Source organism: Electrophorus electricus, chromosome 21 (assembly GCF_013358815.1).
Source record: "Electrophorus electricus isolate fEleEle1 chromosome 21, fEleEle1.pri, whole genome shotgun sequence".
Taxonomy (NCBI): domain Eukaryota; kingdom Metazoa; phylum Chordata; class Actinopteri; order Gymnotiformes; family Gymnotidae; genus Electrophorus; species Electrophorus electricus.
Genome location: NC_049555.1, coordinates 5,480,142 through 5,541,089, shown reverse-complemented (window position 1 = coordinate 5,541,089; position 60,948 = coordinate 5,480,142). Strand labels below are relative to the sequence as shown.

Here is a 60,948-nt window from a genome sequence, read left to right as displayed (position 1 = left end):
CCGAAACCCATCCCGCATGAGAACGTCCATCAAGCGCAACGGAGAAGTAGTTGGCTGGTGTGGAGGTGTGGTGGGCTACAGCAGGGGGCGTCAGGGGGTGGTGGGAGGAGCCATGGCAGCTGAGACGGGTTGAGGCTCAGTAACAACATGAGATTTAGGGGTTGGTGTATCTCGGCAGAACGAGAGAATAGATTATTAGGCATGTCCAGGTATGAGGTAAATTAGGGAACTATAATGTGCAAAGATGGAGTCTGGCGGTCCATCATGTAAGTACCTTTTGATAGATAATCAGATGGTGAGATGCGCTTCCTTTTACATGAATGCAGGTGTTTTCTGTAGTCAGGAAGTCAGCCGCCACGTCTGCTCTTAGTCTGGGCTCTGGTAGTCTCATTCTGACTAAAATTGCTAAATATTTAGCTAAAGTTCTTAACAGTAACTCAGATGTTAGGAGTGACGACTAATTGTCTGGAGGAAACATCATCATGGCTCTGGGGCAAGCAACATGCTGGCGAACCAGATAAGGAGCCAACAAGAATAAAGAATGAATTCCACAAAAGTCATTTTTACAATTTTTAAATCATTTACTGAGTGCAAGAAGTGTGAAGCCTTTTGTGATAAATGTTACAGAAATATTTCAGGCATATTTGGCTTCGGTGCAAATACAGAGTAGACATGGAAAATGTACTGTAATATAAACAAGCAAATGTTAAATCTTATCCATATGGGACACGCTCTGCACAATCGGCTTTGAGGGTCTTATCACATCGCTGCTGCCACCCAGTGAGTAGATCGTGCCATTACATCTGTGCTGAGTTCTGTTTCCAGGGCCGACTGGGTGAAAGGACGATTTAGATCTCTCGTTCTGAATTTAAAGTACAGTGTTCAGCTACCCAACAACTCTAAGTGGAACAGTCACATGTTGTACAGGATTCAAGAATGAAGGCTATTAGACCCCCTGCTCTGTGACCTGGGACCTGGGAATGTTACTCTGTGACCTGGGAATGCTGTGTTAAAAATATTTGTCTGAATAAATAATTAAAATTAAAACCTTCAAGGACATTCATTCTAGCCAGTCACCTCTCAAGATACCACATTGTACTAAAAACTAATCAATGAGAATGAAACAATGGTAGGGAAACATCATCATAATGTCATGGACAGTGAATTATGCAGTACTGTGTATGTACAGTGGTCACTGGACACTGGTCACTGCACTGCAGAGAACATCTTCATGTGTGGTAATATTACAAAGAGAACCGAGATTCTTGAATGCAGTGAAGTGAATTAAAGTTTGTCCTGTTACTGTGGGCTGGTGTATCATTATTATTCTACATGTCTATGACATGAAATACATGTTTATGACATGTTTGTATATGTATATAACATGCAGAGTTTCTAACCATCCTTCTTGCAGTGGTAAGCAATCTGTGGCTAAATGTAATAAATGATACATAAAATAATGTCATAAACATTTTATAATGTGTATCTTGGTCCAGTTTGCAATAATACCCTGCCTGACTGATCCCTAAAATAAATCAAAATCACCAGCAAGATTTTAAATGTAGTTTGTACCAATTTCATATGTGTTTGGAGGAGGTGGAAGACTGCTGGCACTTTTCTCATTTTCACGCAGGACTGGAGATTGATGGTTGGTGGAGGATTTTCTTCTCATGTTCTTGAGATTGTGCTGTAGATGTGGGTTTCGTCCTTGCTGCAAAATTTTAAAACACAAAGAACATAATCTAAAATAAAAAATCATTTACTGTAACTCTTCAGGAAAATTATATTGTTTTTAACCTAATCTCTGTCTAGTGTGTGGTTGTTAGTGAATGGCCAATTAGCACAGATCATTTTAACTTGTTTCCCTGTACTAAGAAAAGGACAAAGACTCAGTGTTAGGCTACTGCTAATTAGATCTAAGTGTAGATCTGCTTCACTGTGCATGAATACACAACTAAAACAAAACCTCAGTGAAAGCACAATTAACTGCAGCTGCTTCTCACTGTGCACCTGTGTTTGGAAGTTGGTTAAATTAAGATGTGTATTCCATCAGTCAATCAAATTTACTTCTAGAGCACAATTAAAAATAAATGAAGGTTGACCAAAGTGATGTACAGATGAAAACAGTTCAGATGTAAAAATATTTAAGGCTTTGTCACCCAATTATGAATATGGGAGTCGAAGGTGTCATGGTTAGTCCCTCCTAGCTTCTATGTTCCATGGTTTCCCTGTCGTATGTTTTATTTTGGTTCTGTTCCTTAGTTTCTTTTTTTTCCACCCCTCGTTTGGTTTTACACGCCCGTCTTTAGTTTCGCCTGTTCCTCGTTTCCAGTCTTGTTAAGTTCAGGTATTTAAACCCTGTCTGGTGGCCTTGGTGTTTTGCTGTTGAATGGATGAATATCTGGTTGAATGTATATCCGTATTGATGTATGGAAAGTCTGTATCCGTAAGTTTGTACTCCGTGCCTTTGTGTTTATCCTAGCCTCTGTTATAGCCTGCTTCCCTCATTTGCCTTCATGTGTTTTTGCTTATCATGTATCCCCGTAATCTTTGAATTGGCTCAATGACCCTGGACCGTTATAGCGACTCTGAATCTGAATTTGCCCCTAATAAATCCCGCTCTTCTCCACACTTACAGCTCACCGTTACAAAAGGTTTAAAAAACAATCAAGTCAAATATGAAAAAAGACATAATATGGCTACTTAATGTAAGTAATGTATCGACAATAGTTCTATTTAAATTAATATATCTAATTATATGTCTGTTAATCATATATACCTTTTGTCCATCTACAGACTGTATAAAAATATTAACTTGAATATTTTAGATGATTCATTACTGCCACTTCAGAGAGTTTGAGAGTTTATTAGTTATCTATAAAGGACCACTCAAAATAAAGTGTTACCAAAATTAAGGAATATTATTTAAAGTTTATATTGTATTTCTGGAAAAATTGTACCTAGTGGATGGACAATAAAATGAAGCCCAAGACTGAGTCTTTAGGTAAGCCATGTGTGATGGAAGTGGAGAGGAGTAAATCCTGTTTGAATAGTGCAATCTTTTAGCTGAAAGGACAACCAGCCTCTGGCAGTTCTCTGGTACCAACCCAAAGATTAAAATGATGTAAAAGGATATTGTGGTCCAGCATCATGAAGATGAAGCAATTACTAGAGCTAAGTGAAGGCAATAAATCATTAGTTAACTAAGCGTTGAGTCTATACTGTGCAGCACCCTGAAACCTGATGGAAACTTGTTCAAATTGTATTTAATAATAACTAATATATTATTATTATTATTATTATTATTATTATTATTATTACATAAGCTTATTTAATATTAATAATAATGTTTGTTATATATAAATTAATTATTTTATATTTAATTTATATATATTTTATATATAAATTAATTAAAACAGTTGGAGCATCAGCATTCAACATCTTTAAGAAAATGTAAAGAAACAACATCTAAGAGATGAGTGTAGGATTATCTGAAACACCATATTATACAAGATAAGAAAATTAAACAGAATCAGAATTGTTGGGGTGTTGCTAAGACATTATCTTAAACTGTCCCATCTAAAGACTTGTTTAATTTTGTAATTCTTATTTTGTACTATATATAGCTAGACACACAATTTCACTCAAAATGTCACATTTCGCATTTACTTCATGACATGCTCTAGTAAAAAGTGTTACATTTCCTTCCAAAAAGTGAATTTTTTGGTTTTAATAAATTGAGAGGCATTTTATTTAACAAAATTCTATTTTGAACAATTTAATTTACTGATGCATGCTTTCCAAAACAGTGAATTCTTCTTTGATTTTATTTAACCTATATACTGCAGTAATTATTTTTTCAAGTCTTAACACAAAACCAAATTTTAAGATTAAATAAAAGATGTAAAATTTTAGGATTTAAAATAGTTGGCCAGTAGGTATAAGCATTTTCTATAACTATTAAAATGGTTTTGGCCTCTGTCAAGATTTTTAGTTTTATTTATTTTTAGAGGGAGGGGTATCTCATCAGCATTAGTGTTCGTGCATGTTTGTGTGAGTGCATGTGTATGTGTGAAGGTGTGTCTAAGTGTGACAGAAATATGGTTAACTGAACCGTTTGCATTGCCTACCAGGCAGAGAAATTCACTCTGGCATACTCAGTTTCCTCTTCTTGACTAAGAGCCATTGTTAGTTGAACAGTAGAGTAGAGAGATACTTCCTGTGTGTGGCAGCGTGTGAAATTAATGTTGGAGTAGAGAATATCGTCATTTGTGGGGTCAGAGGGCATGTCCAGGGCTGAGACGTTATCATATACAGGAATAGAATCACGCTGAAAGAAAGAGAGAGAGAGATTAATTGGGACATGGTGATTAATGATTTATGTAATTAATAATCAAAATACAGGCTTAACTCTGTTACTTTGATTTTTGTAGTTAATAATCAAAATACAGGCTGAACTCTGTTACTTTGGTCTTTGGACCCTTTATGGAAAACTTTGCAGGGATTTTGAGTTGGACTGAAATCTCAATTCTCTGTCGACTATTCTTCAAACTTACTTTTGCGCTTGTCTCCTCACTCCTGCTGCTGACAGCTGTGGTTCGCCCCCTGGTGGTGAACCACAGTAATAACATCACCAGGCTCAATAGCTTCTGTGTTAATCAAACTCTAGTTAAAATGATTTGTGTTAAAACCTGGTTGACATCACTGGCATGATAATTATGTGGTTTAAATCATATGTCACTGACAGACAGCAATTTACCTCCTTTGGTGGGTTAGTCATACCCATCAATCCTATCTCATGGTGTTCTCAAGGCCTGAATACTTGGTCCTCTACTTTTTATTAATTATTCTCCACCTTGGCAACATTACTAGACAGCATGGTCTCCAGTTTCACTACTGTATGCATTATATGCAATTTCTGCTCATCCAGTCCCCTCATACAGGCTGCCTCCTCTCAGCCTAGTTGATTGCCTGACTGATATTTTCTTCCAACCACCAGCTTGCTGTCTCAGTGATGTAATTATTATGACTTTGTAACTCTATTTTCTGTAACAGTTATTGAATAACATACCTCATGTTTTAAAATTTTCTTGCATCTTCAATTTGTTATGTGTTTTTTTTTTTTTTTTTACTTCAGTCTAATTGTCATTGTTTATTGTCTTTGCTCGTTTGTATAGTGATCTTGGGGACTGAGCAGTAAACAGCCTACAGCATTGGCAGGGTGTGTAATGTCAATGTGGCATCAGCTTCTTACCTCATCCATAGACACACAGCAGTGAGAGTCAGAAACAAACCCACAGTGACTCCAGAAACTGCGTATGTCCCAGCTGGGTTCCCTGCATCAGGAAGTAGAGGGCAGCATGTTACACAGACGTGTGAACATTCTCGCGATAGAGAGGTGAAAACAAACCAGAACAGATGCTCTATGAAACTGCTCATAAGTGTGCTAGTAACATTTCTTTCTTTAACCACTGTAGCCATTGAATTCGACCCATAATGTACCTGTTGGAACTGAATATTCTGACGAGTCCAATGATCCAAATTGGTTCAGAGCTGTGCAAAAGAAAAGTCCAACTGCTCCTGTAGCCAAAGTTAAATTGGTGCTGTTTCCCAACAATATAACACCACTTCCTGTCTTCTTGTACCAGGAGTAATTACTGATGGGGTTGGAGTCACTGTAGCACAGCAGTGTCACCGAGTCACCAGACACACGGTCAGTAACAGACGGGACTCTGGGAGGGTCTGAGTAGGAGAACAGGAATTAAAATAAATACACTTAAAATGTCATTTAACTTATTATATTCATAACACAAGAGGATAACACAAAGCAAACTGCACCTACATAACACATCCAGCAGGGTGGTGGTGGAGTTGTGCTGTCCTAGCTGGTTGTGAGCGTTGCAGTAGTAGAGTCCACTGTGCTGGGAGCTGATGCTGGAGATGCTGTAATTCTGGCCTGTTGCCAGCAGTGTGTCTGCAGCTGCTCTCTGCTTAAACCAGGAGTAGGTGAGAACAGGAGGGTTTGCCTCACTGCTGCAGGTCAGAGTCACTGAATCTCCCTCCACTCTCTCTCCAGAAGAAACCATCAATGCTCTGGTGTTTCTAGGGGGATCTGAAAACAAACACTCAGTGTTAAAACTAAAGCTCAACTCTAAATCCAAACAAACCTTAATATCTGTAACTTTATATATACATATATATTAATGGCCCTATTTTTGGGGTGTTTATCAACTATCCTGATAAGTGTCATCTGTGTCATGAACTCGGGTCACCTTCCTAATGTGCAGATCGCCATACACCTACCTGGAAACTCACCAGCTTCTGATTCACACTCTATTCAACACACGCGATCCAGTTCTCCTGAATGATCACCTGTCCTACCTCTGCCCCGCCTTCCACCCTCTCTCCTCCAATCACCTTCCTCCCTTTCTCCTCCAATCAGCTTCCTCCCTCTCTCCTACAATGATGTTCCTCCCTCCCTCATCCAATCATCTTCCTTCCTCAGCTCTTCATATACCATTGGAAGGTTGCTGGTTCAAGCCCCACCACTGCCAGGCTTCAACTGTTGGGCCCCTGAGCAAAACCTTTAATCCTCAATTGCTCACGTTGTACTCAGTCATAATTGTAAGTTGCTTTGGATAAAAGCGTCAGCTAAATGTAAAATGAAAGAACATTCGACTATTCCGACTTGCTTTGTTGCAGCCGCACTGTTTACCTTTGTAGCTCATTTTCATGTTTAGACTGCCGCTATTTGATCTCTCAGTGTCCTCAGGTTTTGTCTGCGTTACACTCTCTCTCTGTAGGGGGGCTTCTACTCTCTACAATTGTCCGTGTTTTTCGATGCAGCCTGTCTGTGTTTAATTAATGTCAGGGGTTTTATAGCATCAACTGTCATTCAGAACTCTGGTAATTCTCTATTTTATATTGATATCGAAGTGCTCATTGTCAGACTTATTTTACAGTGGGCATGTGTTACTAAATGGTGTTGAACCCAGTTTGAGTCAGTTGTAGTTGCTTCCAAAATTAAAGTCGCTTAATGTATTGGCTGTTTTTTCTAGCCTCTTTATAACACTAGACACTCTGACAGTGTTGTGACCTGTGCAGGGTATTTAAATATATAAACACAGCACATATACTGTGCATCCATACATATATACTTCACATGTACAGTATTAATCATACCTTATATGTATTTATATGTTACATTTAAAACATGTTGAATATGTTGTTTCATTAGGGTATAAACTGCACCTACATAACACATCCAGAAGGGTGGTGGTGGAGTTGTGCTGTCCCAGCTGGTTGTGAGCAGTGCAGTAGTAGAGTCCACTGTGCTGGGAGCTGATGTTGGAGATGCTGTAATTCTGAACTGTTGGCAGCAGTGTGTCTGCAGCTGCTCTCTGCTTAAACCAGGAGTAGGTGAGAACAGGAGGGTTTGCCTCACTGCTGCAGGTCAGAGTCACTGAATCTCCCTCCACTCTCTCTCCAGAGGAAACCATCAATGCTCTGGTGTTTCTAGGGGCATCTGAACACAAACACACACTGTTAACATTAAAACTAAACTCTCATACACAGTCTGGTTAAGAGATTCTTATAAATTCAGAAGTTATAGTTGATAACTGTGAAACTACAACAAAGAGCATCATCATCATGAGCTGTAGTAGTAAGTATTGATTGTAGTGATGTTTCTGGTTTATGATTAACTGACTTTATTAAATGCATCAAGCCATCATGATTTTCATATGTAAATTCTCCACTCACACACAGGAGGAGAGAGGAGGTTCTCATTGCCTTCAGTAGCACAGCTATAACTGACTGCATCCCTGACTGCAGATACAGAGCAGGAGACAGATGTGCAGTGAGACACACGCTGTCCGTTCTTGTACCAGATGTAGGTGGGGTTGTAGGGCAGAGTGCAGGTGGAGCTGCAGCTCAGTGTTACTGTCTGTCCCTCTGATCCTGGGACTGCTGGAGAGTCCACATTCACCTTCAGGCCTGTATGGGAGACTCTCATAAGTGTCTTCAGGGCTCAACACACAGATGGTGAACCATGTGACACTGCCAGACACAGAACACTTATCTTACCTGTGACAGAGAGAGACACACCAGCAGAGCTGTCTGTGTGTATCATGTAGGGGGCTTTAAATCGGAGGAGATATTCTGCTGAGTCACTCTCTGTGAGATGTTTCAGTCTTAGTGTGTTCACATTAGCTCTGTGACTGAAAACCTCCACTCGGTCATCAGCATGACTCAGCTCTGTGACCTGTAGGTGGAGTCTGGCGTACCAGGCAGGTTGGGGGGTGGGCTGCTGATCCGGGAAGGTGTAGTAACCGCGTATGTCCACTGATGAACCAATCAGAGCACAGATGCTCTGGGTGACGTAAGTTACACTCCAGCAGCTGTCCTTTCCATAAACACCTGTAACACATAAACTGAGTAAATCATAGCTGAACAAACAGACTACCAGTTCTTTTAAAGTCAGTTGTATATAATCAGAAGCTGGGAGACAAGACTTGTCTTGTGTCACTTGTCTTGTTCTCAGGGAAGTTGTGCCAAGTTTCCAGTGGGCCCTTTCATGAATGACCTGTTTTTAAAAAGGGCAAGTAATGTCAGTATATTTTGTGCATGTTTATACAATTACATAGCAGGTTTTCTTGTGTTCCTAAGTGTCTGCATGAACACTACTTATAAGTGCAGTTACAGTATAGACCCCTCCTTTACGCCCTCATCCATGTGATGCCTCTCGCCATGTTTGATGTGTTGTTGTACTCGGTTAACGTGTCACCGTGTGTGTTGTGTTTACACTCCTTTCCTCACATGTTGCCATGTCCCCCTTTATTACTCATTAGTGTGTCTCCAGCCTCCCCTGTTCCTCATTTCCATCCCTGTGAATATTCCTTCTGTTTCCAGTTTTTATTTACTAAGTAATTTACTGTTTATTTACTAGGTTTTATTACCAGTTATAATTGACTATGTGGATGATAGTCAATGTGTAAAGGCTTTAGCATTTAAATGGTCCTCTTATTTTTACTTTTACTTTTATTCTTTTACTTAAATTTTTGCCATTAAAAGACTTGTGTCTTTGTTTGGTTGTTTGGTTGTTTTGAGACTCACGCCTGCATCCTGTCACAGTAAGAGTCTAATAAAAAATGTAACACTTGCTCTTTCGTCAAAACCAGGTCACCCATGAAAGAGGCCAACAGAGGTTATTATTATTATTATTATTATTATTATTATTATTATTATTATTATTATTATTATTATTATTATTAGTTACATTTATATAGCACCTTTCTCAAACTCAAGGTTGCTTTACAAATATTGCTTTTTTTCTTTTTTTTTCCAAGAACAGCAGTGGTTGATTAAAACTTCCAACTGCCAATAATATGTATGTAAACATAAACACAGTGGATTTAAAAATTAATCGCAGTGATTTATGGAAAAACATGTAAAAAAAATAAAAGATTCCAAAAATACCTTAAACACTTGAAAACTCTTAAATTGAAATATATCTAAAAATGCTGTAGTTGTCTTATGTCTTAGCCATATGTGACTCAGCATGAGTTCACTGTAATCTAGTAGAAGTTGCCAGTGACACAGAGTGAGTGCAGTTTAAAATGAGGACAAGAGCAAGAGACAATGAGAACACAAACAAAACACACTGATGTAGTACTGCTGAACCAGCTAGCCAGTGCCCACAAATGTATAGAGCCCTCAACAGTGAAAGGTGCTTCCCAGCTACTTATAAACATGTAGGCAGAACCAGCAGCAAAAAACAGCAAAAACAAACAACAATCAAACAAACTTTTTATCTGATAGAAGCTGCCAGTGAGATGCGGACAGAGTGATGAGAGTTTAAAGTGAGGATCTTACAGACAGCAGGAGAGCGGAGCTCCTCATATCCTCTTACAGCACAGGAGTAGCTGCCTGCATCCTCACTACTGTCATACACATACAGTCCATTAGTGTTCTGGTTATATACAGGCTGTCCATTCCTGTACCAGATGTAGGTGGGGTTGCTGGGCAGTGTGCAGGTGGAGCTGCAGATCAGGTGCTTTCGACTACTTCTGTCTGATACTGTAATCTTCAGATCTGCAAGTGATTATAAAAAATGTCTGGTGCTATTTTTAATCAAAAGACAATTATTATAGCTTACTAAACTTATTTTTAAATTATACAACATTACCTGTGACAGAGAGAGATACTCCAGGACGTCCAGTGTATTTCCCCGCAGTACTATCAGTGTGGAATCTGAACCTGTATGTGTGAGCGTCACTCTCTCTCAGGTGAGTGACTGTCATACTACAGTCATTCTGGGAGCTCTGTCTATACTGCACTCTCCCCTCATACTCCTCTTCCACTCTCACATCCACAGGTTCAACACCAACCTGCTGCTCTGTAATGAACCAGAATGATTTTGTGACCTTCTGGTTATTAGGGTAGGTATAGTAACAGTGCAGGTCCACAGATGAGCCAATCAGAGAGCAGATTTTCTGGCTATAGTAAGTCACACTCCAGCAGCTCCAATTATCTGTAGAAACACCTGAAACAGAAACACTAAATGAAAAACAACTGAAACACATCAGTGTTATAGCAATAATATTCTGAAACCAGTACCAGTCAGCAATGTACCACATGAGTGTTTCCTCTAATCAGATACTTTTAGTGAGACAATGAGAATGCAGTTTAAAGTAAGGCCCAGAATTCATAAGTATTTGCCTAAGCAGTATTTATAAGAGCATGTACAGTATAATTATCTTATAAAAGTGTGTTACTAACAACTGCTCTTTGATCAAAACCAGGTCGCCCATGAAAGAGGCCAGTAGAGGTTGACTAAATGTACACAGGGAACAGGATTGTAGTACAGTCAGTCAGCTGGCCTAAGAGAACAGTAGCAATACCAGCAGTGATACATTATAGCTAACTGACTGTGAAATGTTAGGTACAGATATACAGTAGATGTACTTAATAAAGTGATCATTTAGTGTGTAAATAAAACACATGACATAAATAAAATACATGACTGAAATATACTTACCGACACCTGCAAAACAGAAACAAAAATATATCAGCAATTATGTAGCATCAAGGTCTCCCAGCCATTGCTAATCTAACAGTAGATGCTAGTGAGTTTCTGACAGAGTGATGAGAGTTTAAAGTGAGGATCTTACAGACAGCAGGAGAGCGGAGCTCCTCATATCCTCTTACAGCACAGGAGTAGCTGCCTGCACTATAGTCATACATATACAGTTCATTAGTGTCCTGGTTATATACAGGCTGTTCATTCCTGTACCAGATGTAGGTGGGGTTGTTGGGCAGCGTGCAGGTGGAGCTGCAGTTCAGTGTGGTTCTCCATCTATATGTGTTTGGTCTCGTAACCTTCAGATCTGCAAGTCATTTTAATTAAGAAGCTTTGGTGTTATATTTATAAATAGTATATAGTTAACTAATCTTATGTGATTACGTGTGACAGACAGAGATGCTCCAGGTTCACCAGTGTATTGACTATTAGTAATATTAGTAATGAAAATGTTAGCTTTTAATATTCATATTAGCTTTTAAACCAAGCCCAATAAATGTGTAGGAAATATGCATAAGATTTATTGATCATATATATATATATACTCACTGAGCTCTTTTTTAGAAACACCTGCTTTAGGTAAGTGTACAGTCAGAGACTATATATAACCCATCTGTGGTGATGCACAATTGGTCTTAACCATCTTCATTATCAGTGGTTATTTTCTGACTGCAGAACCAGATGGATGGTGAACCAGTCTCAACTCAGCAATGACAATGACACATGTAAACCAGTAACACACCCATGTCTGATAAACTTGTACAAACGCAGCACAATCATAACTACATTTATGTCCATCAGTATTCAGTATTAGTCTAACTAAGATCCAACTGCAAGACACGTTTGCTTAGTAAGTTCAGACTATGCTGCTGTGAGTGTAGATGGTACAGTGAAGGGACTGGTGTTTGCTCAGCTCTTGTACATGGTTCTGTCCAGTTTCTTACATACACACTATTGTAAATGTAGTCAGTATCACTGCTCTGTTGAAACTGTTTCACCACCTTCCTCCTGTGTGTACTAGTAACAGAGAATCAGGTGAATTATCCCAGCATGAAATATCACACTCTCATGTCAGCTCTGACCAGACTGGACTGGAAGGGATAAAATGACTGAATAATTAAAAATGTAATAATATCCATATAAAAAGAATAACACACATGTGGCATGCAAATATGTAGCTTAAGATGGATTGTCTTAATATGGCGAATATTGAATAATACTGAACTTCTGTATTAGCATTGAGATTTCTTGCATACTTTGTGTGTGTGTGTGTGTGTGTGTGTGTGTGTGAGAGAGAGAGAAAGAGAGTGTGTGTGTGTGTGTGTGTGTGTGTGTGTGTTCTATGTTTTATGTTTGTTATTACCTGTAACAGTTAGAGTAATTCCAGATGAAGCAGATATCCATTCTCTACTCCATATTCTAAATCTGAAGTTATAAACTCCAGAGTCACTTACTTTCACGTTGTTCATTGTCAGTGTACAGTCATTCCACTGTGTGCTTACAGACACTCGTCCTAAATATTGAGGATCTTTACTCAGGTCTTGTGGTTCTCCATCAGATCTCTGGACCTGATACCACTCTCTCGCTCTGACACTGGAGGAACTAGATGTATATTTGCAGGGGATTTTTACTGTAGATCCAGTAAGAGCACAGAGGCTCCGAGACGAGAGAGCTACACTGTGCTGAGACTGAGCTCCTGAAACACACACACACACACCAGGATTATAGGGGTGAGTTTACACTCTTATCTTTATCTGAGTGTGACTGTCATGGTGTGAATGCTGCTGCTGCTGCTGATGAACACAAACACACATTGGCATTAGAACCACAAACAGGACTCTGCAGTTTAAAGAACATACAAAGCAGTGCACTGTTGCAACATAAACAAATAGATACTGGCGATGGAGGCATGCAATTTAAAGGTGCAAGGAGGTGGATTTTGTAACAAATCTTATATCCATTGTGATCTTTATATATTTATTATTTTCTCATTTTTTTCTGAAGTGATTTTTTAAAAGGCTCAATTCTGGTTGACGTGAATCAGATCTTATCTGAGGAAAATGTTAGAGAAAAATTAAATGGTGGCTTGAAAGGGCAGTGGTGATTTGCAGAGAGATCAGAGAGAAATATAAATAGAGATTTCACAAAAAGGTTTACCTGCCAGTAAGATGAGCAACACTGCTACTGAAATATTTCTTCCCATTACAAATATCACAGTATTCCCCTTTGGACAAAGTGTATTTAAGTTTAGTTTTTATTTTTAATCTGTACTGTATTAATATGTAATGAATATATTCTCCAAACTAAGCTTGGTCCTCTGCTAAGACTAGAATGATGATACAGTTACAAATTTGTAAGAATATTTCTAAGAATAAGTCAGAGTTGGGGTTCATTTTAATGTCAGGACTAATATCAGGGTTCACTTTTGTACTCTCTTACAACTTTATTCAAGCAGAATCTAATGACATCTCTCTCACTTGTTGTAATTCCCTGCAGGGTTTTGTGAGATCACGCTCACATCTCTTGGCATGTGCAGTCTGTCACTCCCTTCTACTCTGTTCATCACTGGTCAGTGTGTGACCACAAGACTACTGCTGACAGGAGATTATTGCAATGGCTCATTCTCAGCACAGCAGTTACACAGGCATGATAGAGGCATGGAAGTGGTATCAGAATCAGAATCAGAATTTGCCAAGTACAAGAATTCTCTTGGTGTTTCAATAAGATGAAGTACAATAAGATAAATAGAGAAACAAAATATAAACTATATGTAACTAATATATATATATATAAACTATATATCTTATACATAAACTATGTCTAAACATAAAGGACAAGTGTGCAAACAGCAGCAAGTGTGTGCAGTGTGAGATGGGTACAGACGAGACGACAAGTACTGGGGTGCTGAGCTACACATAGTGTGACCAGGTATGGTAGAGGCATTGCAGTAGCATGGCAGTGGATGTTGTGAGGTGAAGTGTATCAAGCACAGCGATGTTGCTGTCAATGTCCCTACTGGGCTGAGAAGATCCTGTCACTCAAATAACTGCAACAGCAGCAGCCCTGTGGTCAGTAATAGAACACTGTGGAGGAGCTGAGAGACGGTGAACCTGAGAGACGGTGAACCCATGAGACGGTGAACCCGTGAGACGGTGAACCCGTGAGACGGTGAACCCGTGACATCGTGAACATGAGAGATGGTGAAGCTATGAGATGGTGAGCATGAGACATGGTGAACCTGAGAGATGAACCTGTGATAGTGATCCTATGAGATTGTGAACATGTGAGATGGCGTACCAGTGAAATAGCAAGCATGTAAGATTGTGAACATGTGAGATGAACCTGTGAGATGATGTGTGAGATGGTAAACTTGCAAGATGCTGAACCTGCCAAACTGTGCATGCCTGTGCAAGTGTACTCCTAAACAATGTTTCAAGGATATTTTAATGTTGCAATTTTTAGAAGTGAAGGGAAATAAAGAAGTGCTAAATCTGCCTCAATAAAAGACACTGGATTATTCCATACTGTTACATAATTAATGACAAAATCCAGAAATCACAAGCTTTTCAAACAGCCTAATTATAAATGCAGAGTACTTGAATGTAATATCGGTTAAAACACACAAGCATACTTACAAGCTGTTGTCTGTCATGTGGTTGCATGGGAATGAAAATATCTGATCAGACCTCCTGAATTCTCAGGGGGAGGTCACTGGTTTCCTTCCTCATTATTTAAATAAACAGAAGGAAAGTTCTGTTTCATAATGATTCAGAGGAACCTATAAAAACCCCAGTAAATATAAGCCAAGCTTCTCAATACAGTTCCCAATTTTTATTCTCAATACAGGCAACAAATACAGCTTCTCAATACAGGCAACCGTCCATTAGATGCAGAGAGCATGAGCTCGACCGTGAGGGACATCCAACCTGAGATCCCCTAAACACACACACACAAACACAGAGAGAGAGAGAGAGAGAGAGAGAGAGAGAGAGAGAGAGAGAGAGAGAGAGAGAGAGAGAGAGAGAGAGAGAGAGAGAGAGAGAGAGAGAGGATTTGCATGTTTGGATGAGATTTGGGTGATAACTTACACTTGCATATACTGACACAAACACATGCACATTCATTCACTGGTGTGTAAACAGAGAGTTTAACTAGGCTTGCGTGTAAGTGTGTAAGCAGCATGTGCGCAAAACAATTTTCAGTGTGCCCGGAAGTCATTTCATTGTAACAGGAAGGCAGATATTTAACGTGTTCAGCATGCTCATCAATATGAGGTGAAGACAGGTCTCTAAAAAAAGTTACTGTCATGTCAGCATCTAATTCTGATTCTGATTCTGAAGTAATATCATTGCAGTTCAATATCCTTGCAGTTTCACTTTTTGGAATGGATCTATGGATGTGGCACAGACAACATATTGGCGTACCACCACTAGAAAACACTTCATTACCTAATGAGAATTTTAAGCAAATTTTGGAATACATTCCTAGTGTATCTATCGAGAACTATTTTAGGATTTTTAATGTTCAAATGTTCCAGAGTTAACTGAATTAGAAATGATAAGATTATACGCTATGTAGCCTGCTGGTAATGACGTGGCTATGTCATACCATTAGGCTGCAGGTGAGCTTCTCAGTATCTTCCAATCAGCCTACAGTATGTGAGAAAATATTCAAAACAGATATCTTGCCATCATTTATTAGAATAACATCCCGATATGAATAACATTCGTTCTGAATATTTACCAAAATAACGTAGCACATAATATTATTATTTCTAATATTAGCCATGTCCGGTCATTAACCCGCAATCTTAAATTTCCATAACTGATCAGGAGTTCTTATACCATAAGGACATATAACTTATGTACAATTAAACAAATGTCAGTCCTCTCTACATCTTATTTTCATGAGTGTGTTGTACACATGCTAAATATCTGCCTTCCTGTTACAATGAAATGACTTCTGGGCGCACTGAAAATTGTTTTACGCACATGCTGCTACACACATACACGCAAGCCTAGTTAAACTCTCTGCTTACACACCAGTGAATGAATGTGCATGCGTGTGTTTATACAAGTGTAAGTCATCATATCCAAATGTAAGTAGTAGATAAATTATGTTTCATAAGTATGTGCAAGTGTTTCATAAGTATGCGAGTATGCAATTGTTTTACTGATTTCACCCTAAACGGCCTCGCATAACTTCATCCTCATCCTGGATCACTCTTAATGTAAGAGGCATGTAGAGGTCTTCTGTTATTATAACAATTAGGACATGGTGGGGCAGAAGAAAGTCATACATGTATAAATACAAATACTGTGGATTTTTAAGAGGTAAAATTCCACTTTGATGTAACTGCTGTAAAAAAAAAAAAAAAAAAAAAAAAAAAAAAAAAAAGATTACCACTAGAGGGCGTGCCTGACGAAGTAACTTCTTTTCTGTGGCAGTAATCATAAGTGACACCTTCAGCACTGCACTTATATACTACAGAGATAAACTCTAATTTGTAATATTAATTTGCAATAAGAAAAAGACAAACAAACAATGTTGCCTTCAACATCTGTCACCAATTTTTATTTGCATGGCAAAAGTACTCCTCAATATTCAGTCTACCATTCTGTCTGTCTGTCCTTGGGAGAGTTGGTCAAATGGCATGACTCAGTAATGGCCTTCACTGGGTGGACTCTCAGTGCCAACAATCAGCACTTTTACCCAGCCATCACATGTCATCCTCCCCCCTCTCCCTCACCATCTCCATCCTCTCCAGCTCTACTTTTTGTATTCCTCTCTTTCACTCTTCTTGTTCATCTCTATTCTTCTCTCACTTTCTACTTCTCTCCTCTCTTTTCCTCTCCATCCCTCTCTAGACCTCTCTTTCTTTCTCTCTATTTCCCTCTCTCTCTCTCTCTCTGTCTCTGTTCCTCTCTCTGTGCACTAATTCGAAATTAGTGCACAAACTAATTGGGAAACTAAATCGATCTGCTACCTCAAACATGCAGGCAAGGCTGACACTCCTTCTGAGATTTAGGAGAAGAGAGCTGCTCACAGGCTTCTTTAAGGCCCCACTGTAAGGGTTGGTGCCAGGCCGAGGCCTCCCTCTGGTCAGGCACACCACTAACCAGGCTTAACACACAACAGCTTGGCTAGACCTTATATATAAGCCCAGTGACCCAGTCATTCAGTGCTGGGTCTTTGCCAAAGTTCTGAGCTAAGCTCCTAGCTGGTAACTTCAGGTATTGAGGTCTGTGAACTGTGATGGAAATTATTATTCGATCATGTATTATCATGTGATTCATATATCATCATGTTAATCCTTTCTCTATGTAATCCTATATGAATAGTTTAGTCTGCACATTCTGTCTTTGTATATTGTGTGAACAAAACGACTGCTGAATCAGCTGCTTCCTGATCTTGCATGTGTCGTGTGACTAATGCTGATAAAGAGGAACTAGCAAACTGTGTCTGTCCTGGTAGAACAGAACATCCTGATATGTGCAAAAGTGTTTAGCGCGATAAGGAGCAGGAAATGGGTAAACAGGATAACAGGACATCCCTTCCGGGGGGTGAAGTTTAGATATAAGGAACAGAGTCAGTCTACCCCTTTAGAGCTTTCGCTTTAGAGCATTAGCTCTCACACAGCTGTGTTTTGTATGTCTTATTTTCTTCATTAAATTACTCTTTTAATCACATCTGACTTGCTGTTTATTCAAAATTCCACCACAGAACCGTCAATACCGCTAACTGTTCTGCACATGGGCCCACCATTGTTAGAGCATGGTTGCTCACCCAGTAGGCTGTTGGTGTCATCACCTAGCTGACATGGGTTTGAGCCCACCTTACAGAAAGACCGAGCCATGGACCCGGCTCAAGAGTCTGATCTGGAACAGGTAAATTGAGACTATTGGTCGACATGAGCCGGCCCTGTTGCAGGCCCTAACAGACCTCCTGGCATGAACACCAGTGCCTCCGGCTGCCCCAAGTCAGGAGGCAGCTGGAGCTGTGGCTGCAGCAGCAGAGCCAGCCCAAATCCTGTCCACCTTGTGTTCAGAGCCATTGCTCCCTGCCCCTAAGTGCTATGCTGGTGAGGCAGGAGGTTGTAGGGGGTTCCTCCTTCAATGCTTACTGCCTTTTGAGCAGCAGCCATCTTGGTTCCCCACAGAGCAAGCAAAGGTGGCGTACCTCATCTCCCTTCTGACTGGGTGGGCTCTGGCATGGGCCACCCCGGTCTGGAAGCACCAAACTGACGCATGTTCCCTTAAGCGGACTTTCGACCATCCAGTCACTGGAAGGGAGATGATTTCCAGTCTCCTTAATATATGTCAGGGGAAAAGAGCGGTGGCTGATTATGCGATTGAATTCCGCACTGTGGGAGCGAGAGTGGATGGATCCTCTCAGCGCTGATGGCCACTTTCTACCAGAGTCTCAGTGAGGTAGTCCACGATGATGCTCCCGCTTCTCTCTACGACCTGATCGATCTGGTCTTGCGTATTGACAAATCGCGTGCGGCAGAAGTGCAGAACACGGGGACCAGAGATCAGTCGTGGCTCTCACAGAGCTCCGTGCACCCTTAGCCCTGTTCATGTGCATGACAAGCAGGGGCAGTCCGGATGCCAGCTAATGCAGCTTGGACACACCCGCCTTTCCCGAAGTGAACGCGACGCTCGGATTTGGGAAGGGAGGTGTCTGTACTACGGAAGCCTGGGTCATCTCCGCCCAGCTTGTCCTGAGCTCCAGGGAAAAGACAACATCCTTCAGGGGAGGGATGACCTCTGACGGACTCAACCAGTCCTCCCCGAGCTCAGGAGTTGTTCCTCAGCACCACAATGGCTTGGGGAACGTCTGAAACACATTTCCAGGCATTTGTGGATTTTGTGGGGCAGCGGGCAACTTTCTCGATGCAGGGTTGGCCAACAAGTTAGCTCTGCCACTGGTCCCACTGGATGAACCCCTACCCATTGCTGCCACTCATGACCGAGCCCTTGAGCCAGAGGTTGTTAGTCATCAGACCTGTCCAGTCATGCTGCGAGTCGGAGCACACACTGAACACATTGTGCTGTTCATTATCCATGCTCCCGACTTGCAACTCACCCAAACCCCGGTCTGGGGCTGGTCGCAATCCCGATGGTCTGGATCTGTCTCGAGTCTCCCAGGAATACTGGGACTTTAAGGAAACATTTAGCAGACAGAAGGCCCAACTATTGCCCCCCCACCGGCAATACAACATGGCCATAAACCTCCTCCCGGGCTCCAGTCCCCCTAGAGGCTGCTTGTTCTCCCTTTCAGGGCCTGAACATCAGGCAATGGAGGAATATATCCAGGAAGCCTTAGCCCTAGGATTCATCCGGCCACCTGCTTCTCCGACTGGTAGGGGGGTTTTTTTGGTCGGGAAGAAAGACGATGGGTTATGCCCCTGTATAGACTACTGGGGCCTTAACAAGGTGACTGTCAAGGACCGTTATCCGTTGCCCCTCATGACCTCAGCATTCGAGGCGCTACAGCAGGCCTCTATTTTTACCAAATTGGACCTGCGCAGCGCCTACAACCTAGTGAGAATCCGAGAGGGAGACGCCGTTCATCACCCCCTCTGGACACTACGAATGTCTGGTTATGCCATTTGGGTTGATGAACACACCTGTCGTCTTCCAGGGGTACATCAACGAGGCCCTTGACAGATACGTGTTCGTCTACTTGGACGACATCCAAACTGTAGACGAACATGTCACCCATGTTAGGTGGGTCCTCCAGTTTCTGCTCGAGAACCACCTCTTTGTTAAGCTGGAGAAGTCAGTGTTCCATCCCCGTACCATCTCCTTTTTGGGATTTGTTGTCTCCCACAATAAATTGTGCATGGACCCTGCCAAGGTGAGGCCTGTAGAGAACTGCCCTAGACCCACCTCGTTGCATCTGGTCCAGCACTTCCTCGGCTTCACGAATTTTTATCGCAGGTACGTTAAGAACTTTAGCGCAGTTGCAGCCCCACTGATCGCATTTACCAGGAAGGCATCGGGTCAGTTCTGCTGGTCCACCGAAGCCCAGCAGGCATTTGATGAACTGAAACATCGTATGATCAAGGCCCCTATTCTGCAGCTCCCTGATGAGAGCACAGTTTGTGCCAGCTGGGGTGTGGCACACACCTGCTGGGGCTTTTACAAGGTCAACTCAACTAAGCAGCATGGCACTCTCATATGCCTGTCTTCATTATGGTAACCTTAGTTACTTAGAGCAAGTGTGGGTGTCTGTTAGGAGTGTGTGTGTGTGTGTGAGACTCTAAGGAGACACATTAAACAGTATTACCAAGCAGATGCTGCCCTGTTTTCATTTAAAGAGGTTTTAAAATATTGTCATCCTTCCTCATTCAGTTTCTGTTTGCATGAGAGTACTGGACTGCATCTCACACTGGAGACGCAGTGTCAAGATTTTAGTGACCACTCAGATCTCAGTGTGTTTGTCCATCTTTCATGCGCACATATTCAGTCTTGTAATATTATCTTTATCTGAGTTTTCCAATGAACTACATACCATCATACTCTCACTATAGCGATCCAGTGCTATATACACAGTACAGCTAACCCTACCTTTAACCTTGACCTCCAGTTCCATCAGCCCTTGTATGCGGCTCCATTCTGACCCTCTTCCTCATGTTCTTGCTCAGGCATGCTGCAGTAATAGCACTCATGCCCACGGGGATGCTCCACCAGTGCCAGCTACAGACTGCTCTTAAGCTGGAGGCACAGGCAGGCACAATGCCCACACGCAGAGCCTTAAACAATTACACATGCATGCATGCAGCACACAGCTAAGAAAACACACAAAGGCGAACGCTGAAGGACAGGGCCACACAAAGAACCCTGACACAGGAAATAGTATTTTTAAAAAAACCTAAGATTTCAGTTTCCAAATGTCTCATGTAGGATAATATTCTAGTACCACAGGCCACCTATGGCCGCGGAACAACTGTAACGTTTAAAAGCCGTGGAAAACCTTTGGCTTTTGATCATCTCCTGATGAGAGCCGCGTCCTGCCACGGCTGCTTATGTTTGATGAAATATCGCCGCAACAAAAAGCAACAGATGAAATGCAGATTTCATACACTGATTTAGTATTCTCTCTGTGGTTTGTAAAAAGTGCTCAGGGCACTGTGGGTTCCTTATTTATCCATTTCTGTATGTATGCCACATACACACAAACAGATTGGATAATAGAGAAGAGGGAATATGGGATTAATTTTGAAGTGACTGATTAGCACGTGGCTAGCCCAGGATAATTGGCTTTAGCTTCTCCCCACGGCCCCCTAAGTCATATTGCAGTGTGGCAGCTGCTTGTGCCACCCCCTCTTCCCACATCCTAAGAGGCTGTCAATCAAACTGCATTTCTAGCCAAGTGATTGTGCTATTGTAACAGTATCTTCAAGATGGGGGGAAAGGGTTGGCGGTGGGGAGGTTTGGAGCGTTCCGGGTACTTACTGTGAAACCAGTCAATAGCATACAATACAGGTTGTGTCAATGCGATGTCATATGCTGTTAATTAATACGTCTTTTCTACATACATTCTGATAAATTCACAGAGCCTATTCTTTCCCAACCATAATAAACAGACAATAACAATATTCAACACAATAACAGATCCATAACAATCAAACAAAATCTACAGGACTATCAGTTTCTCAGGATTAATATTAGGAGACTGGGAGTCTGCTTGAACAAACTATGTATTCCTGAGGACTAAAAACAACAACTGCATGCAAAAAGGAATTGATATTAATCAAGCTCTATAAAAAAAAAGTGTTTATTGTGGAAGGGTCATTTCACTGCAAAAAAATGGTAAATATTCATGTCTGAGTTTAAATCAGGACTCTGGGCTGGCCATTTCATTCTTTCAATGGCTTCAGTTTCAAGGAACTGCTTTACCCGTTTTGCTGCGACAGGGGCTTTGTCCTGCATGAAAATTGCTGGCTGATTGATGAATGCAAGGAAGGAACCATGTGTTGTTGAAGGTTCTGGTACACACTTGCATTCACTCTGCCATGTATCCGTACGAGAGGTCCAACTCCTGCTGCCGAAAACATTCCCCAAACCATGACACTTCCTCCTCCGCTTTTCACTGACTTCTTTACACACTTTGGGTTCAGTCTTTCCCCAGTTTGTCAATGAACATGTTTCCCATCAGACCCAAATAAATTAAAATTGCTTTAATCACTAAAGTGAACTCTGGACCACTTCTCCTCTGTCCACACAACATGCTCCTCAGTAAAGGTTAGTCTAGCCTTTTGATTCTTTCTGCTAATGAGAGGTTTGGTTACTGCAGAGGGGGCTTTCAGTCCAAATGCTCTTAAACATCGAGACAGTGTATTATGATCCTTACCCTGTACAGTGGCTAACCGGCGAGCAATTCCAGCTGCAGTGTTGAACCGATTTTCTGTGGAGATTCTCCGCATTATCCTGTCCTCTCTTGCATTTGTCTTTCGTGGGCGACCAACCTTCTTGGTGGATTAATTGAGTTTGTGATGTTTTAAAGATGCAATATTCTAGAAATCACAGACTTGGAATGATCAACTTCTCTTGCTACAGCTGATAGGGTCAACCCTTTGGCCTTCATCTGGACAACCTGCTGCCGGAGAATTTCAGTCACTTTGGAACAGCTCACCATCTTGCAACGTCAGTGAAAACTGGAAAGTTTGGCTGCCAGTTAAATAGGGTATGTCAGATAATTAAGGAAATTAGCACCAGGTGCCAGATTAACACCAATAACTTGCAGGTATCTGAGTGTTCTCTAAATTTGATCATTGTTCTTTTTCAATTATCTCATTTAAATTTTTATACTGTGCTTTAGAATATATACAAATCATGAAATGAGCTTAAAATATTGCTCTTTTACTCCTGTTAGGATAAATTCACATAGCAATTCAGTGACCTTGACGTTTAGGAAATTGTGTGTTCTCAAATTTTAATCTGCAGTGTATGTTTATTAACACATAACACAGAGAAGACGCAACACACACGCTATCATTGTTAAACAAACACTGACACAGTAACACGTAAACGATAGACTTTTATGACACACAAGAAGGATCAGGTGTGGAACAGAGGGAGGGTGTGGACTCATGGACAAACATACACACACACCCACAAACACACACGGGGAGATGTTTTGGAGGAGGGGCCATACCGTGACAGAGCCCCTCCCCAACGGCGCGACTTGCCAGCAACGTGCCAGCCTATCGGGCTACAGCCCCGAAAACAACGCCAAATGGCGAAGCCAGAGGACCGAGCGACCCGATACAGGCCAGCGCGAACACGACAGAGGGGCGAAGGACATGTACCAGGACAACAACAGACACGGGAACAGACACACTGACCGATACAGGCACTGACACAAAGGGGGACAAAGCGATTGGCACAGACAATGTGATGGGGACAGACACAGTGACAGGGACACGTATTAAACTACATCGAGGATTGCTAGAGAGTCCAGGGAAGCCGGCAAGAACCCCAGCCTGTTCCCCAGTCGTCGGCTGGGCTGAAGTCCAACCTGCCTGTGGGAGATCGCCCCTCGCCGATTTAGGGGGCGGTGACTTCTGCGCACTCATTTCAGGAGGCGCACCAGCTACTTTGCCTGTCTCCGGGAGTTTCCTCCTCGGACAACGACGACACCTCTCTGAAAGTCACATGAGGCATCTTGCATGCCTCAGAACGGCGTGCCCTGGGCGGAGCCTTGGACGGAAGCTTGGGTACCAGAGGCCCGTCGCGCTGGTAGTCTGCAGACGTTGTGTCGCTGTCCAAGGGAGCGTCTCCATAAAGGACCTCCTCCACCTCCATCGAAGGATCCTTCCCGCAGTTGAACTCAGAGTCTGACGGCAGACTAACGTCGCTGTATTCCTTTCATAATCCATGTAGCCCTCGTTGTAGTCCATGGAAGGGTAGTAGGACCCTGCGGACTCCGACTCCAAATACTGGACTTCATTGTACCAGTCCCGGTAGTCCGACGTGGTTCCGTAAGACTCCTCAGAGTCCAGCCCTGAAGCACACTCAGAAAACCTGGACCACACTCAGAATCAATCTCAAAATCAAGGCTGATCTGTTTTTGACAAGGTGTTAAAACATGTCAAAATGTTACTGAAACCTGCTGCTTCAACCTGTGATTGCTACATAGACCACGTTAATCCTCTGATACCAGAGTAGCCCACGTCCAAATTCCCAGATAGTTTGAAAGTATTATAAATGCATCCCAGTTCAAGGGTTTAACATAAAATTATTCAGGCTCGCTTTGCAAATTTTATCTCACTACCAAACAAACTGAGAGCCGTAGCTCTTTTTACACACAAATAATAAACTGCTTGATCATTTCTATTTGATAGTCACTGAATATAGTTACTTTCCTAAATATATTCCTCATGCCTGTGTTTGTTTACCCTGCATTTCTGAAGAAAGAACATGTGACTGTGTAATTCTATATAAAAAGATTGAACAGTCAATGTAACAACTATATATAGAAATAAGTTGGGTTAAAAAGATACATTAACTGGAGCCTACTTTTTATTGTTTGTTTTGTTTATCACATGTGTAACCAGCAGAGAAAAAAACGTATTCAAATTTAGTAATACATGAGAAAGTATTACACAGCCACTAAATCAAATTATATGTAATTTCAACAGGCATCACTACACCAGTACACTGGGGATGAAGTACATCACTGTCACATTTCCTGTCCTGTGGGCTAAAGGCTACACAGTGACGTATGAATAAATGATGCATTACCTGAAGTACACACTGGGTGGGCTACTGTCATTTCTTACAGGTTTACAGCATCACTGCATTTTTAAGCAAAATTGAGAGACTAAAAGGATGGTCGCACAGTTTCCAAAGAATGTGTGTTTTAACCTGCTATGAAATATTTTTTTGAGAAATATCGATTCCTGACACAATTAATTAATTCTTTGGGGTTTCTCTGTCTCTATGAATTCAACATAAACTCTGTTGTCATGAAATGCTCTGACTTCACTTGCTGTGACTCATTGTGCTGTGTTGCTTTCTAGTGTTCAGTACAGTTTCCTGAGTTCACTGTCGCCCCCCTGTGGCTGATTAAGGTCTTTATATTGCTTGTTTTACTACTTCAAAAACAGTTTACAAAAGAAAATCTGGAAACAACAAACTCTGGATTTTATATTTCATTTATATTTTATCTTTAATCTCCTATTTCTTCAAACTAAGTGGCTACAATAGAAAAAGTGGTTTCAAACTTTATTTAGTCACCATAGTAAACATAACATAAAATAAAAATTCTTGTATCTTCACATAAATGTTCAATACAGCAGCTGTGTGTTTCACTGGTATGTGATTAAGACTAAAGTGGTATAAATGTCAGTCTGTATTCACACTCTTCTGTTTGATAGTGTAAGATAAGCCCACCTCTCATCTATGTGGTCGCTGAGTTCCTGTTTGATACCATTTGACCTAAATATATTCAAAGCTTCTGCTATAGGAAAGTCTGGACTAATGCATGTGACTATGAGCTCTGGGCATCCATGACAACCAAAGATATAATTTATGGTCAATCTGTAGAAGAAATACCCAGAATTCCATTACCAGTCAGTCTGATCAAACTCAAACCTGACCTCAGGGACTTTGACAGGAGTGATAGATGTGGCATCTGGTGTAACAGATGATGCAGGACACAGGAGAGGCCAAGCCTGATACCAGGGCAGACTAGTACATCTTTAACTTATCAGTAAACAAACAAACAAAGCAAATGAGTAGAAAAACAAGAAGGAAAAAAGGATTATCACACTTGAATGAGTTTTGTGATCTTGAGAACAGAAAAAGGAAGCGGTTATAAGCTAAAAGGGGTGTAATGAACAAACGCTCTGCTAAATGCACAACACACTTTCCGTGTCTTTGCTGTTTGACAGTAACCAAGACCACAACATCTTCCCAGTGCTTAAATTTAGCATTTAGCCTAAAGTTATTACTTACTGAAGCTGCAAGTTTCACTTCTGTGTGACCAGTGTGAACCAGTGTGTGAAACATGTCTTTCCGAACATCAGGAAATTTTACGGTAGCAACAATCCTCATGTTACTGGCAGGTAAAGTTTGAATATTTCCTTTATTTTTTTACTTTGTTTTTTGGGCACGCATGATATTGCTTTGACAATGGACAGTGGGTAGGCCAAGACCCTAAGTGTAAATTATGTGTGGGGTTTGGCACGCTGAAGCATATTTTATCAGCGTCTAAGTTTAGTTTGTCACATGTGGAGACACAATCAAGATCTTAAGAGTGTTAGTGTGTTTGATAGTAAATGTCTAGAGATGAATGCATTGCTGAGTGCAATTTCTAATAAAGCGATTAGGTTTGTATGAGAAGTGGAGCGTGTTGGAGAATGAGCATTGGCTTTAAATATTGGTAGATGGGGTGAAGGACGAGACTGGAAATTGTTTGTTGATGTAAATAAAAAAACTACAGGTCCCACAATGTACTGTGTTAACCTCGCTGAGGCTGGACATGGTGTGGTACTCATAAAAAAAAACAAAAACAAAAAAAAACCCCAGATGCATTAATTTTGAGAGCTTACAGTTTCATTTGAAGATGCAGTGTCTGAGGTGAGAGAACGCAGGTGGGAGGCACATATAAGACCAGTAGAGACAGGTGTTAGGGGATTTGTCACAAAGTCTGCCACATTATAACTTGTGCAGTTCGGCACAGATTTGGCAGTAGCTGTGAAGGAGTTGTCAGAAGTAGCTGAAAGGGCTAGTCAGTGGTTGTGGATAAGGAGAGCTCAGTCTGGTTGGGGTAATGCCCCATAAAGGCAGAATGGATGAGGCTGTCATGTCATGGTGTAAAGTGGTAGATCCAGATGGAACTGGTGGCATTGAGGAGGCATTGATGGTGCCAGCTTTAGTCACCAGGCAGCCCAGGGTGGATTGGTGTTAGAGAATGCTTAAAGGTAATAGCCAAGTGGAACTGGCAGCACTGAGCGCGCATTAATGGTGCCAGTGGGGCTGGGTATGGCCTTAGTCACCGGAAAGGCCATCATGGTTTTTACAGTAATATTAGCACAGTGTTTAAGAGGTGCAGTTGTGTTTATTAGTCGCACAGTGTTTAAGAGGTGCAGCTTGGTTTAAAATGAGCTTGGAGGGTGTGAGACTGAGACACCAGATCTCACTGTTGAGCCTCCTGGAGGTGTCGTGGGCTTAATTCAATGATCCCCACCAAAGGGAGGTGCCTACCTGATGAGCTCGCGATGTTGTGGTTGGCTGGAGTGAAGAGAGTAAAGATATGAAGCTCTAATGGTGTTCTATTGGCATCGGATATTCATCATGTTATCCCGTGTATATATACACACAATTGATGTACATTTGTGGGAACTTGAATAGGGTAGAAACTTTATTTATTTTAACAGGTGGGTATAGCTAAAATATGTGAAAAGCAACTTAAGAAAAATCCCAGATTTTTTAATAACTGCAAACAATTTGAGATCTCAAATAACTTTCTGCACCTGGAAATTCCCACTACCTGCACATCTAAACTGAAGATTTTAATATTAGTGTGTGTGTGTGTGTGTGTGTGTGTGTCTCTATTCAAAATTGTACAACGTTCCATAGTGAATATTTTAACTGTATTAAAGTGTATTGTATTCCTTTGTGGCTATCACAGCACACCACACCTTCATGCAGAGGCGGTTCTAGGACGTTTTAACTGGGGAGTCCCAGAGGTAGCAAATAGTTGTCTAGAGGTGGCTACAGTGTGTTGTTAATGTGCATGCACAGTCTGCTGAATTTTTTATATGCTTTAATATTCTACTAATAATAGGCTAAAACAAATTAATACTCCACATGTATGCACATACATAACTGCTGATGGTCAATCTCCTTTTTTGCGTATCCGTTGAAATGAACTCAAAATGTCTAATCTGAATTATATAACAACATATTTTATACTGTATATTGATATAATAAGACAATTACCCTGGATGGTCTTGGATAAAGAATATAAAATAGGTCCTAACCTTGTTTAAGTGTGATGAGGCAGGATGCAAGCGAATCAATGTTTAACGTAAACGAAAGTAGAAGTCGAGAACTGTAACGGAACGCTCGCCTCTCACTAATCACGTGGTTTGGCCCGCAGCGTGCAGTGGGAGGGTTTTGTTTGTCTGTAACCACGCCTGCACACACCTGCACCTTGTTTGTATGTATTTAAACCCTCTTCATAGTGTGCATTATCGTTGGTCGTTGTTGATGTTAATGTTAGCATCGTCATTGTTAAATGTTTTCATGTTCATCGTTGATGTTGTATGTGAGTGCATTGTCTTTGTGTGTTAATAAATGTTTGTCCACGTCGATGGAGTCTGTGCGTCCTGCACCTCGCCCTTTGGCTCTCGGGGCACACCGTGAAAAAAACACAACATACAAGTACGAACTTACACAAAGGGACACACAACAGTTAAACAACATGACAATAATAATGGACAAGGGTAAATACTAACAGCGTGGTATTTGATTAGGAAGGAACTAGACACAGATGAAAGCGAGGAACACCACTAATAAGGGGGGTGTGGAAATGTGGGAACAGGGAAGTAAACAAAGGGCACGTGGAGACACGCCTACACGAGGGAAAACAAACACAAAGCCACGTGGAATGTCCCATCACGTGAGAGAGAGAGCTGAGGAGGGGGGCGTGACATTAAGGCCTTTAATGGAGTTTGCTTTGCAGAACAAATTGTGTGTGTGTGTGTGTGTGTCTTTTATGTTTATAAATAGTTTATGTATGAGATATATAGTTTATATATAGTCATGCACATACAGGTTACATATAGTGTGTATATAGTTTATATTTTTTTTTTATGAAGTTTATCTTTCTCTATTTATCTTATTGTACTTAATCTTATTTAAACACCAAGAGAATTCTATGTATACTGTGTACTTGGCAAATACAAAATTCTGATTCTGATACCACTTCCATTATTCTCTGATTACCTGTGAGAGTTAAAGGTGCATTAAGGGGATCTCTACAAATCAACATGGCTATTTTAAGCCACCATTTTATCTTTCTCTAACACTTACCTCAGAATTGAGTCTTGTAAAAAAATCACTTTATGGAAAATGAGAAAATATGAAATACATAAAGACCATAACGGATTTAAGATTTGTCACTAAATCCACCTCTTTGCACCTTTAAATTGCATGCCTCCATCGCCAGTATCTATTTGTTTATGTTGCAATAGTGCACTGTTTTGTATGTTTTATAACTGCAGAGTCCTATTTGTGGTTCTAATGCCAATGTGTGTTTGTGTGGGTTTCATTAAGTTCAACATCATCATCATCATCAGCATCATCAGCATTCACACCATGACAGTCACACTCAAATAAAGAGAAGAGATACTGATAAGAGTGTAAACTCACTCCTATAATCCTGGTGTGTGTGTGTGTGTGTGTGTGTGTGTGTGTGTGTGTGTGTGTGTGTGTGTGTGTGTGTTTCAGGAGCTCAGTCTCAGGAGAGTGTAACTCTCTCCTCTCAGAGCCTCTGTGCTCTTACTGGATCTGAAGTACAAATCCCCTGCAAATATACATCTAGTTCCTCCAGTGTCAGAGCGAGAGAGTGGTATCAGGTCCAGAGATCTGATGGAGAACCACAAGACCTGAGCAAAGACCCTCAATACTTAGGACGAGTTTCTATAAGCACATTGTGGAATGACTGTACACTGATAATGTACAACGTGAAAGTAAGTGACTCTGGAGTTTATAACTTCAGATTTAGAACATGGAGTAGTGAATGGATATCTGCTTCATCTGGACTTACTCTCACTGTTACAGGTAATAACAAACATAAGACAATGAACACACACACACACACACACACACACACACACACACACACACACACACACACACACACACACACACATCAATACACACCCACTCACACACACACAGTCACTGTCCTTTTTCAGTAAAGCATGCAAGAGTTGGCCTTTACAGAACTCTGGTCTGTGGTGTGGTGTGTGTGGTCTGTGTGTAGACCTGCAGGTGAAGGTGGATCCTGAGACTGTAGGACAGAGAGAGGTGAAACTCACCTGTAGCTCCACCTGCAGCTTCAGCAAGACCCCTCAGTACTACTGGTACAGGAATGGACAGTACAGGTCATATAGAAATGATGCCTCCATTATGCTCCACTCCACCAGTGTATCTGATGAGGGCAGCTACTCCTGTAGTGTGTATGGCAGCAGACAGCACTCTCCTGCAGTGTGTAAGTGCTGGATTTGAACTAAATCTCAAGACTAACTCTGAACTTCAGTATTATTCAATATTTGCCTTATTTGCACAATCCATTTTATTCTACATATTTGCATGCCACATGTGTTTTATTCTTTTTATACAACGGATATTATTCAATTAGTAATTATTCAGTCACTTGATCCATTCCAATCCAGTCTGGTCAGATCTGACATGAGAGTGTGTGATATTTCATGATGAGATAATTCACCTGATTCTCTGTCACTGATACACACAGAAACACTCAGAAACAGTTTCAACAGAGCAGTGATACTGACTACATTTACAATAGTGTGTATGTAAGAAACTGGACAGAACCATTTACAAGAGCTGAGCAAACACCAGTCCCTTCACTGTACCATCTACACTCACAGCAGCGTAGTCTGAACTTACTAAGCAAGCGTGTCTTGCAGTTGGATCTTAATCAGATTAATACTGAATACTGATGGACATAAACGTAGTTATGATTGAGCTGCGTTTGTACAAGTTTATCAGACATAGCTGTGTTACTGGTTTACATGTGTCATTGTCATTGCTGAGTTGAGACTGGTTCACCATCCATCTGGTTCTGCAGTCAGAAAATAACCACTGATAATGAAGATGGTTAAGACCAACTGTGCTTCACCACAGATGGGTTATAGTCTCTGTCTGTACACTTACCTAGAACAGGCATTTCTAAAAAATATATAAACATAATGGATAAATCGTATGTGTAACGTTGTTGCTGGCCCGAGTGCCGGTGGGCGTGGAGCAGGACGCACAGACTCCCTCAGTGTGAAACATTTATTAACATTAAACATGTAGAACAGTGGCACTCACACACAACATTAACGACAGACATGACTTATACATCGAAATAAACACAGGCTATAGTAACATCCAACAATGACTACATACGCACTTATATACATCAGCGAACAAACAATGACCAACGGTGAGGCACGCACTGACGGGGGTTTAAATAGACAAACACACATTAACACGTAACCCCATGCAGGTGCGTGCCTTCACAGGGGTGTGGTTACAAACATGGGTGAACCCCCCTGCATGCGGCAGGCCGTATCACATGACTTGTTTGGGGGGGGGGGGGGAGCATCCCGTGACAGTATGCATATTTCCTATGCATTTATTTTGGTTTAAAAGCTAATATGAATATTCACATCTATCATTAATTATTAATATTCAGCCAGTATTACCTGAATGTTGTTCTGACTGTGACTCTCTCTGTGTTCCAGGTGTTCTGGGTAAACAGTGTTGGGGTGTGACTTACACTCCTAAACATGTGTGTGCTCTGAAAGGCTCATCTGTTGATCTCTTCTGCTCTTATAAATACCCTGGAGGACACACAGTGACAAAATCATTCTGGTTTATTAAAGTGCAGCAGGTTGGTGTTGAAGCTGTGGATGTGAGAGAGGAAGAGAAGTATGAGGGGAGAGTGCAGTATAGACAGAGCTCCCAGAATGACTGTAGTATGACAGTCACTCACCTGAGAGAGAGTGACGCTCACACATACAGGTTCAGATTCCACACTGATAGTACTGCGGGGAAATACACTGGACGTCCTGGAGTATCTCTCTCTGTCACAGGTAATGTTGTATAATTTAAAAATAAGTTTAGTAAGCTATAATAATTGTCTTTTGATTAAAAATAGCACCAGACATTTTTTATAATCACTTGCAGATCTGAAGATTACAGTATCAGACAGAAGTAGTCGAAAGCACCTGATCTGCAGCTCCACCTGCACGCTGCCCAACAACCCCACCTACATCTGGTACAGGAATGGACAGCCTGTATATAACCAGAACACTAATGGACTGTATGTGTATGACAGTAGTGAGGATGCAGGCAGCTACTCCTGTGCTGTAAGAGGATATGAGGAGCTCCGCTCTCCTGCTGTCTGTAAGATCCTCACATCTATTAGATTATGGAAAAAACATTTGTTTGTTTGAGTGTTGTTTGTTTGTTTTTGCTGCTGGTTCTGCCTACATGTTTATAAATAGCTGGGAAGCACCTTTCACTGTTGAGGGCTCTATACATTTGTGGGCACTGGCTAGCTGGTTCAGCAGTACTACATCAGTGTGTTTTGTTTGTGTTCTCATTGTCTCTTGCTCTTGTCCTCACTTTAAACTGCACTCACTCTGTGTCACTGGCAACTTCTACTAGATTACAGTGAACTCATGCTGAGTCACATATGGCTAAGACATAAGACAACTACAGCATTTTTAGATATATTTCAATTTAAGAGTTTTCAAGTGTTTAAGGTATTTTTGGAATCTTTTATTTTTTTTACATGTTTTTCCATAAATCACTGCGTTTAATTTTTAAGTCCACTGTGTTTATGTTTACATACATATTATTGGCAGTTGGAAGTTTTAATCAACCACTGCTGTTCTTGGAAAAAAAAAGAAAAAAAAGCAATATTTGTAAAGCAACCTTGAGTTTGAGAAAGGTGCTATATAAATGTAAATAATAATAATAATAATAATAATAATAATAATAATAATAATAATAACCTCTGTTGGCCTCTTTCATGGGTGACCTGGTTTTGACGAAAGAGCAAGTTTTACATTTTTTATTAGACTCTTACTGTGACAGGATGCAGGCGTGAGTCTCAAAACAACCAAACAACCAAACAACGACACAAAAGTCTTTTAATGGCAAAAATTAAAGTAAAAGAATAAAAGTAAAAGTAAAAATAAGAGGACCATTTAAATGCTAAAGCCTTTACACATTGACCATCATCCACATAGTCAATCATAACTGGTAATAAAACCTAGTAAATAAACAGTAAATTACTTAGTAAATAAAAACTGGAAACAGAAGGAACATTCACAGGGATGGAAATGAGGAACAGGTGAAGCTGGAGGCACACTAATGAGTAATAAAGGGGGACATGGCAACATGTGAGGAAAGGAGTGTAAACACAACACACACGGTGACACGTTAACCGAGGACACCAACACATCAAACATGGCGAGAGGCATCACATGGATGAGGGCGTAAAGGAGGGGTCTATACTGTAACTGCACTTATAAGTAGTGTTCATGCAGACACTTAGGAACACAATAAAACCTGCTATGTAATTGTATAAACATGCACAAAATATACTGACATTACTTGCCCTTTTTAAAAACAGGTCATTCATGAAAGGGCCCACTGGAAACTTGGCACAACTTCCCTGAGAACAAGACAAGTGACACAAGACAAGTCTTGTCGCCCAGCTTCTGATTATATACAACTGACTTTAAAAGAACTGGTAGTCTGTTTGTTCAGCTATGATTTACTCAGTTTATGTGTTACAGGTGTTTATGGAAAGGACGGCTGCTGGAGTGTAACTTACGTCACCCAGAGCATCTGTGCTCTGATTGGTTCATCAGTGGACATACACGGTTACTACACCTTCCCGGATCAGCAGCCCACCCCCCAACCTGCCTGGTACGCCAGACTCCACCTACAGGTCAAAGAGCTGAGTCATGCTGATGACCGAGTGGAGGTTTTCAGTCACAGAGCTAATGTGAACACACTAAGCCTGAAACATCTCACAGAGAGTGACTCAGCAGAATATCTCCTCCGATTTAAAGCCTCCTACATGATACACACAGACAGCTCTGCTGGTGTGTCTCTCTCTGTCACAGGTAAGATAAGTGTTCTGTGTCTGGCAGTGTCACATGGTTCACCATCTGTGTGTTGAGCCCTGAAGACACTTATGAGAGTCTCCCATACAGGCCTGAAGGTGAATGTGGACTCTCCAGCAGTCCCAGGATCAGAGGGACAGACAGTAACACTGAGCTGCAGCTCCACCTGCACTCTGCCCTACAACCCCACCTACATCTGGTACAAGAACGGACAGCGTGTGTCTCACTGCACATCTGTCTCCTGCTCTGTATCTGCAGTCAGGGATGCAGTCAGTTATAGCTGTGCTACTGAAGGCCATGAGAACCTTCTCTCTCCTCCTGTGTGTGAGTGGAGTATTTACATATGAAAATCATGATGTCTTGATGCATTTAATAAAGTCAGTTAATCATAAACCAGAAACATCACTACAATCAATACTTACTACTACAGCTCATGATGATGATGATGCTCTCTGTTGTAGTTTCACAGTTATCAACTATAACTTCCGAATGTATAAGAATCTCTCAACCAGATAGTGTGTGTTTGTGTTCAGATGCCCCTAGAAACACCAGAGCATTGATGGTTTCCTCTGGAGAGAGAGTGGATGGAGATTCAGTGACTCTGACCTGCAGCAGTGAGGCAAACCCTCCTGTTCTCACCTACTCCTGGTTTAAGCAGAGAGCAGCTGCAGACACACTGCTGGCAACAGACCAGAATTACAGCATCACCAACATCAGCTCCCAGCACAGTGGACTCTACTACTGCACCGCTCACAACCAGCTGGGACAGCACAACTCCACCACCACCCTTCTGGTTGTGTTATGTAGGTGCAGTTTGCTTTGTGTTATCCTCTTGTGTTATGAATATAATAAGTTAAATGACATTTTAAGTGTATTTATTTTAATTCCTGTGCTCCTGCTCAGACCCTCCCAGAGTCCCGTCTGTTACTGACCGTGTGTCTGGTGACTCGGTGACACTGCTGTGCTACAGTGACTCCAACCCCATCAGTAATTACTCCTGGTACAAGAAGACAGGAAGTGGTGTTATACTGTTGGGAAACAGCACCAATTTAACTTTGGCTACAGGAGCAGTTGGACTTTTCTTTTGCACAGCTCAGAACCAATTTGGATCAATGGACTCGTCAGAATATTCAGTTCCAATAGGTACATTATGGGTCGAATTCAATGGCTACAGTGGTTAAAGAAAGAAATGTTACTAGCACACTAATGAGCAGTTTCATAGAGCATCTGTTCTGGTTTGTTTTCACCTCTCTATCGCGAGAATGTTCACACATCTGTGTAACATGCTGCCCTCTACTTCCTGATGCAGGGAACCCAGCTGGGACATACGCAGCTTCTGGAGTCACTGTGGGTTTGTTTCTGACTCTCACTGCTGTCTGTCTATGGATGAGGTAAGAAGCTGAAGCCACATTTATATGACACACCCTGCCAATGCTGTAGGCTGTTTACTGCTCAGTCCAGAGAGTCTTTGCTCTGATGTTTACAGTATAGGGTCACACAGTATCAACAGGGTTAAATTCACTTTCTCCAGACTGTAGTAACTTTAGAGGGCTTAGATTCATGCAGGAGAATTGAGTGTGATGCTGTTGATGTTATTACTGTGGTTCTCCACCAGGAGGGGATCTGCAGCTGTCAGCAGAAGGAGTGAGGAGACCAGCACAAATGTGAGTTTAAATGAGGGACTCAACAGATCACTGCAGTTGTTCTTAATGGGTCTCATGTCATAGTGGACTGTGCAGCCAGCATTAGTGCTTATGATGATTATTGTTACTTCCAGAGAAACCTTTTCATTCTCTCTCTCTCTCTCTCTCAATCTCTCTCTCTCTCTCTCTCTCTCTCTCTCTCTCTCTCTCTCTCTCTCTCTCTCTCTCTCTCTCCTTCAGCATGACTCTGCTCCTGTATATGATAATATCTCAGCCCTGGCTAAGACCTGTGACTCCACAGTATATTCAGATGATCAGGATGAAGTTCACTACTCCAGTGTTCATTTCACACACTCCCACACACAGGAAGTGCTCTACTCCACTGTTCAACTGCCAAAGGCTCTTATTCAAGGAGAGGAAGTAGAGTACGCCACAGTGAACAGCACCAAAACAAAAGTCCCCCCACAGTAGGCTATGCAAATGGCATAGTTTATTATGTCTGTATCACTGTTACACATGGAGTGTAAGTTATTTCTGAAGCAAATAATATAATAAAGTCAACTGAATAAATAAATATAATTACAGCCCTTTTCCTAAGTTCTTCTTTAGCAAACAACATAAATTATCAGAAAACAATAGCAAATAATGTTATTATCCATCTTTAAATAATTCTATATATAAAGTATGTTTGTATTGTTGCATTTGAAAGTGGTGAAATTTTGATTTTCAGTCTGACTTTTTATTTTCTCATGAGGGGAGGATGGTTTATACTGTACTGGTAAATGCTTACTTTAAATACTACTCAGATGGGATTATTCTTCCTGTCATATATCCTTTACTGCAAGACCTTTGTAATATTTTGTAATATTTTTGTAATTTTTACAATATTTATGATAAATTCGTACAGGATATGAAATTGCAGTATAAATTACAGAGATGGTAATGGCTACTTATTTTACACATTGCTGTCATGTAGCTTTTACTGATCAGAACTACAAAACATTACTGCTGTATGAAATATTGTTATCAGTCTAGTGCTTTATAAAACAGGAGACTTGAATTTGGTCTAAATTCCTCACTCACTTATCTGTAGTCCCCATACATTACACCCTCCTAATATTCTCTGCCACTCCATTGCCAACTCATGTAAAACTTTCTATATCCGCCACTGATGGTTGTTGCCATGGGATTAGAGTAACTTGGTGTTATTTCTATTGGTCAGTTTAGGTAAAAGGTGCCAGAATATTGATGAGGCAGCAGTCTGTAAAAATAACTGACATTGTGAATTTGATCAAAACAAAAGTATTTGAGGAACTCCCGCTGCCCATTTAAAACTTGACATGTCCTAATGTGGCTTTAGATGGTAAGCATAAACTTTTTATTCAAAATTAAAGTCTTGAAAATATGTTTTTTCTTTTGTGCTGAATGCAGTTTTTTTTATCCATGTAAAGCTACATGAGTTAGTACATTTGCTCAGGGGATAACATGACCTCAGTCTTGTGAAATTGCCCAGCAAGGACTAAACTCCAATCTACAGCACAGTCCAAGAACCTGAGAAAAGCTTCACCCACCATCAGACTCCAACCCCTCCAGATATAACATGACCCACTATCACACTCCAACACTTCCAGATATAACATCACCCACCATCAGACTCCAACTCCTCCAGATATAACATCACCCACCATCAGACTCCAACCCCTGCAGATATAACATCACCCACCATCAGACTCCAACCCCTCCAGATATAACATCACCCACCATCAGACTCCAACCCCTCCAGATATAACATCACCCACCATCAGACTCCAACCTCTCCAGATATAACATCACCCACCATCAGACTCCAACCCCTCCAGATATAACATCACCCACCATCAGACTCCAACAATTCCAGATATAACATCACCCACCATCAGACTCCAACCCCTCCAGATATAACATCACCCATTATCACACTCCAACCACTCCACATATAACATCACCCACTGTCACACTCCAACCACTTCATCAGACTCCATCAGACTGTAATCAGCATAATATGTGTCTTAATATTTAGATTATTTGATTTCTTAAAGAACTTCAAAGTTTTCTAACCTTTCTAACCTTGCTGTTACTTCCTGTGGTGTTTCATTTTAAATAGAATGATACATTTTTGCAGTTCTTTACCTGTGTGCTTACATTATTACACATGTGGAAGAGTAGCATTACTCATTATCATAAGTGTAAAATTCCAGATATACTATATCTGTACTTAATCTGATGTTGTATTTTAATGAAATTGTTTATATAACTGATGCAGTTTTAGAATAACATTTATTTTAAAAAATTGCTATTTCAATTGAAATGTAGTTTATAAATGTTTATAAAAAACAATTGTAGCTACACTGTACCTCTGATGTGTTATTAAATGTGTTGTGTCTCAAATGTGACATATTAGAGATATCGAATAGATGAATAGCTTTAGTCTATTCATTAGTAATATTAGCTGATAAGCATTTACACCACAGGCACCTATCAAACCCTTACAGGCCTCGACCAAACCCATACAGGCCTCTACTAAACCCATACAGGCCTCTATGAAACCCTTACAGGCCTCTACCAAACTCATACTGGCACCTATCAAACCCTTATAGGCCTCTATCAAACCCTTACAGGCCTCTATAAAACCCATACTGCCACCTACCAAACCCTTACAGGCCTCTACCAAACCCATATAGGCCTCTACTAAACCCATGCAGGCCTATATTAAACCCTTACAGGCCTCTACTAAACTCTTACCACCCTCTTCCAAACCCATACAGACACCTACCAAACCCTTACAGGCCTCTACCAAAGCCTTACAGGCACCTACCAAACCCTTATAGGTCTCTACCAAAGCCTTATAGGCCTCTACCAAACACTTACTCATTCCTACCTAACTGTCACCAAGCATTTGCAAACCTTTGACCAAAGTCCTTCCCACAATCTTCTTGTACTAAACCCATAGTGGGTTGAACCAGGCCTGTTGGAGCCAGGAAGTGTTAACCCAGATGTCTGAGATCTTCAGTCCGTCACCTGGCAACTCCAGCGTGTAATCCGCCATTCCTGTCCCATCGGCCCTGAAGAGACTCAGTGATCTGTGCACGATGTGCTCTATTTCCTGTCACACCATAAATCAGTATTAGGAGCCAGAATTATGTAAACATGAAACTGTGAGATTTACAGTGCAGGAATGGGTAATAAACACAGCTCACAGAGGTCGCGGGAAAATCATACACCTGTAAACATTATACAGACATGCACACATGGACAAGCCTCCTATTAGTTTACTAACTTAGATGGAATTCTGTACGTGTGCTTGAAAACACACACACACACACACACACACACACACACACAGTGTTGTCATCTGAGTACATTGTAAGTTGTTTTTTCTTTCAGGATATCTTGCTTTACTCATTACCCCCCCTCTCTTTCTCAAACTCTCTCACCAGCATGAACTCCAGTTCTCTTGCTCTGTTCTTAGACCACTTCATCTCAAATAGATCTCGCCCTCATAGCCGACAACCTGATCCTGCAGGGGTGCAAGCAGAATATTGGAATAGTGTGTTTATTATCTGTGAGTAGTATAAGTGCGTGTTGTAGGACATAGGAGGCATCCTCTGAAAGCTTTAAAGTGAAGCCTTTGCACGTGCTTAGTTTGCTACTCACCTCGTTCAGTTTCAGCTTCAGAGGGCATTCGGGATGTCAAATAATGGCGAATCTACCACTCACTATAGCTAGCTAGCTAACAAAGTACAGAAAGCCTGCACAGTGCTGTTCCAAAGTTTCTCTGCATCAACAATAAACAGTTAGCTTACTGGCCAAACTGACCTATTTTGCCTACATATTTAAGAGTGCCTACATATTGTTCTATCAATATAATTTAAGGACTAATTAAATAAATGAAATATACTATGTGTTATTTTTCTTGAATGATTTCTGTTAAAATAAGATGTAACATTATGGGTGGAATTATACAAAAAAATGTTTACACAGCCTGTTGTTGGCCTCCTCAATCTGAAGCAACAGCACAAGCAGCAGCTTCTTCACGTCACCTTTTCATCCACAGGGGGGTGATATCAGGTTATATTACTAATTAAGTAAACTGTCTGCCTCTTATATAGAATTGACAGACTTCATTAAGAAAGATGAGCTAAGAAGCATCAGTTAGAGCTATGTAGAAGAGACTATTCTTTGTACTTTCAGCTGTCTTAGATGGCGAAGATTTCAATTAATTGAGATATTCAGTTACTGTAAATTAACTTTTCATTTGAAATTAATACCACAGATGTAATTTGACCTGGCCCTCATCCATAACTAAGAAACTGCCACATTTATGTGTTTATACAATAATAATATTTTGCCATTAAAATGAAAATATGCCAGCATTGCCGTTGTTATTTATAACATTTTTCTTGAGAGTGTTACATTTTGTGCTTAACCACAGGGATTAATTTTCATGCCAAAGATGAAAGTACTTTTTGATTTGGTGAGTGTGTGTGTGTGTGTCTGAACTTGGATGTCTGATCACTTTTACTAGATATATCCATAAATCCAGTAAACAGGTCATTTGCATTTATATTTACATTTACGGTATTTAGCAGACACTCTTATCCAGATCAACTTACAAACGTGCTTTGTCATTTACCCCTAGAATACATCCTAGCCAGTAGAGTAGATTAAAGTCCAATATACCAATAAACTAGAATACTGTAGAAATATAGGGATAAGTGCTAATGCCTAGAAGTACAAAATACATAAGTTCTATCTTAGACAATGATAAGTGCGATAAACAATAAATACTAGAGTTTGTTAGATGACATCAGTGTAAAAAAACAATACCATCAATACAATACAATACAATACAATCAGTGTCATGAACAATACCCTACAATAAGTATTAGTTTATTTAGTTAATATGGGAGTAGGGTCAGTGGTCATTTAAATATTCCATGAATAGATGGGTCTTTAGTCTGTGTTTGAAGACTGCAAAGGACTCTGCTCCAGACAGCAAGTGGAAGTTCATTCCACCATCTGGGAGCCAGGACAGAAAATAGACTCCATGCTTGTCTTCCATGAGATGGGAAGTTTGATTTTTCAAGCCAATCCGTACTTCAGGTTCAAAGTACTCGAGTTACGGATCGGGGTTTGACCATTGTCCTTATGTATGGAGGGGCTGGTCCATTTTTGACTCTTTTGGCGAACATCAAGGTTTTAAATTTATGCGTGCAGCTACTGGAAGCCAAGGTCATGCTAGAGAGAGAGAGTGAGGTGTAAGACGAGCTGCAGGTATTGTTTTGGCAGTGGTGCTGGTTCGGGGGTTTTGGTGGAGAAATGCGGTAAACAGATGTTGCTCATACTTTATATGAATAAAATATACTGGAAACATCCTCCTGTGTCTAAAACCTGAACAATGTAGATGAAATTAATACAATGGTTGAAATAGGACAGTCTGGACACTGAAGAAGAAACCTTATACACATAAACAAGAATGTGCAATTTGTTATATGATATACTGGAAGAAAACTTTGAAAGCCAATAATGTGTGTTAAGCCAAGCAGACCAAGTGCAAGGAAGACCTGGTTAACTGTAGAGATATTCAAGCTTCAGTGTTAGACAGCAAATATTCAGTTGGCCAAGTTTGCCTTGCAATTTACAAATTTTGTAGGCTTACATTACCTCGTATGAAATCATTGCTTCATCAAATCAAAATGGAAAAAGAAATCTAAATTCATAATTTGAAAAACTCCCTAGAGCACGAGGAAGAATCTTTGAAAGGAAATAAGACTCAAAGGGGGGCCCGTCCTCCTCTGACCAATAACAGACACTACAATAGTAACAATATAAACAGTAAAGAGTGAAGTAAGTAGTGAGTGAGAGAGAGAAAATAAATAAATAAGAAAAATAAAGAAATGAGCAATCAATTTCTAGACCAGTTTTCTAGAAGTCCAAGTCTGATCACGACGGCATGCGCGTGTCCGAAACCCATCCCGCATGAGAACGTCCATCAAGCGCAACGGAGAAGTAGTTGGCTGGTGTGGAGGTGTGGTGGGCTACAGCAGGGGGCGTCAGGGGGTGGTGGGAGGAGCCATGGCAGCTGAGACGGGTTGAGGCTCAGTAACAACATGAGATTTAGGGGTTGGTGTATCTCGGCAGAACGAGAGAATAGATTATTAGGCATGTCCAGGTATGAGGTAAATTAGGGAACTATAATGTGCAAAGATGGAGTCTGGCGGTCCATCATGTAAGTACCTTTTGATAGATAATCAGATGGTGAGATGCGCTTCCTTTTACATGAATGCAGGTGTTTTCTGTAGTCAGGAAGTCAGCCGCCACGTTTGCTCTTAGTCTGGGCTCTGGTAGTCTCATTCTGACTAAAATTGCTAAATATTTGGCTAAAGTTCTTAACAGTAACTCAGATGTTAGGAGTGACGACTAATTGTCTGGAGGAAACATCATCATGGCTTTGGGGCAAGCAACATGCTGGCGAACCAGATAAGGAGCCAAAAAGAATAAAGAATGAATTCCACAAAAGTCATTTTTACAATTTTTAAATCATTTACTGAGTGCAAGAAGTGTGAAGCCTTTTGTGATAAATGTTACAGAAATATTTCAGGCATAATGTAACTTTGGCTTTGGTGCAAATACAGAGTAGACATGGAAAATGTACTGTAATATAAACAAGCAAATGTTAAATCTTATCCATATGGGGCACGCTCTGCACAATCGGCTTTGACGGTCTTATCACATCGCTGCTGCCACCCAGTGACTAGATCGTGCCATTACATCTGTGCTGAGTTCTGTTTCCAGGGCCGACTGGGTGAAAGGACGATTTAGATCTCTCGTTCTGAATTTAAAGTACAGTGTTCAGCTACCCAACAACTCTAAGTGGAACAGTCACATGTTGTACAGGATTCAAGAATGAAGGCTATTAGACCCCCTGCTCTGTGACCTGGGACCTGGGAATGTTACTCTGTGACCTGGGAATGCTGTGTTAAAAATATTTGTCTGAATAAATAATTAAAATTAAAACCTTCAAGGACATTCATTCTAGCCAGTCACCTCTCAAGGTACCATATTGTACTAAAAACTAATCAATGAGAATGAAACAATGGTAGGGAAACATCATCATAATGTCATGGACAGTGAATTATGCAGTACTGTGTATGTACAGTGGTCACTGGACACTGGTCACTGCACTGCAGAGAACATCTTCATGTGTGGTAATATTACAAAGAGAACCGAGATCCTTGAATGCAGTGAAGTGAATTAAAGTCTGTCCTGTTACTGTGGGCTGGTGTATCATTATTATTCTACATGTCTATGACATGTTTATGACATGTTTGTATATGTATATAATGTGCAGAGTTTCTAACCATCCTTCTTGCAGTGGTAAGCAATCTGTGGCTAAATGTAATCAATGATACATAAAATAATGTCATAAACATTTTATAATGTGTATCTTGGTCCAGTTGGAAATAATACCCTGTCTGACTGATCCCTAAAATAAATCAAAATCACCAGCAAGATTTTAAATGTAGTTTGTACCAATTTCATATGTGTTTGGAGGAGGTGGAAGACTGTTGGCACTTTTCTCATTTTCACGCAGGACTGGAGATTGATGGTTGGTGGAGGATTTTCTTCTCATGTTCTTGAGATTGTGCTGTAGATGTGGGTTTCGTCCTTGCTGCAAAATTTTAAAACACAAAGAACATAATCTAAAATAAAAAATCATTTACTGTAACTCTTCAGGAAAATTATATTGTTTTTAACCTAATCTCTGTCTAGTGTGTGGTCGTTAGTGAATGGCCAATTAGCACAAATAATTTTAACTTGTTTCCCTGTACTAAGAAAAGGACAAAGTTGCTTACAAAGTGGCTTGTAAACCTTCTGTGAGGCACATTTTTGTGGAAAGGTTTTGTGGAATTCTCCAAACAGGTTTATTTAATAAGTTTTAAATGTTGATGCCTTTCCAGAGTGAAAAATGTGCGGTTATGGGTCAGTGTTAGGCTACTGCTAATTAGATCTAAGTGTAGATGTGCTTCAATGTGCATGAATACACAACTAAAACAAAACCTTGGTGAAAGCACAGTTAACTGCAACTGCTTCTCGCTGTGGGGCACGCTTCAAGGCTTAACAGGATGCAGAGAAGGGGCACGTTCAAACATACGTTTTTATTAACGCACAGACGACACATCTAACACTGCACAGCTGAGTAAACACCTTTCAAACACCAACAACACGTACTACAACACAGGAGACATATGCACACATACACACACAAGAGGATTAGACCTAATACAGAACAGGTGGACGACACAAAAGGGCGTGGCAACGCAGACGAACACACACACACACACACACACACACACACACACACACACACACACACACCAAGACGTTTGAAGATGGGGCGGGGCTGTAACGTGACAATAAAGATATTAACTTGAATGTTTTAGATGATTCATTACTGCCACTTCAGAGAGTTTGAGAGTTTATAAGTTATCTCCAAAGGACTACTCAAAATAAAGTGTGACCAAAATTAAGGAATGCTATTTAAAGTTTATTTTTAATATAGTTCTATTTCTGGAAAAATTGTAACTAGTGGATGCATGTGTAAAGACAATAAAATCAAGCCCAAGACTGAATCTTTAGGTAAGCCATGTGTGATGGGAGTGGAGAGGATTAAATCCTGTTTAAATAGCGCAATCTTTTAGCTAAAAGGACAACTAGACATTTCCTTCCAAAAAGTGCAATTTTGTGGTTTTGATATATTGAGAGACATTTTATTTAACAAACTGATGTTTTGAACAATTGTTTTACTGATGCATGCTTTCCAAAACAGTGAATTCTTCATCTTTGAGTTTACTTAACCTATACACTGCAGTAATTATTTTTTACATTTTTTAAGTCTTAACATGAAACCAAATTTTAAAATTGAATAAAGCATGTAAAATTTTAGGATTTAAAATAGTTGGCCAATAGGTATAAGCATTTTCTATAACTATTAAAATAGTTTTGGCCTCTGTCAAGATTTTTAGTTTTATTTATTTTTAGAGGGAGGGGTATCTCATCAGCATTAGTGTGCATGCATGTTTGTGTGAGTGCATGTGTATGTGTGAAGGTGTGTCTAAGTGTGACAGAAATATGGTTAACAAAACCGTTTGCATTGCCTACCAGGCAGAGAAATTCACTCTGGCATACTCGACTTCCTCTTCTTGACTAAGAGCCATTATTAGTTGGACAGTAGAGTAGAGAGGTACTTCCTGTGTGTGGGAGCGTGTGAAATTAATGTTGGAGTAGTGAACGCCGTCATTTGTGGGGTCAGAGGGCATGTCCAAGGCTGAAAAGTTATCATCTACAGGAGTAGAATCATGCTGAGAGAATTGGGACATGGTGATTAATGATTTATGTAATTAATAATCAAAATACAGGCTTAACTCTGTTACTTTGGTCATTGGACCCTTTATGGAAAACTTTGCAGGGATTTTGAGTTGGACTGAAATCTCAATCCTCTGTCGACTCTTCTTCAAACTTACTTTTGCGCTGGTCTCCTCACTCCTGCTGCTGACAGCTGCGGTTCGCCTCCTAGTGGTGAACCACAGTAATAACATCACCAGGCTCAATAGCTTCTGTGTTAATCAAACTCTAGTTAAAATGATTTGTGTTAAAACCTGGTTGACATCACTGGCATGATACTTATGTAGTTTAAATCATATGTCACTGACAGACAGCAATTTACCTCCTTTGGTGGGTTAGTCATACCCATCAATCCGATGTCATGGTGTTCTCAAGGCCTGAATACTTGGTCCTCTACTTTTTATTAATAATTCTCCACCTTGGCAACATTACTAGACAGCATGGTCTCCAGTTTCACTGCTGTATGCATTATATGCAATTTTCTGCTTATCCAGTCCTCTCATACAGGCTGCCTCCTCTCAGCCTAGTTGATTGCCTGACTGATATTTTCTTCCAACCACCACCTTGCTGTCTGAGTGATGTAATTACTATGCCTTTGCAACTCTATTTTTCTCTTTTTTTAACAATTAATGAATAAAATATCTCATGTTTTGAAATTTTATTGCATCTTCAATTTGTTGTTGTTGTTTTTGTTTTTTTTTACTTCAGTCTAATTGTCATTGTTTATTGTCTTTGCTATTTTGTACAGTGATCTTGGGGACTGGGCAGTAAACAGCCTACAGCATTGGCAGGGTGTGTAATATAAATGTGGCTTCAGCTTCTGTAATAGCATCACCAGCATCACGCTCAATTCTCCTGCATTAATCTAAGCCCTCTGGAGTTACTACAGCCTGGAGAAAGTGAATTTAACCCTGTTGATGGTACTGTGTGACCCTATACTGTAAACATCAGAGTGAAGATTCTCTGGACTGGGCAGTAAACAGCCTACAGCATTGGCAGGGTGTGTCATATAAATGTGGCTTCAGCTTCTTACCTCATCCATAGACAGACAGCAGTGAGAGTCAGAAACAAACCCACAGTGACTCCAGAAGCTGCATATGTCCCAGCTGGTTTCCCTGCATCAGGAAGGAGAGCGCAGCATGTTACACAGACATGCGAACAGTCACAGAAGTCTTGCTGTATGACCTCATCAAACTGACACTGGAAGTTTCAGGAGAGTCTCGCTTTCTTTAATCATCATGTAGCAATAAGGCAGTGAATTCAACACAGATTCTACCTGAAGTAAATGACCATTCTGATGAGTTAGATGATCCAAATGGATTCTGCACCACACAGTAGAAAAGTCCACTTGTTCCTGTAGCTATAGTTAAATTGGTGCCATTTCCTAACAGTAAGACATCACTTCCTGTCTTTCTGTACCAGGAGTAATTACTGATGGGGTTGGAGTCACTGTAGCACAGCAGTGTCACCGAGTCACCAGACACACGGTCAGTAACAGACGGGACTCTGGGAGGGTCTGAACAGGAGAGCAGGAATGAAAATTAATACACTTAAAGTCTTTTATTTTAACTGTTCATGTTTGAACATAGCCAATATCAGTCATCTATAGAAATATTTACGAAAACAGTAAAATTCAGTATATAACCTGAATGAACACAATAACTGTAAAAAGAGTGATATTTGTAAGACTATCAGTAAAATTAATAAAAAAGTTGCATAGCCACAGTGTAATGACTTAGCACTGAGTATAACAAAATGGATTTAAACATAAACCCAGTAGATTTAAATATTAAACGTTGTGAATTATGGAAGAACATGTAAAAAAAAAATTTTTTTTTTAAAGATTCCAAAAATACCCCAAACACTGGCAACTTTTAAATTGAAATATATCTAAAAATGCTGTAGTTGTCTTTTGTCTTAGCCATATGTGACTCAGCATGAGTTCACTGTAATCTAGTAGAAGTTGCCAGTGACACAGAGTGAGTGCAGTTTAAAGTGAGGACAAGAGCAAGAGACAATGAGAACACAAACAAAAAATAGGTTTAACTGCCAGTAAGATGAGCAACACTGCTACTGAAATATTTCCTACCATTACAAATATCACAGTATTCCCCTTTGGACAAAATGTATTTAAGTTTATTTTTTATTTTTAATCTGTACTGTATTAATATGTAATGAATATATTCTCCAAACTAAGCTTGGTCCTCTGCTAAGACTAGAATGATGATACAGTTACAAATTTGTAAGAATATTTCTAAGAATAAGCCAGAGTTGGGGTTCATTTTAAGGTCAGGACTAGAATCAGGGTTCATTTTAAGGTCAGGACTAATATCAGGGTTCACTTTTGTACTCTTTATTACAACTTTATTCAAGCAGAATCTAATGACATCTCTCTCACTTGTTGTAATTCCCTGCAGGGTTTTGTGAGATCACGCTCACATCTGTTGGCATGTGCAGTCTTTCACTCCCTTCTACTCTGTTCATCACTGGTCAGTGTGTGACCACAAGACTACTGCTGACAGGACATTATTGCAATGGCTCATTCTCAGCACAGCAGTTACACAGGCATGATAGAGGCATGGAAGTGGTATCAGAATCAGAATCAGAATTTGCCAAGTACAAAGTGTACATAGAATTCTCTTGGTGTTTAAATAAGATTAAGTACACTAAGATAAATAAAGAAAGATAAACTTCATAAAAACAAAATCTAAACTATATATACACACTATATGTAACCTGTATATGCATGACTACATATAAACTATATATCTTATACATAAACTATGTATAACATAAAAGACAAGTGCATTCGCGCGCACACACACACACACACACACACACACACACACACACACACACACACGCCCACACACACAATTTGTTCTGCAAAGCAAACTCCATTAACAGCCTTAATGTCACGCCCCCCTCCTCAGCTCTCTCTCTCACGTGATGGGACATTCCACGTGGCTTTGTGTTTGTTTTCCCTCGTGTAGGCGTGTCTCCACGTGCCCTTTGTTTACTTCCCTATTCCCACATTTCCACACCCCCCTTATTAGTGATGTTCCTCGCTTTCATCTGTGTCTAGTTCCTTCCTAATCAAATACCACGCTGTTAGTATTTACCCTTGTCCATTATTATTGTCATGTTGTGTAACTGTTGTGTGTCCCTTTGTGTAAGTTCGTACTTGTATGTTGTGTTTTTTTCACGGTGTGCCCCGAGAGCCAAAGGGCGAGGTGCAGGACGCACAGACTCCATCGACGTGGACAAACATTTATTAACACACAAAAACAATGCACTCACATACAACATCAACGATGAACATGAAAACATTTAACAATGACGATGCTAACATTAACATCAACAACGACCAACGATTCTGCACACTATGAAGAGGGTTTAAATACATACAAACAAGGTGCAGGTATGTGCAGGCGTGGTTACAGACAAACAAAACCCTCCCACTGCACGCTGCGGGCCAAACCACGTGATTAGTGAGAGGCGAGCGTTCCGTTACAGTTCTCGACTTCTACTTTCGTTTACATTAAACATTGATTCGCTTGCATCCTGCCTCATCACACTTAAACAAGGTTAGGACCTATTTTATATTCTTTATCCAAGACCATCCAGGGTAATTGTCTTATTATATCAATATACAGTATAAAATATGTTGTTATATAATTCAGATTAGACATTTTGAGTTCATTTCAACGGTTACGCAAAAAAGGAGATTGACCATCAGCAGTTATGCATGTGCATATATGTAGTATGCTATTAATTAGTTTTAGCCTATTATTAGTAGAATATTAAAGCATATAAAAAATTCAGCAGACTGTGTATGCACAATAACAACACACTGTAGCCACCTCTAGACAACTCTTTGCTACCTCTGGGACTCCCCAGTTAAAACGTCCTAGAACCGCCTCTGGCATGAAGGTGTGGTGTGCTGTGATAGCCACAAAGGAATACAATACACTTTAATACAATTAAAATATTCAGTATGGAACTTTGTACAATTTTGAATAGACACACACACACACACACACACACACACACACACACACACACACACACACTAATATTAAAAATCTTCAGTTTAGATGTGCAGGTAAAATCTGGGATTTTTCTAAAGTAGCTTTTCACATATTTTGGCTATACCCACCTGTTAAAATTAATAAAGTTTCTACCCTATTCAAGTTCCCACAAATGTAGATCAATTGTGTGTATATATACACGGGATAACATGATGAATATCCGATGCCAATAGAACACCATTAGAGCTTCATATCTTTACTCTCTTCACTGCAGCCAACAACAACATCGCGAGCTCATCAGGTAGGCACCTCCCTTTGGTGGGGATCATTGAATTAAGCCCACGACACCTCCAGGAGGCTCAACAGTGAGATCTGGTGTCTCAGTCTCACCCCCTCCAAGTTCCCTTTAAACCAAGCTCTACCTCTTAAACACTGTGCCACTCACAAAGACACACACCTCTTAAACACTGTGCCACTCACAAAGACACACACCTCTTAAACACTGTGCCACTAATAAACACAGCTGCACCTCTTAAACACTGTGCTAATATTACTGTAAAAACCATGATGGCCTTTCCGGTGACTAAGGCCATACCCAGCCCCACTGGCACCATTAATGCGTGCTCAGTGCTGCCAGTTCCACTTGGCTATTACCTTTAAGCATTCTCTAACACCAATCCACCCTGGGCTGCCTAGTGACTAAAGCTGGCACCATCAATGCCTCCTCAATGCCACCAGTTCCATCTGGATCTACCACTTTACACCATGACATGACAGCCTCATCCATTCTGCCTTTATGGGGCATTACCCCAACCAGACTGAGCTCTCCTTATCCACAACCACTGACTAGCCCTTTCAGCTACTTCTGACAACTCCTTCACAGCTACTGCCAAATCTGTGCCGAACTGCACAAGTTATAATGTGGCAGACTTTGTGACAAATCCCCTAACACCTGTCTCTACTGGTCTTATATGTGCCTCCCACCTGCGTTCTCTCACCTCAGACACTGCATCTTCAAATGAAACTGTAAGCTCTCAAAATTAATGCATCCGGGGTTTTTTTTGTTTTTGTTATTTTTTATGAGTACCACACCATGTCCAGCCTCAGCGAGGTTAACACAGTACATTGTGGGACCTGTAGTTTTTTTATTTACATCAACAAACAATTTCCAGTCTCGTCCTTCACCCCATTTACCAATATTTAAAGCCAATGCTCATTCTCCAACACGCTCCACTTCTCATACAAACCTAATCGCTTTATTAGAAATTCCACTCAGCAATCTCTAGACATTTACTATCAAACACTATAACACTCTTAAGATCTTGATTGTGTCTCCACATGTGACAAACTAAACTTAGACGCTGATAAAATATGCTTCAGCGTGCCAAACCCCACACATAATTTACACTTAGGGTCTTGGCCTACCCACTGTCCATTGTCAAAGCAATATCATGCGTGCCCAAAAAACAAAGTAAAAAAATAAAGGAAATATTCAAAGTTTACCTGCCAGTAACATGACGATTGTTGCTACAGTAATATTTCCTGATGTTCGGAAAGACATGTTTCACACACTGGTTCACACCGGTCACACAGAAGTGATACTTGGAGCTCCAGTAAGTAATAACTTTAGGCTAAATGCTAAATTTAAGCCTTAAATGAAGGTCTCTGCTACTTTCTTGTCTTCCCGACTATAACGGCCGTGACCTCAGTCCTGCTCCTCCTCACACATCCTACACTGGGAAGATGTTGTGATCTTGGTTACTGTCAAACAGCAAAGACACGGAAAGTGTGTTGTGCATTTAGCAGAGCGTTTGTTCATCACACCTCCCCCCTATTTTTAGCTTATAACTTCTTCCTTTTTCTGTTCTCAAGATCACAAAACTCATTCAAGTGTGAGAAACCTTTTTTCCTTTTTGTTTTTCTACTCATTTGCTTTGTTTGTTTGTTTACTGATAAGTTAAAGATGTACTAGTCTGCCCTGGTATCAGGCTTGGCCTCTCCTGTGTCCTGCATCATCTGTTACACCAGATGCCACATCTATCACTTCTGTCAAAGTCCCTGAGGTCAGGTTTGAGTTTGATCAGTCTGACTGGTAATGGAATTCTGGGTATTTCTTCTACCGATTGACCATAAATTATGTCTTTGGTCGTTATGGCTGCCCAGAGCTCGTAGTCACATACGTTAGTCCAGACTTTCCTATAGCAGAAGCTGTGAATATATTTAGGTCAAATGTCATCAAACAGGAACTCAGCAGCCATATAGATGAGAGGTGGGCTTATCTTACACTATCAGACAGTAGAGTGTGAATACAGACTGACATTTATACCACTTTAGTCTTAACCACATGCCCAACTCATACCAGTCAAACACACAGCTGCTGTACTGAACATTTATGTGAAGATACAAGAATTTTTATTTTGTTATGTTTACTATGGTGAGTAAATAAAGTTTGAAACCACTTTTTCTATTGTAGCCACTTAATTTGAAGAAATAGGAGATGAAATATAAAATAGAAATGAAATATAAAATCCAGAGTTTGTTGTTTCCAGATTTTCTTTTGTAAACTGTTTTTGAAGTAAATAGTAAAGCAAGCAATATAAAGACGTTAATCAGCTTCAGGGGGGCGACAGTGAACTCAGGAAACTGTTAATGTACTGAACACTAGAAAGCAGCACAGCACAATGAGTCATAGCAAGTGAAGTCAGAGCATTTCATGACAACAGAGTTTATGTTGAATTCATAGAGACAGAGAAACCCCAAAGAATTCATTAATTGTGTCAGGAAACAATATTTCTGAAAATAATCTTTTATAGCGGATTAAAACACACATTCTTTGGAACTGTGCGACCATCCTTTTAGTCTCTCAATTTTGCTTAAAAATACAGTGATGCTGTAAACCTGTCAGAAATGCCAGTAGCCCACCCAGTGTGTACTGCAGGTAATGCATCATTCATTCATACGTCACTGTGTAGCCTTTAGCACACAGGACAGGAAATGTGACAGTGATGTACTTCATCCCCAGTGTACTGGTGTAGTGATGCCTGTTGAAATTACATATAATTTGATTTAGTGGCTGTGTAATACTTTCTCATGTATTACTAAATTTGAATACGTTTTTTTCTCTGCTGGTTACACATGTGATAAACAAAATAAACAACTTATATCTATATATAGTTGTTACATCGTGTATTGAGTCTTTTTATATAGAATTACACATTCACATGTGTTTTCTTTAGAAATATATGAAATATATATATATATTAATGTATTATAATTTCTTACACGTCTCTGTACATCATATTCTATGAGAATACGTAAATAAACAAGAACCACGTGGTGGCCCAAACTACACGGACACTGACGAGGGGGACCGTTACACTTTGTAACAGTATGCGAGTAATTAATGAAGCAAACTGACTTTATTGACTTTAAGTTTGTCTGTGCTGGCAAACTCAGGAAACAAATATTGACTTGTCACTACCACAATCTTTAGCGGTTGCTTCACAATTAGATTTTATTTTTAATTATAAGGTTTTCATAAAAGAATTGTACATTAACATGTTTTTTCTAATGTTCTCTTTCTTTAAGGTAATGATTTTTATTCTGATTAAAACAATATGTAACGGTCAGGGCCACCTGCTAGACTGCCCTCGGTGGCCAATAGAAGGCAGAGACTTCCGTAACGGTAATCACGCACAACCAGCAGCCCGAGTCTGATGTTCCTTAAGGGAAGTGCTCCCTCTGCTGGGGGAGGAGAGGAACGTTCCTTGATTAATGGCTGGTTATTTGATTTGTAGTCCGCCACAGAGCATTAGCTCAGGACAGACATTAACCTACTGCAGAATAAAATTAACTTTATAGAACTAAAGACAAAAAAACACAGGCATAAGGAATATATATTGGAAAGTGACTATATTTGGTGTGCATCAAATAGAAATGATCAAGCAGTTTATTATTTCAGTGTAAAAAGAGCTACAGCTCTCAGTTTGTTTGGTAGTGAGATAAAATTTACAAAGTGAGCCTGAACAATTTTATTCCACTGCATGTATTAGTACATTTGTTACAATTGGAATCAATTTTAGTATGTGTTAGAATTTTTATTAGATCTAGAATTTGTTTGAAATCTGTCTTATAAGTGTACTATAGATATTTATTTGGGGTATAGATTTGTGTCAAGCTGTTCTATTATACCTTGTTTAGATTGTCTAAAATTACAGGCTGCGTGTACCTCACATGACGAAGCGTACACCATGTATTACTGATATATGAAAGTAGCCTATCACAGATGGTGCTTGTGGTGGAAATTCAATGAAACGGGGAGTCAGATGTGGATAATAAGTAAAAAAGGTTTTAATAGAAAAGAAAGATTCCACAGAGTGTGGGGCTCACTACCAAGAGAAGCCCCGAGTCATACAGAGCATTGCTTGATATACAATTCTAACTGTATGCCTTGACCAATCACAGACTTCCTGCCTCTTGTTGCTATGGCTCATATACCATTCAGCTTTAAGCGTTGCTTATCTCTTTCAGGCCGGCTGGTAAGAATCTTGCTTGACTGTCATCCCTTAATTGCAGGCAATAAAGCAATGGCAGGCAATAAAGCAATTGCAGGCAATAAAACGAGAGACATCTTCCTGCTTATCTAATCTACGGTCTCACTCCCTTAAAGTTCTTTGCTTACATAAACATTTTTTCCTAGGGAACAGGATAGTGCTGAATGTATGTGAATCACTGAAGCACATAGTATTTCCTTTACAGTGCTTCATATTTTTGATGGAGATTCTTCCGGGAAATAATTCCACACCACAGAACGGATTTTCTTAAGTGATCCTTCCATTATGTTATGGTTTGTCATTTTCCAACTTGGCTTATTATGTGCTGTTATCTCTCCACTCACTGAAACCCTTGAACTGGGATGCATTTATAATACTTTCAAACTATCTGGGAATTTGTAGGTGAACTATTCTGGTATTTGGGAAAAGAGGATTAACTTGGTCTATGTCGCAATCACAGGTTGAAGCAGCAGGTTTCAGTAACATTTTGACATGTTTTAACACCTTGTCTAAAACAGATCAGCCTTGATTTTGAGATTGATTCTGAGTGTGGTCCAGGGTTCTGAGTGTGCTTCAGGGCTGGACTCTGAGGAGTCTTACGGAACCACGTCGGACTACCGGGACTGGTACAATGAAGTCCAGTAATTGGAGTCGGAGTTCGCAGGGTCCTACTACCCTTCCCTGGACTACAATGAGGGCTACATGGATTATGAAAGGAATGAGTACAGCGACATTAGTCTGCCGTCAGACTCTGAGTTCAACTGCGGGAAGGATCCTTCGATGGAGGTGGAGGAGGTCTTCTATGGAGACGCTCCCTTGGACAGTGACACAACGTCTGCAGACTACCAGCGCGACGGGCCTCTGGTACCCAAGCTTCCGTCCAAGGCTCCGCCCAGGGCACGCCGCTCTGAGGCATGCAAGATGCCTCATGTGACTTTCAGAGAGGTGTCGTCGTTGTCCGAGGAGGAAACTCCCGGAGACAGGCAAAGTAGCTGGTGCGCCTCCTGAAATGAGTGCGCAGAAGTCACCGCCCCCTAAATCGGTGAGGGGCGATCTCCCACAGGCAGGTTGGACTTCAGCCCAGCCGACGACTGGGGAACAGGCTGGGGTTCTTGCTGGCTTCCCTGGACTCTCTAGCAATCCTCGATGTAGTTTAATACGTGTCGCTGTCACTGTGTCTGTCCCCATCACATTGTCTGTGGCAATCACTTTGTCCCCCTTTGTGTCAGTGCCTGTACCTGTCAGTGTGTCTGTTCCCGTGTCTGTTGTTGTCCTGGTACATGTCCTTCGCCCCTCTGTCCTGTTCGCGCTGGCCTGTATCGGGTCGCTCGGTCCTGGCGTTGTTTTCGGGGCTGTAGCCCGATAGGCTGGCACGTTGCTGGCAAGACGCGCCATTGGGGAGGGGCTCTGTCACGGTATGGCCCCTCCTCCAAAACATCTCCCCGTGTGTGTTTGTGGGTGTGTGTGTATGTTTGTCCATGTGTCCACACCCTCCCTCTGTTCCACACCTGATCCTTCTTATGTGTCATAAAAGTCTATCGTTTACGTGTTACTGTCAGTCTTTAACAATGATAGCGTGTGTGCTGTGTCTCCTGTGTTTTATGTGTTAATAACCATACACTGCAGATTAAAATTTGAGAACAACACACAATTTCCTAAATGTCAAGGTCACTGTGAAGTGCTATTTAACTTATTTAATGTTGTAATTCTTACTTTGTACTATATATAGCTAGACAAACAATTTCACTCAAAATGTCACATTTTGCATTTACTTCATGACATGCTCTAGTAAAAAGTGTTACATTTCCTTCCAAAAAGTGATTTTTTTGGTTTTAATATATTGAGGCATTTTATTTAACAAAATTCTATTTTGAACAATTTTTTTTTACTGATGCATGCTTTCCAAAACAGTGAATTCTTCTTCTTTGATTTTACTTAACATATACACTTATGTATATGTAATTATTTTTTTCAAGTCTTAACATGAAACCAAATTTTAAGATTAAATAAAAGATGTAAAATTTTAGGATTTAAAATAGCTGGCCAGTAGGTATAAGCATTTTCTATAACTAGTAAAATTGCTTTGGCCTCTGTCAAGATTTTTAGTTTTATTTATTTATTTATTTATTTATTTTTGAGGGAGAATGAGAGTCAGAAACATACCCACAGTGACTCCAGAAACTGCGTATGTTCCAGCTGGGTTCCCTGCATCAGCAATGAGAGGGCACCATGTTACACAGACGTGTGAACAGTCACAGAAGTCTTGCTGTATGACCTCATCAAACTGACACTGGAAGTGCAAGATAGTTGTCTCACTTTCTTTAATCACCATGTAGACAATAAGGCAGTGAATTCAACCCAGACTGTACCTGAAGTAAATGACCATTCTGATGAGTTAGATGATCCAAATCGATTCTGCACCACACAGTAGAAAAGTCCACTTGTTCCTGTAGCTATAGTTAAATTGGTGCCATTTACAAACAATATGACATCACTTCCTGTCTTCTTGTACCAGGAGTAATTACTGATGGGGTTGGAGTCACTGTAGCACAGCAGTGTCACCGCGTCACCAGACACACGGTCAGTAACAGATGGGACTCTGGGAGGGTCTGAGCAGGAGAGCAAGAATTGAAATAATACATTTAATGTCTTTTTATTTTGACTGTTCATGTTTGAAAGTGGTCCATATCAGCCATCTATGGAAATATTTCAGAAAACAGTAACATTCAGTGCACAACCTGCATGAACACAATAACTGTAAAGAGTGATATTTATAAGACTATCAGTAAAATTATATGTTGCATAGCCACAGTGTAATGCTTCATTTGCTGCTGACTGTTCATCAGCTCACTGTTCATGGACTGTGGATGTGGGACCACCTGTTCTGTGTGTATACACATCACTTAAGGACACATTCTTAACACATCTCACAATAGTGAACCTACATAACACATCCAGCAGGGTGGTGGTGGAGTTGTGCTGTCCCAGCTGGTTGTGAGCGGTGCAGTAGTAGAGTCCACTGTGCTGGGAGCTGATGTTGGAGATGCTGTAATTCTGGCCTGTTGCCAGCAGTGTGTCTGCAGCTGCTCTCTGCTTAAACCAGGAGTAGGTGAGAACAGGAGGGTTTGCCTCACTGCTGCAGGTCAGAGTCACTGAATCTCCTTCCACTCTCTCTCCAGAGGAAACCATCAATGCTCTGGTGTTTCTAGGGGCATCTGAACACAAACACACACTGTTAACATTAAAACTAAACTCTCATACAGAGTCTGGTTAAGAGATTCTTATACATTCAGAAGTTATAGTTGATAACTGTGAAACTACAACAAAGAGCATCATCATCATGAGCTGTAGTAGTAAGTATTGATTGTAGTGATGTTTCTGGTTTATGATTAACTGACTTTATTAAATGCATCAAGACATCATGATTTTCATATGTAAATTCTCCACTCACACACAGGAGGAGAGAGGACGTTCTCATGGCCTTCAGTAGCACAGCTATAACTGACTACATCCCTGACTGCAGATACAGAGCAGGAGACAGATGTGCAGTGAGACACACGCTGTCCGTTCTTGTACCAGATGTAGGTGGGGTTGTAGGGCAGAGTGCAGGTGGAGCTGCAGCTCAGTGTTACTGTCTCTCCCTCTGATCCTGGGACTGCTGGAGAGTCCACATTCACCTTCAGGCCTGTATGGGAGACTCTCATAAGTGTCTTCAGGGCTCAACACACAGATGGTGAACCATGTGACACTGCCAGACACAGAACACTTATCTTACCTGTGACACTTATCTTACCTGTGACCAGCAGAGCTGTCTGTGTGCATCATGTAGGGGGCTTTAAATCGGAGGAGATATTCTGCTGAGTCACTCTCTGTGAGATGTTTCAGGCTTAGTGTGTTCACATTAGCTCTGTGACTGAAAACCTCCACTCGGTCATCAGCATGACTCAGCTCTTTGACCTGTGGGTGGAGTCTGGCGTACCAGGCAGGTTGGGGGGTGGGCTGCTGATCCGGGAAGGTGTAGTAACCGTGTATGTCCACTGATGAACCAATCAGAGCACAGATGCTCTGGGTGACGTAAGTTACACTCCAGCAGCTGTCCTTTCCATAAACACCTGTAACACATAAACTGAGTAAATCATAGCTGGACAAACAGACTACCAGTTCTTTTAAAGTCAGTTGTACATAATCAGAAGCTGGGCGACACAAGACTTGTCTTGTGTCACTTGTCTTGTTCTCAGGGAAGTTGTGCCAAGTTTCCAGTGGGCCCTTTCATGAATGACCTGTTTTTAAAAAGGGCAAGTAATGTCAGTATATTTTGTGCATGTTTATACAATTACATATCAGGCTTTATTGTGTTCCTAAGTGTCTGCATGAACACTACTTATAAGTACAGTTACAGTATAGACCCCTCTTTTACGCCCTCATCCATGTGATGCCTCTCGCTATGTTTGATGTGTTGTTGTCCTCGGTTAACGTGTCACCGTGTGTGTTGTGTTTACACTCCTTTCCTCACATGTTGCCATGTCCCCCTTTATTACTCATTAGTGTGTCTCCAGCCTCACCTGTTCCTCATTTCCATCCCTGTAAATATTCCTTCTGTTTCCAGTTTTTATTTACTAAGTAATTTATTGTTTATTTACTAGGTTTTATTACCAGTTATGATTTACTATATGGATGATGGTCAATGTGTAAAGGCTTTAGCATTTAAATGGTCCTCTTATTTTTACTTTTACTTTTATTCTTTTACTTAAATTTTTGCCATTAAAAGACTTTTGTGTCTTTGTTTGGTTGTTTGGTTGTTTTGAGACTCACGCCTGCATCCTGTCAGACAGTAAGAGTCTAATAAAAAATGTAACACTTGCTCTTTGGTCAAAACCAGGCCACCCATGAAGGAGGCCAACAGAGGTTATTATTATTATTATTATTATTATTATTATTATTATTATTATTATTATTATTATTATTATTATTAGTTGCAATTATATAGCACCTTTCTCAAACTCAAGGTTGCTTTACAAATATTGCTTTTTTTTTCTTTTTTTTTCCAAGAACAGCAGTGGTTGATTAAAACTTCCAACTGCCAATAATATGTATGTAAACATAAACACAGTGGACTTAAAAATTAAACGCAGTGATTTATGGAAAAACGAAAAAAAAAAAATTTCCAAAAATACCTTAAACACTGAAAATTCTTAAATTGAAATATATCTAAAAATGCTGTAGTTGTCTTATGTCTTAGCCATATGTGACTCAGCATGAGTTCACTGTAATCTAGTAGAAGTTGCCAGTGACACAGTGAGTGGTTTAAAGTGAGGACAAGAGCAAGAGACAATGAGAACACAAACAAAACACACTGATGTAGTACTGCTGAACCAGCTAGCCAGTGCCCACAAATGTATAGAGCCCTCAACAGTGAAAGGTGCTTCCCAGCTACTTATAAACATGTAGGCAGAACCAGCAGCAAAAAACAGCAAAAACAAACAACAATCAAACAAAAAACTTTTTATCTCATAGAAGCTGCCAGTGAGATGCGGATAGAATGATGAGAGTTTAAAGTGAGGATCTTACAGACAGCAGGAGAGCAGAGCTCCTCATATCCTCTTACAGCACAGGAGTAGCTGCCTGCATCCTCACTACTGTCATACACATACATTCCATTAGTGTTCTGGTTATATACAGGGTGTCCATTCCTGTACCAGATGTAGGTGGGGTTGTTGGGCAGCGTGCAGGTGGAGCTGCAGGTCAGTTTGATATTCCCTCTATATGTGTTTGACATCATAACCTTCAGATCTGCAAATCATTTTAAGAAAGAAGCTTTGGTGTTAATTTTATAAATAGCATATTTTTATAGTTAACTAGTCTTATGTGATTACCTGTGACAGACAGAGATACTCCAGGATCACTAGTGTATTGACCCCAAGGACCATCAGTGTGGAATCTGAACCTGTATGTGTGAGCGTCACTCTCTCTCAGGTGAGTGACTGTCATACTACAGTCATTCTGGGAGCTCTGTCTATACTGCACTCTCCCCTCATACTCCTCTTCCTCTCTCACATCCACAGCTTCAACACCAACCTGCTGCTCTGTAATAAACCAGAATGATTCTGTCACCGTTTGTCCTCCAGGGTATTTATAAGAGCAGGATAGATCAACATTTGAGCCTTTCAGAGCACACAAGTGTATGTCACACCCTAAAACACCTGAAACACAGATACAGTCACATTCAGGAAAAAATAAATTCTGGTAATTCATAAAACATGAATGAATATTAATAATTAATATGTTAGCTTTTAATATTAATATTTGCTTTTAAATCAAGCCAGATAAATGCAGAGGAAATCTGCATAATATTTATCCATCATGTATATATACTCACTGAACTCAATTTTAGAAACACCTGCCTATAAATATCCACCAGGACATCCCATTGTTTCAGGCAGTCTATTCCTAACAGAGCCTCTCTCTCAATATGGAGTTAGTTTACCAGTTACCTTCCTTCCTTAAAGATACTACTGATTTCCTCATTAAATGGAATGAACTTTACAACATTAGTCAAGATGATTTATTATGTACCATGGATGTATCAAGTGTGATACTAGAATTCTTAGTATAACTCACACAAGAAATTTGACAAAAAAAAAAAGTTATGTTCTGTAACAAATGTTATTTACAGATTCAAGTTCTCTGGGATAACTGGTTTCCCCAAATTGTGAATATATATATATATATATATATATATATATATTTGAACATTATTATACATATTCCAGTAATGTTTTTTCACAGTACGAGGAGTAAATGAGGAGTGAGTTTCCTTGCTCTTATGAACACATGGCCCCTCTAACATAGCCACTGGCCCCAGCCTGGCCCCCCATTTCAAAGAGTATACAATTGCAACTGAACCCTCCCTGTTTCTGTTTCAAAAGAGCCCCTAATCTAAAAGACCCTTTAATTTGGGCGCAGTTACCTAAACAATCTACGTCTCTTCCTTTGAAGGAAGTTGATGGTAACTTTAAATGTTTTCATTTATTTATTGATATGAATACAATTATGAAAACTTTGTTTTATCCTCTTCCTTGAACTCTATATACATAATATAGGTAATTCACCTTTTACTACACTGTAGACACCACACCACAGACCAGAGTTCTGTAAAGGCCAACTCTTGCATGCTGAAAAAGGACAGTGACTGTGTGTATGTGAGTGGGTGTGTATTGATGTGTGTGTGTGTGAGTGGGTGTGTATTGATGTGTGTGTGTGTGGGGGGGGTGTTGTTTGTTTTATGTGGGATATTACCTGT

At 40.4% G+C, this 60,948-nt stretch overlaps 3 protein-coding genes across 3 annotated transcripts; 1 reads left to right on the top strand and 2 right to left on the bottom strand.

Annotated features, from left to right (window-relative positions):
* Nucleotides 1-536: 536 nt before the first annotated feature.
* LOC118240484 (sialoadhesin-like) lies at nucleotides 537-13,283 on the bottom strand. The gene is made up of 12 exons (XM_035521150.1): nucleotides 13,238-13,283; nucleotides 12,444-12,776; nucleotides 11,172-11,387; nucleotides 8,086-8,418; nucleotides 7,762-7,995; nucleotides 7,256-7,525; nucleotides 5,843-6,112; nucleotides 5,503-5,742; nucleotides 5,255-5,336; nucleotides 4,557-4,605; nucleotides 4,131-4,330; nucleotides 537-1,711 (listed from the first exon to the last, which is right to left on the bottom strand). Exons 1-12 carry the CDS (start codon nucleotides 13,281-13,283, stop codon nucleotides 1,669-1,671), a joined length of 2,316 nt encoding a protein of 771 aa, XP_035377043.1. The 3' UTR covers nucleotides 537-1,668.
* A 12,711-nt stretch (nucleotides 13,284-25,994) lies between these two features.
* Nucleotides 25,995-37,310, top strand: LOC118240425 (sialoadhesin-like). The gene is made up of 12 exons (XM_035520753.1): nucleotides 25,995-26,159; nucleotides 29,551-29,883; nucleotides 30,089-30,316; nucleotides 31,578-31,928; nucleotides 32,023-32,241; nucleotides 33,645-33,977; nucleotides 34,068-34,301; nucleotides 34,511-34,780; nucleotides 34,881-35,120; nucleotides 35,287-35,368; nucleotides 35,593-35,641; nucleotides 35,861-37,310. Exons 1-12 carry the CDS (start codon nucleotides 26,102-26,104, stop codon nucleotides 36,089-36,091), a joined length of 2,628 nt encoding a protein of 875 aa, XP_035376646.1. The 5' UTR covers nucleotides 25,995-26,101; the 3' UTR covers nucleotides 36,092-37,310.
* Nucleotides 37,311-41,995: 4,685 nt separating this feature from the next.
* On the bottom strand, nucleotides 41,996-50,880 carry LOC118240432. The gene is made up of 6 exons (XM_035520764.1): nucleotides 50,599-50,880; nucleotides 46,341-46,580; nucleotides 46,098-46,179; nucleotides 45,184-45,232; nucleotides 44,822-45,021; nucleotides 41,996-43,331 (listed from the first exon to the last, which is right to left on the bottom strand). Exons 1-6 carry the CDS (start codon nucleotides 50,654-50,656, stop codon nucleotides 43,289-43,291), a joined length of 672 nt encoding a protein of 223 aa, XP_035376657.1. The 5' UTR covers nucleotides 50,657-50,880; the 3' UTR covers nucleotides 41,996-43,288.
* Between the last annotated feature and the right edge of the window lie 10,068 nt (nucleotides 50,881-60,948).

What these genes read in the sequence shown, in the direction of transcription:
- LOC118240484 (XM_035521150.1), bottom strand. Translation starts at nt 13,283, where the DNA reads ATGGGAAGAAATATTTCAGTAGCAGTGTTGCTCATCTTACTGGCAG. An exon ending in AATTACTCTAACTGTTACAG is followed by an intron (nt 11,388 to 12,443) that starts GTAATAACAAAC and finishes AATGACTTGCAG; the next exon opens with ATCTGAAGGTTACGAGACCA. An exon ending in CACCCTTCTGGATGTGTTAT is followed by an intron (nt 6,113 to 7,255) that starts GTAGGTGCAGTT and finishes GTTTGTTTTCAG; the next exon opens with ATCCCCCTAGAAACACCAGA.
- LOC118240425 (XM_035520753.1), top strand. Translation starts at nt 26,102, where the DNA reads ATGTCTTTCCGAACATCAGGAAATTTTACGGTAGCAACAATCCTCATG. An exon ending in ACTTACTCTCACTGTTACAG is followed by an intron (nt 29,884 to 30,088) that starts GTAATAACAAAC and finishes GTCTGTGTGTAG; the next exon opens with ACCTGCAGGTGAAGGTGGAT. An exon ending in GCTGTCTGTCTATGGATGAG is followed by an intron (nt 35,369 to 35,592) that starts GTAAGAAGCTGA and finishes GTTCTCCACCAG; the next exon opens with GAGGGGATCTGCAGCTGTCA.
- LOC118240432 (XM_035520764.1), bottom strand. Translation starts at nt 50,656, where the DNA reads ATGTCTTTCCGAACATCAGGAAATATTACTGTAGCAACAATCGTCATG. An exon ending in AATCGTCATGTTACTGGCAG is followed by an intron (nt 46,581 to 50,598) that starts GTAAACTTTGAA and finishes TCTCCTGTTCAG; the next exon opens with ACCCTCCCAGAGTCCCGTCT. An exon ending in AGAGTGAATTTCTCTGCCTG is followed by an intron (nt 43,332 to 44,821) that starts GTAGGCAATGCA and finishes AAAATTTTGCAG; the next exon opens with CAAGGACGAAACCCACATCT.